This window comes from Lycium barbarum, chromosome 8, assembly GCF_019175385.1.
Source record: "Lycium barbarum isolate Lr01 chromosome 8, ASM1917538v2, whole genome shotgun sequence".
NCBI classification, from domain to species: Eukaryota; Viridiplantae; Streptophyta; class Magnoliopsida; order Solanales; family Solanaceae; genus Lycium; species Lycium barbarum.
Genome location: NC_083344.1, coordinates 76,314,081 through 76,386,169, shown reverse-complemented (window position 1 = coordinate 76,386,169; position 72,089 = coordinate 76,314,081). Strand labels below are relative to the sequence as shown.

The following is a 72,089-nucleotide window of genomic DNA, read 5'->3' as shown; positions in this document are numbered from 1 at the left end:
GGATAGCGCGCAGCTGTGGTTCTAGTATTGATGTGCGGTGGATTTCGACGTGGATTCAAAGCGGATATCGGAGATATTTCTACTTCAACAATAATAAGGTATGGATCTCTTCTTATTTGTGTTAATACCGGTTTATTCACGAAGATAGAGTGGTTAAGTAATTTTATAGTAAGTTAGTTAGATATGGAAGTTGGGAAACAGCGTGTGGACTGTTTTATGGTATATATTGGTGTTGGAAATGATGTTATTGATGTTGGTATTTTTATTGTCGTTGTTGGTTGCTGATTTGAGGTTTTGGGCTAGGCGTATAAGCATGGGAGATGCTACCCGATTTTCGGCAGGATATAGGACATTTGAACTTGAAAGCTTATCACAAGCATACTGTGATGAGTCTAACGATAGTGTAAATCCTTTTAAATGTAGACTCACGAGCTCGGACGAATAGGTGTAGATAATTGGAGAGTGAGCAGGTATGTAAAGCTATCCCTTCCTTTTTTTTGGTATGAATTACATAAAATGAATACACAACGAACATTCATGATTCCAATGAGTTCTGGTTCTCAGTGGTATTTAACATGATAGCTGTCTTTGATTCACAAGTGTTGGTTCATTCTATCTATTCTCTCGATTCTCAGATGATTATTCAGTTTGTGTATGATTGCTCCTAACATTCTACTCTTGCACATTGTTATTGCATCACTTCACTGAGTCCCTCACTAGAGGGCCGGGTACGTATTTGTGCGCATTGTTAGTGCATCACTTCACCGAGTCCCTCACTAATGGGTCGGGTACGTATTCGTGCACAGTTTCATTGCATTGTTCACCGAGTCCCTCACTAGAGGGTCGGGTATGTATATTATATATTTCACCGAGTCCCATAATGAGTTGGGTACGTATTATATTTCACCGAGTCCCATAATGGGTCGGGTACGGTATATGATTATTTCACCGAGTCCCATAGTGGGCCGGGTATGGTATATTATATTTCACCGAGTCCCATAATGCGTCAAGTACGATATATATGTGTATGACTTCATTTACCGAGTCCCATAATGGGCCGGGTATGATATATTGTATATATGCATAACTCATCTCATAAGGTACAAATGCATTGGTATTCCTTGATTATCATACTTATTTCCTGTTATCTTTCCACTCAGTGATGATTTTCATTACTGTACTACATGTTTTACATAATCAGTACATTTTCCGTACTGACACCCTTTCTTCGGGGGATGCGTTTCATGCCCGCAGGTACGGATACTCAGTTAGGTGATCCTCCAGCTTAGGACTGCTACTGATGCAGTCCAAACTGATCAAGACATGTTCCAGCTGTCTCGGCCATTCACTAGGAGTCAGGCTATGGTCCTTCATGGTGTTCACCTAGCTTTAGAGGAGTTTGCATTTCAGGAGCCGTAGACACTGCTTAGCCCGGGGAAGCAGCCTATGGACTTATTTGTGCTAGCCCATGGGCCCACTTTGGAGTCCCATGCGTGTGACTAATGATTTGGAGCCCTATGAGGCCATATTTTAAAATCTGACTTGTGGCTATTATTTTAAAGACCAGGTGTAGACTTTACCTATATAAGCTACACTTAGAACTATTTATGATTTTTGGAACCTATCTTGAAATATATGAATATTGAAGTTTTCTCTCTAGTTGAGACTTGTTGTGATTTGGTGGACTCCAAATTGTACAACCTTGTTTTGATCATTCAATTTGCAAGAGATTGTTATTCTCTTGAGGATTGTTGCATAAGATAGGTGCCTTTGATCCTTTTGGAAAGTAACTAGGACTAGTTCTTGTAGTTATTGTCCAATTGTTTATCAATTGTGTCTTTTTTCTATCTCGTCTTTATTTTCTTGCATCATTTGGTATAAAGAGCCAGTCATAGATTTGTCCCTACAAATCTAGTCCTTGTTTTGTATCAAACTTTATTAAAAAAAAAAAAAACTGTTTTGGACGAATTTTTTAGTGTTCTTAGGGTTTAAACTTCTTGATAGTTGTTGTTTTGGATGAAATTCGTGTTACATGGAGTGTTTGGGTGTTCTTGATCTGTTGGTGAATCTGATTTTTGTGTTTGAACACTTGTGTTCTTGGATGTTCAAGAAAAAGTTCATGAACTATTATTTTAAAGTCTCTTGGGTGATCCATGGTGATATTTGGAAACTAGAAATCAAGATGGTCATTTTGGTATATCATTTGAAATGTTTTGAATACTTGTGTTCTTGAGTGTTCATAAATATTTTGTGAATGTTCATGTGTGTTCTTCATAATTTTCAGATTTACTAACTTTGTTTGATCTAATTTTGGTGATAAGTTAAGCTTTCAAGGTGTTAGGGAGTGTGAAATCTGTTTGGGAAGTCAAAGGGACTAGTCAAGAGTTAATTCCCAAGGAGTTGGTGCATTGAACCCCTCCAAAACGTGGAGAAGGGGGCTGCACTCATTAGGAGAAGAAAAAAAAAACAGTTTGGGGTGTGTGAAAGGGTGTACAGGCAAACAAATAGTCAAACCATTAATTGACACAAGTTCCCAAGTCAATTCTTGGGAAGACTAACAGTCACCTTGAAAAAAGAGTGTCCAAGTTCCTCATTACCGCTTGGGAAAATGAGAAGTCAAGTGTGCAAGTCCCTAGTCATCTTTTGGGAAGACGAGAAGCTACATTGAAACTTGTAGTAATTAAATTCCAAGACAAATTGGTCAAAGGATATTAATTAGTAAGACTTAGGGGTCTGCCTTGCACGTTTTAAGGGGGGTTGGGAAGCTTCTTAATCATTTCTTTGTGACATAACTTCTAGCTAGTATCCATTGAGTAATTCCCTATTCAAAGTTTACTAGTTCTTGAGCTATAACTTCTTTTGTGCTAATTCTTTTTAAACTTTTCTCGTTTTGATTCGTAGTGAATTGTTTGACTCAAGTGCGCCACATTTAAAGGAGCCGTCCGACTATAGAGTCCCATAAACTCACTCTAATCCCGAAGAGGTAGCAGCCTCTTTTGTCTAATGAAGTGATCGAAAAGGAGTTGGTCGATTCCGAGAAAGCCAATTACAACAAGTTTGAGGGAACCAAACCTTTACATTATTGAGGGAACCGAGCGCCACCCAAATAAAGTAAGGGAGTGAGTAAGGTGATTTCTAACCTTAACCCATTTCTTTAAGCTTTGTTATGCAGGTACAATGGCAGGAGATGAAATTGTTCAGGAGGCACAAGGAGGAGTGACTATAGCCGACCTTGTGGCAGCAATGAACAACATGACAACTCAGTTGACGGCTAAGATAAACGGAGTGGAAAAAAGGATGCAAGCCCTTGAACAAGGGGGAGCACCATTGGTTCCAGGGGACACCGGTTCTAGTACAATACCACCGGAGCAATTTAATGAGGTGGTCTGTCAACAAAGAATGAGGGAAGAAGCTGCCCGTAATTCTCATGCTATGGGAATTCCTCAAGTTCCTAGAGTTCAAAATCCCATACTTCTGGATCCCCATATTCAAGTGCAAGTACCTCCTATGAGGGCAAGGAGAAATTCGATCCAAGTTGATGAAAATGTTGAGGTCCATGTCTTAGAACAAGCCGAAGACGAGTTTGATCAACAAAGAAAGAGGAGGCCTAAGGGCATATGTTGGGAGAAATCTTGAGCATGACTATGGCAACCATGATGATTATCCAGATCTGGTCCGAGAGAATCAAGGTAGAAGGGATACTAATATTAACAATGTCAAGATCACTATTCCACCATTTAAAGGAACTAGTGATCCGGACAAGTACATCGATTGGAAGATTCGGATTGAGAGAATATTTGACACAAATGAACTTTCGGAGGAGCGGAAAGCAGTTTATGCCATTGCCTCTTTTGAAGGCTATACTTCTACATGGTGGGAATCAGAAAAGCGAGTTCGGAGAAGACATGGCTTACCGGAACATCTTACTTGGGCACAATTGAAACATGTCATGGATGCTAAGTATGTCACTGCCAAGCATCGTCAAGAGCAACTCCGAAGGCTCTATGAATTGAAGCAGGGTTCTAAGACCGTAGAAGAGTTCTATGATGAGTTTGAGAAAGAAAGAATGGCTCTTAATCTTGAAGAAGACGAGGAGCAGCTTATCATCCGATTCAAAGCTGGGTTGGACCGAGAAATCTCATCTCAATTGAGGTTACTCACTTACTATACTCTTGATGAGGTGTTCCAAGCGGCTATAGAGGCAGAAAAATGGGTCAAGGAGGACAAGACATTCAGATCGAGAGGGAGTTCTAATTCTACTCCGTGGAGTAGGGGTAAGGATTTGAAGAGTCCAAGTTCGAGTGCTAGCCGTGATGTTAAAAGGCCACTTGAAAAGAATCCAACCAAATCTGAACCAAAGGACTCCGGAAGTAAAGCTCAATTCAATTCTCCTAGTGCTTCATCTATTCAATGTCATAAATGTGGGGAATATGGGCATATGGCCAAATACTATCCTACTCGGAGGACCATGTTTATTCTTGATGATGGCACTGTTAAAGAACAAGAAATTTAACCAGAAAATGGCAATGAAAAAGAACTTGATCATGATCTTGAGAAGCCGGAAGGAGAAGAGGAGGATGATCTGCTCGAAATATTTCTTGTGGTGCGGAGAAACTTGAGCACTATAAGCTTGGAAAATGAAGAAGATGTGCAAAGGGAGAATCTTTTTCATGCTAGGTGTAGGGTAAAGGGGAAGGTTTGTTCATTGATTGTGGATGGAGGAAGTTGTGCTAATGTTGCTAGGCAAACTTTGGTTGAGCAATTGAAACTGCCTACATTGAAACATTCCCGACCCTACTGGTTACAGTGGCTCAATGAGTGTGGTGAATTGCGAGTTACAAAGCAGGTTTTGGTTAAGTTCAAGATAGGAGCTTACCAAGATGAGGTAAAATGTGATGTGGTACCAATGCAGGCATGCCATTTACTTTTGGGAAGGCCATGGCAATATGACAGAGCTGCGATTCATGATGGCCGAGCCAACACATATGCAGTTCAAAGTGAAGGTAAGAGTCTCATACTCAAGCCTTTGTCACCAAAGCAAGTGATAGAAGATTATCGTCGGATGAAGGAGTTGAAGGAAGCGGCTAAAGGTAAGGCTAGTATTGTGACCGATCCTAAGTCCACATCACCACCGCTGGGTAACGAAAAGGTATGTGCAATCATGCAACCGGGAGAGTACTTTAAAGGTAACGATGAAAACAAAATGATGATTTGCCTAGTGCATAAAGGTATTCTCTTGAGTGATAGTGATGATTTGTCTAATGCTAATCAATTTTCAAGTTTTGTTGAGAATCTTTTGCAAGATTTTGTAGATGTATTTCCTGAGAAGATGCCAAGTGGACTGCCTCCCTTGAGAGGAATTGAGCATCAAATAGATTTTGTGCCCGGATCCCAAATTCTGAACAAACCAGCCTATAGGTGTAATCCGGAAGACACCAAGGAACTCCAAAGGCAGGTTGATGAGCTCTTAAGCAAGGCGTTGGTGCGGGAAAGTTTGAGTCCATGCGCCGTTCCGGTCATACTTGTACCAAAGAAAGACGGAACATGGAGAATGTGTGTCGATTGTAGAGCCGTCAACAAGATCACGGTAAAGTATCGTCATCCTATTCCTAGGTTAGACGACATGTTAGATGAGTTAAGTGGTTCTTGTTGGTTTTCTACAATTGATCTTAGGTCCGGCTACCATCAAATCCGGATGAAACCGGGTGATGAATGAAAGACCGCATTCAAGACCAAGTTTAGTCTCTATGAATGGTTAGTGATGCCATTTGGCCTATCTAATCCACCGAGTACTTTCATGAGATTGATGAATCATGTGCTTAAACCATTCATGAATAGGTTTGTTGTGGTTTATTTTGATGACATGCTTGTGTATAGTAAAACTGTGGATGAACATGTTGATCACTTAAGGCAAGTCTTTGATGTTTTGAGAAAAGAGAAATTGTATGGTAATCTGAAAAAGTGTGCCTTTTGTGTTGAACGTATTGTTTTTCTTGGTTGTGTTATGAGTGCTAGTGGCGTTGAAGTCGATAAGTCAAAAGTAGAAGCTATTAGGGATTGGCCTACCCCGTCTAGTGTTACTCAAGTGAGAAGTTTTCATGGTTTGGCTAGTTTTTATAGGAGGTTTGTGAAAGACTTTAGCACCATAGCAGTGCCCTTGACTGAGTTGATAAAGAAAGAACAACCGTTTGTTTGGGAAGAGTCCCAAGAGAGAGCATTTAAGGAGTTAAAACATAGGCTTAGCTCTGCCCCATTGTTACAACTACCCGACTTTAGTAAGACCTTTGAGATTGAGTGTGATGCTTCAGGGGTCGGGATAGGTGGAGTACTAATGCAAGAGGGGAATCCTATAGCTTATTTCAGTGAGAAACTTAAGGGGGCAGCTTTGAACTATTCGACATATGATAAAGAGTTGTTTGCCTTAGTGAGAGCTTTAGCTGATTAGCAGCATTACTTGTGGTCAAAAGAGTTTATGATTAGAAGTGACCATGAGTCTTTGAAATATCTTAGAGGCCAAGAGAAGCTGAATAAAAGACATGCTAAGTGGGTTGAGTTCATGGAGAGTTTTCCCTATGTGATTCATTACAAGAGAGGCAAAGAGAACGTATTGGCCGATGCCTTATCTAGAAAGTTTTCCCTAGCTACCACTTTGACTTCTAGACTTTTAGGATTTGAGAGCATAAAGTCTATGTATGAGCACGATCCTAAATTTAAGATCATTCGTGAGGATCTAGTGAGTGGGAAGCGGGTAGAGAAATATTAGTGGCATGATGGCTATCTTTTTAAGAAGGGGAGGGTGTGCATACCCATGTCCTCGTGGAGGGAGTTACTGATTCGTGAGGCACATTGTGGAGGTTTGATGGGTCATTTTGGGGTGGATAAGACCTTAGGTATTCTTGAGGAGCATTGTTTTTGGCCTAAGATGAGGCGAGATGTGATGCAATTTTGTGGTGCTTGTTTGGAATGTAAGCGAGCTAAGTCTAGGTCAAGTCCCCATGATTTGTATACCCCTTTACCAGTTCCTACTAGCCCATGGATTGATATATCTATGGATTTTGTTATGGGTTTACCTCGTTCTAGGGCTAGTCATGATAGTATCTATGTTGTTGTGGATAGATTTTCTAAGATGGCTCATTTCAACCCGTGTAAAAAGTGTGATGATGCGCTGCATGTTGCTTCTTTGTTTGTTGCTAATGTGTTGAAATTGCAAGGCGTGCCGCGTACCATTGTTAGTGACAGGGACACGAAATTATTGAGTTATTTCTGGAGATGTTTGTGGGGTGCACTTGGCACCAAGTTGTTGTTTTCAACTTCTTGTCATCCTCAAACGGATTGACAAACTGAAGTTGTGAATCGTACTTTGGGAGCTGTACTTAGGGCGATGACCAAAGGAAAATCAGGAAATTGGGTTGATCAATTACCCATCATTGAGTTTTCTTATAACCGTACGGTGCATAGAATGATAGGGAAATCTCTTTTTGAGTGTGTGTATGGTTTTAACCCCTTGATTCCATTGGATTTAATCCCTTTGTCTCGAGATGCTATTTTGAATGTTGAAGGTACAAGCAGGGCAGATTCATTGCTTAAACTTCATGCTAAGGTGAGACAAAATCTGGAAAAGGCATATGCCAAGGTGGCGTCCAAGGCGAACAAGGGAAGAAATAAGTTGGAGTTACAAAAGGGCGATTGGGTTTGGGTGCATTTCAGGAAAGATCGATTCCCGAACCAAAGAATAGGAAAGTTGTCCAGGCGAGGAGATGGACCATTTAAAGCTTTGGAAAAGATTAACGATAATGCCTACGTCATTGATCTTCCGAGTGAGTATAATGTTTCAAGCACTTTCAATGTTTCTGACCTAGTTCCTTGTGTTTCAGGTGATGTGGTCGAGGGTGAAGACTCGGCGATTTCGAGGATGAAATCTTTTCAAGAAGGGGAGGATGATGCAGTCCAAACTGATCAAGACATGTTCCAGCTGTCTCGGCCATTCACTAGGAGTCAGGCTATGGTCCTTCATGGTGTTCACCTAGCTTTAGAGGAATTTGCACTTTAGTAGCCGTGGACACTGCCTAGCCTGGGAAAGCAGCCTATGGACTTATTTGTGCTAGCCCATGGGCCCACTTTGGAGTCCCATGCGTGTGGCTAATGATTTGGAGCCCTGTGAGGCCATATTTTAAAAGCCAACTTGTGGCTATTATTTTAAAGACCAGGTGTAGACTTTACCTATATAAGCTACACTTAGAACTATTTCTGATTTTTGGAACCTATCTTGAAATATATGAATATTGAAGTTTTCTCTCTAGTTGAGACTTGTTGTGATTTGGTGGACTCCAAATTGTATAACCTTGTTTTGATCATTCAATTTGCAAGAGATTGTTATTCTCTTAAGGATTGTGGCATAAGATAGGTGTCTTTGATCCTTTTGGAAGGTAACTAGGACTAGTTCTTCTAGTTATTGTCCAATTGTTTATCAATTGTGTCTTCTTTCTATCTCGTCTTTATTTTCTTGCATCAGCTACTTAGTTGCTTGGAGAGCTCCATTGATCTGGAGCTTGAGTCATTTTGGTACGGATCCTTTGACAAAGGCCTTGTTATGCTCTTAGAAGTCTGTGGACATGTGAGGGTTGTGTATATGTTGAACAACTATGTCGACGCAGTTCGCTCTTAATATTCTGGTATATAACAACAGTCTTGTTGGGTTATACATTTTGTTATGGTTGGTTAGCGGTGACTCCTCAGGAGATAGGTTCATTTTGATATATGACATGATGGGTTTATAGCATGCTTTTAAAGACTGCCATATTGTCCTTAGTTTTAGTCTGATTAGATCTAGTAGGTTCGTATATGGGTGTCCAGCTCGGGCACTAGTCATGGCCCATCGATTTGGGTCTTGACAAAAGTTGTATCAGAGCAGTTCATCCTCGGAGTGTCTACAGACCGTTTCTGGTAGAGTCCTATTTATGGGTGTGAAGCCGCCCACGCTTATAGATAGGAGGTTGTAGGGCATTTAAGAATCATTGACCTTTCTTTCTATCTTAGATCGTGCGATAGAGCCAGAGTCTAGGAGAGATCATTTCTGACCCCTTTTTCCTGTAGGTAGGTGCAGACTAACGAAAGATGAAGAGATCAGCCTCTGACAGTGGGGGTGCTAAGAAGGCCCCCAGAGTAGATCCAGGACCCCAGGATCTAGGACCGAGCAAGAGGAGCCTCAGTTATTCGATTTAGACTGATCCCTCGGCGGACCCAGCGACGATTCCTCTAGAGTTTTTGACTTCCAAGGAGGAGGACCCCTCAGGGGACAGTTATGACCCAGATCCGTCTGAGGTTTCGTCTAGGACACCGGAGGTGGAGATCCCTGAGGTCGTACCCGCTGCTCTTGCGGCAGAGCACTACGTCAGACCAGCTACTCCAGTGAGTGTTACGGATTACTCTAGCCCTTTATCCTGGCCATCGATAAACCAGGAGTTGCCCGATTATCCATATCCCTCGGACTCAGATGAGAGAGATAATGAAGGCCAGACGAGCAGATGGTGGGTAGACAATGACGAAGAGCACACTTCACTTTATAGTCTACCAGATCATACTAGGGACCGATCGACTACAGGTATACGAGTCTTTATTGGAGATTACTATGTATTACATTTGTTGTAGATTCCGATTGTTGTGAATGAATCTATGTTATTCTAATTCGATCTAAGAATAATAGCGGCGAGCGAAAATCCTAAAGGGACCGATAACCAAGTATTTATAAGTAAAGGCGACCAAGGTGTTTTCGCCACCATTGGGAATCTTGAAATCTAGGATGGAATGTAGTCATACACAGATGAAAGGTGAATATTGAGGATTGAAAAGGCCAAAATAGTATTTGTGTAGTCGGAAAAGTAAGAGATCCTTTCTAATTCAGAGGGAGATGCATTACGAGAATGTTTTGGAATCTGTTAAAACTTCAACTTTCTCTAGATTATGTGATGAAGGTCATGTAGTAAGGTGTGTGTGATCATACCAGCACTAACGCCCTAGATTTCATTAGAGTTTCAAGGTTAAGCATGCTGGGTTGAGAGAAATACTAGGATGGGTGACCCTGGGAAGTGTACTAAGAGTCCTACAAAGTCAGACATAAGAGGCAGATGGGAAATTAGAGTAACCTAAGGGAAATTGGAGTATGCGGAATGGTTGGAAGCTCTAAAAGGTCACGAAGGATTAGGCGGACTAGACCGGCAAAGAGAGAGAAGGTACATCACAGCTTTAGAATTAGGATAGGTTTGAAAAGTATTCAGAAGTACTTTGTAAGCGAGGCGTTAGAAAATATATATGTATGCGTATGATATTCTATATGTGGCTATATTAACGGGTATGTGTATCCCAGCAACCGATGTTGCGGTATATTGAAGGCATTAATCGAACAGGGTAGTGAAGCTTAAGTGACAAACGTTACCAGGTAAGCTGATGTTATATTCACTATAGGTTAGGTTTGGAAAGTTCTAATGTAATGACATCCGAAAAAGGAAGAAATTGAGTATATGGAAGGTAAGGAGATCAAAATGTCAACGAAAAATGTAAGTAACAAGGGTGAGTGAAGCTTCCAAGAGAGACGATGGGCAAAGCATGGGACTATTTGGATAAGATTCGAAGGTAGGCATGCGAAAGGGATAAAGTGTGGTAGTGTGGAACAAAGATGAATGTGTGGGGTTGGAGAACAAACTTCGATAAGTGGGACTAAAGGATAATGACCACAACTAGGAATGTGATCCCAGCAACCGATGTTGCGGTATATTGAAGGCATTAATCAAACAGGGTAGTGAAGTTTAAGTGACAAACGTTACCAGGTAAGCTGATGTTATATTCACTATAGGTTAGGTTTGGAAAGTTCTAATGTAATGACATCTGGGAAAGGAAGAAATTGAGTATATGGAAGGTAAGGAGATCAAAATGTCAACAAAAAATGTAAGTAACAAGGGTGAGTGAATCTTCCAAAAGAGACGATGGGCAAAGCACGAGACTATTTGGATAAAATTCGAAGGTAGGCATGCGAAAGGGATAAAGTGTGGTAGTGTGGAACAAAGATGAATGTGTGGGGTTGGAGAACAGACTTCGATAAGTGGGACTAAAGGATAATGACCACAACTAGGAATGTGAAGTAAGAGAAATAATGATCAGGCCTTGCAATGATGCTAAGAGATTTTCAGTTCTCGAAAGGTATATAAAGGGATAAGTGTGTAGTCATATTGACACGGCTGCCTCGGACATGAAGAAGCTTTCCTAAAAGATGACTTAAGAATAGGACGGATTTGTACTTTTAAAGGAATATTTCATGAACTTTAGGGTCGATACTATAAAATAACAAGAGGAGAAGGGCGCTCGAGGAGGAAGGAACCCAAGGAAGGTTGAGGATGAAAGTAGGAAAGGTACACTAATGTGCTGATCAGAAGGAACAGGAGAAAAGAGAAAAGAAAAATTGAGCAATCACCAAGGACAAGCGAAAGGATAATGAATTAGCAAGCTAACCGGAAGGTAGTACATCAATAACTTAGGATGAGGATAAAGAACACTGAGATTCGATTATAGATGAAACAAAAGAATGTATGGGAAATATTTATCAGTATGGACTAGCCTTGGTGGCCGGAAGGAGAAGAAAGAAGAGAGTATATTGCAGGGATTTTACGACTCGAGCAAGAAGTGGCAGGATACTGGAAGAACTACACGCATTGATGGGATGCAAATAAGTAATCAAGGAAAATTTCGGATAAGTGAGAAAAAGGGATTGATAGTGAAAGTGGAAAAGTGTAGCATATTAACTTTCAGTAGTACATTGTAAACGTAGGGTGAAACTGGAAACTCAGAGCAAGAAGAATTCCAGTGATAGTAGTTGTGGAGGATAACGAGGGACAAAAAGAGCAAGGTGTGACCAAAAGTTCCATAAAATGTTTTGATGGATTCCAATGTCCCCATTAACCTATGGATTTCAGTCACAAAAGGTAGAAGTAGAAGGTCCTTGAGGAAGGTAGCGAGAATGGATCGGTAATGCATAAGCTCTTTGTTTAAATGCAAAGCCCTCGACTAGCAGAAGGAAAATAAGTCAAGCTATCTGATGAGAGAACTCTAGCATTATAAGAGACCAAAAGAGTTGGCGGATCGTTAGGGTAGGCCGATGACTACTGATATTAAGGAGTTACTGGCGTATGAGAACACCCTTGAAAGGGGGGAAGAGCATATCTAATTCTGAAATGAGGTATAGCATTGTCAAATCCCAAAGAAAGAAAGATGTTAGCTTAAAGAGGCCAAGATTCAAGACGTAATGGCATATCAAGAATGTATTAAGAGGGAGCAGAAATGAATTAAAGATAAGCAAACCACATGTAGGCTAGAAAAAGAAATTACGATTGATCAAGAAATACTTCAAGCGGACGTGAGATATGATAATTCTAGGCCCGACGTATTCTAAAGAGTAATAAAGAGAATAAGGAAGGCCTCTAAAATAATTTCACAGAGAATAACGGAAAAGATGACAAGAGGGAATCTTAGTGCCCGAAGAGATGACAATTGTAGCAAAAGGAGCAATGGTGTGCAGTTTGGCAGTTTCCAAAGGAAGAAAGAGCGTTGTTCGGCCATATCATTGGATATTAGGAAGCACCTCTCGGATCACTAATTACACTGAATAAGAGAGCATATAATATTGGAATTATAGGAACCATCAACGTGAAGTTATGCCTAGCTAGAATAGGAAGAAGCTCACACTGGAAGGCTAACAGAGAATACTGACTGACGAGGAAATCACCGGTACGAGGAAATTGAGGGTAAATATATTTATGTTCCAAGAAAATCGTAATGAAGTAAGGATTTCTATATCGCTATGCTTCTGGAATTGTATCGCGAGGTTGAGGAAAGGAAATTAGGGGAAAGGTTTTGGTAGGAATTCGAAGATGTGGTGAGCTATGGAATTACTTTGAACTCGGACTATAGGTTATTCCAATCGATATGTAATGAGAATAATGAAAATGGTGAGGAAACATTATGTGCATACGCATTTTGGGATATCGTTATGACTGATTTTGGAAGGGAGTTGAGGAAGATAGCTCAAGGAATATAATCATTATATTTACTAGCCATAAAAAGATGTTGAGCAAATATTTTGGGTATCAATGTGAGAGCGGCTGAGATGAGGATGTAAAGGATTAGGGAGCTTGACCGATGAACTACAAAGAGTCAATACAGTGTGTATCCAAAATCAACGGGTACAAGAAGGAAAATTTTGAAATGGTACTGAAGGAGTAAAAGCAAAAAGGGCGCCGTATTTGAGCAGGGGAGCTTCCCACTAATAGGGAGAGAAGGAATGAGAAAAAAGGAGTACTTGCAAGACGACGAACGGTTAAGGCATGGCCAGCGAAGACTACGATAAGGGAAACAGAACGAGAGTGGGATACGAGCTGATACTTGATTAGGCATATAAGAACAAAGAGGTGATGGAGTGCATAGATGAGCCCGATGAAAGAGTTAAGAGCGAACTGGAAAAGATTGATCAATGCATAGCATAAAGATATGATAATCGGATTCTAAGAGGAAGGAAACGAACCAATGGAGGTGTTGAGGGTTGTGAACTACAACATTCGAGGACGAATTTTTTCAAAGGGGGGAAGGATGTTACACCTCGTCGTTTTGGACATTGAGGTTCGTTAGGTGTTAGTTGTTTTAATTGCGATCTGCAGTGATATGTGCCTATCTTATGGTTATGAGGATTAATATCATGTATGAGAAGTATCGAAAAGACTGGAGGTCGAATGGGAGAAGAACGAAAATCTGGTCGAACTGGGCAATATTGCCCTTCGCGTTCACGACATAGGGCCAGCGTTCACGATGGCCAGAAATATTCTAGACCATCGCGTTTGTGAAAGACCCTCGCGTTCGCGAAGGTCATTTCCTAAGTCGGTTCCACCGACTTTAGCCACCTATATAAAGGGGTAATACCCTATTTTTCATCAGACTTTACCCAAGAAAATCCAGAAAACAGTTGAGGGGTGAGGATAGTATAAAGATTGAGCGAAAATTTAAGTGGCGGAGTGTTGGTTTAGGTTCGGATAGCGCGCGGCTATGGTTCTAGTGTTATTGTGTGATGGATTTCGATGTGGATTCAAAGCGGATATTGGAGATATTGCTACTTCAACAAGAATAAGGTATGGATCTCTTCGTATTTATGTTAATACCGGTTTATTCACGAAGATAGAGTGGTTAAGTAATTGTTTAGTAAGTTGGTTAGATATGGAAGTTGGGAAACAACGTGTGGACTGTTTTATGGTATATATTGGTGTTGGAAATGATGTTATTGATGTTGGTATTGTTGTTGTTGTTGTTGGTTGCTGAGCTGAGGTTTCAGGCTAGGCGTATAAGTAGGGGAGATGCTGCCCGATTTTTGGCAGGATATAGGACAGTTTAACTTGAAAGTTTATCACATGTATACTATGATGAGTCTAACGATAGTGTGAATAGTTTTAAATATAGACTCACGAGCTCGGACGAATAGGTGTAGATAATTGGAGAGTGAGCACGTATGTAAAGTTATCCCTTCCTTTTTTTTTTGGTATGAATTACATAAAATGAGCCAAACGATGAACATACATGATTCTAATGAGTTCTGGTTCTCGGTGGTATTTGACATGATAGCTGTCTTTGATTCACAAGTGTTGGATCATTCAATCTATTCTCTCGAGTCTCAGATGATGATTCAGTTTGTGTATGATTTCTCCTAATATTCTACTCGTGCACATTGTTATTGCATCACTTCACCGAGTCCCTCACTAGAGGGCCGAGTACGTATTCGGGCATATTGTTATTGTATCATTTCACCGAGTCCCTCACTAGAGGGTCGAGTATGTATTCGTGCATAGTTTCATTGCATTGTTCACCGAGTCCCTCAGTAGAGGGCCGGGTATGTATATTATATATTTCACTGAGTCCCTCACTAGAGGGCCGGGTACGAATTATATTTCACCGAGTCCCATAATGGGCCGGGTACGTATTATATTTCACCGAGTCCCATAATGGGCCTGGTACGTATTATATTTCACCGAGTCCATCACTAGAGGGCTGGGTATGAATTATATTTCACCGAGTCCCATAATTGGCCGGGTACGGTATATTATATTTTACTGAGTCCCATAATGGGCCGGGTACGGTATGTTATATATATGCATGACTCATCTCATAAGGTACAAATGCATTGGTATTCCTTGATTATCATACTTATTTCCTGTTAACTTTCAACTCAGTCATGATCTTCATTACTGTACTTCATGCTTTACATATTCAGTATATTTTCCGTACTGACCTCCTTTCTTCGTGGGCTATTTTTCATGCCCGCAGGTACGGATACTTAGTTTGGTGATCCTCTAGCTTAGGACAGCTACTCAGCTTCTTTGAAAGCTCCATTGTTCTGGAGCTTGAGTCATTTTGATACAGATCCTTTGACAAAGGCCTTGTTATGCTCTTAGAAATCTGTGGACATGTGTGGGTTGTGTATATGTTGAACAGCTATATCGACGCAGTTCGCTCTTGATATTCTGGTATATAACAGCAGTCTTGTCGGCTTATACCTTTTGTTATGGTTGGTTAGCAGTGACTCCTCAGGAGACAGATTCATTTTGATATATGACATGATGAGTTTACAGCATGCTTTTACAGACTGCCATATTGTCCTTAGTTTCAGTCTGATTAGATCTAGCAGGTCCGTATATGGGTGTCTAGCTCGGGCACTAGTCATGGCCCATCGGTTTAGGTCGTGACATGTTTGGTGTGTTTGGAACCGGGTTGCTTAAAACTACCCTTTCTGCCAATTAGACCATATGTGCCTCACATTATCTACTAAGCATCTGGTAGTAAATCAAGAATCAGCTCAACAATCCCTACAAATAGAAAACAAATGTGTTTCCCAATTATTGCTAACTAAATAAATAAATAAATAAATAAATAAATAAAAGAGAAAGTCAAACTAGAGAGTAAAGTATATTATCTTTTGTCTATCTAACACTACTGTTAATTCATCTCCAAGTCCTAGCCCCAAATCATTTTATTAGGTTCTGAATAAACCGGGTCCATGACTCTTTTGATTCATTGTCAATCACAGCCCAAGCAATGGGATACATCTGTTGATTCCCATTTTTTCCCACGGTCTCCGGTAGTTCACCCTTATCACTTTATTTTAGGAAACAACCATCAAACCCAATTATTCTCATGCATCCCTCCACCCAACCCTTTTTCATTGCATCAAAGTAAACATAAAGGACTTAAACAAATTTAGATCAGGCTGACTAATTCTGTATGTTTTCACTATACTAGTGTTTCCAGGATTACTCAATTTAATTTTTTCATCATAATCAGAAAGTCTTGCAAACTCCATCAGCCAATCCCCCATAAACTCCCTATAAACAATTTGTTTTGCCCTGTAACAGATAGTTCTACCAACATCTAACCCTCACTTTTCTCTAACTAAGTCCTGAATTCTCAGATTCTAATAAAAGGGTGAGAAGTGATTCTCTCTCTAAATCTGTTGGATACGAATTTAGCATTTCAAAACTTATTCTTGTTAAGTGGAGTTCACTTGTGAACTGAATGATAACTTTTTACCATAAAATCTCCATAATTCCTGTCAATATTAGCATACAACTTCCATTTCTTAATCTTAGATTTACACTTCACCCTCGCCCTCCTCTGCACATTAGGTTTAAGTTTCAATTGAATATGGTATTAAACAACATAATTAGGTACTGCATCCTTGAACTATTGAAAATTCTCAAAAACCATGCCAAGCTAAAAAATACTTACTACACAGTCTAGATAAAATTTTAGTTTTTAGCTCTTCCTTCTACTTAGCAAGTCAATCCCACGTTCAGCGTGCACATCCGACTCCTCGTCTATGTCATCACTACCTACATCCAGAACTATGAATATAGTCCTCATACCCTCCTAAGCATCCAACATATTTGGCAGCCTTTTTCTTTCCAATATTTTCAAAATTTCTATTTATCTTTTCCTCTAGTAGAGGTACCTCGGTAGTAACAACTAGTTCTTTTCTTCTTCTTCTTTTTGGCTTCAGTTTAGTTCTCATCTCATTCCTCCAGGAAATCTATTCTAAATCAATTTCACTATCATCTTCATCAGGTATTTTATCCAGATCTGATTCACTGCTGGCAAGAAATGAATCTCCATCATCAATATCACTATCATGGCCAGCAACATTGATTCCAGCTTAAACAATCTCTTGTTACACCTCGGAAAAAAGTCTTATTTCATTTCATTTCCCTCTACTCCCCTTCTCTCTAGAACTCTCTAGAACACTTCTCCCACAATAATTAAAGATAAATTAGTGATCAACTTCATCAAACTAAGCAAACCAAGTGTAAGAAACCCATTAAAGTTCATCCAAGGCAAGGAATCCAAGTGAAGGAGAAACTAGGGTTTTGCTCAAGTGAGGGGTTTCCACCCAAGGTTTATTCCTACACCATATAAGGTAATATTTATGGTATTCTCATGTTGTTTAAGGTATTTGAAAGTTGAAACACTTGGATTGTAGAAGGACATAGAAAAATCGGTCATGAATGTGAGAATAGTATCATTGTGAGTAATAGCTTGAATTGAGTCATGATTCTTGATGTGTTATGATATGGTTATGCTATAAATGACATTTAGAACATGGGGTAAGTATTATATGTGAGAAAACGCAATAGTGAACCATGACCATGATTATGGAGGAATTGAAGTGAAATTGTGAAATGTGGATAATGTAGATGAATGATGATTGTTGCCTATAATATTGTGAATGTTGTTATGGATGTTTGGGAATTGATATAAGATATGGATAAAGTAGTAGAAACAAAGTAAATGCCGTCCAATTTTCTCTAGCTTTAGTAAGCACGTTCTTATATCGTCTAACTAATGTTAATACGACCTCCCTTGAAGGTAAAGACGTGAGCATTGAAGGAGAACAATCAAGAGGTAGAATAACTAAAGGAAAAGGTATGTAAGGCTAATCCTTTCCTTCTAAGGCAAGAATCTTCCTAATTTTCCATGATCTTCCTATAAAATGGAAATTATGAGTCCATGACTAAATAGAGCTACATACGCATATGATAAATAAAGAGATTCGTTACGAGCATGAAAATACCGATGATGAATCTAAGTCTAGAAGTCCTAAAGCTCATGAGACGACATTCCTACGAAAATAATGATCCTTATATATGATTCCTACGATATTATTTTCCCTACTTCTCCATGACTTTCTTACATTCCGGGGAACTATGAGTCAATATTGATAAAGATCTTCTTATGAGATAAAGATGAGGAATAGGTCATGAATATGATAATAATGATGATAAGTTTAAGCCTAGAGATTCTACAGCAAGAAATGATGTCTATAAAGTTAATGATCCTATTTACGATTCCTTGATGTTGTTCATGGTGTACACTCACCTTAAAACGTTAGTTCCTTCAAGGTGAGATATGATGAATATGGTCACTTCATAATGTAGTCGGGGGGTCTCGACCTTATGTCACCCCGATATTGTTATAGATTGTCTATAAGCTCTAATGCATGTCCTATGAACAATGTTCCGAAAAATAACGAGTCTATGTTCATAGAGGATTTCATATGAGATAAAGGTAAGAGATATGCCATAGATGCGATGATGGTAATGATAAGCCTAAGTCGAGAGATTATAAAGTCTATCATACGATATTTATACGAAGTTCATGCTACGAATATGATATGATTTTCATAGATTGTCTTTAAATTCAAATGTATGCTCTATGAAAAGTTATGATAAGCTTATGAGATATATGTGACGATAAAAGATTTCCATAGTGATGGCAATGACGATGATGGGATATACAGAGCCTTGTTATGGCCCGGTACGGAAGACATGTATGTGATATTGTCGAGCCACTACATGGCCGAATACGGCTATTGTCGAGCCACTACATAGCCGAATACGGATATTATCGATCCAATACGTGGCTGAATACGGATAATGCTTTATGTGTATGAGCAGATACGATACTATGACATATATATATATATATATATATATATATATATATATATATAATACGATGATGTATGCGCTATGACGATACATGTACTATGATTATATATTATATAGGCATGAAAGGTATCCACCCTTAAAAGTTATGCAGGTTATATCTTCAACTTATGTCTTATGATTCCTCTATTATGTTCATTTCATTCATGCCTTACATACTCTGTACAATATTCGTACTGACGTCCGTTTTCTTTGGACGCTGTGTTCATGCCCATAGGTAGACAGGGAGACGGTGCAGATCCATAGGAGCCATCAGCAGATTTACAGGAGCACTCCATTATTCCGGAGGTGCTATTTGGTTGATTCTATTATTTGTGTATATACATATATATATATATATATATATATATATATATATATACTACTCTAGGGGTCTTGTCCCGTCCATATGTCTACTACTCTAGTAGAGGCTCGTAGATACGTATGTGTAGGTAGTATGGTCTCACGGTTACTTCTTGTATATGTGTACATATATATATTATCTTGATAGCCGGAAGGCTTATGTATATAAAGATAAGCATGTTTCTAATGAAAAAAAAATGATTTTTCTACGCTTAACGAGTATGATGAGTAATAGAATGAGCGGTGCTTGGTGGTTAGCCCCGGGTACCCGTCATGGCCCCTAGTCGGGTCGTGACAAAAGTGGTATCAGAGCAGTTCAGTCCTAGGAAGTGTCTACGAGCCGTGTCTAGTAGAGTCTTGTTTATGGTGTGTTGCGCGCCACATCTATAAACAGGAGGCTACAGGGCATTTAGGATGGTTACTCTTCTTTCATCTCTAAGATCGTGCGATAGAGCTAAGCTATAGGAAATGAGAGTCCTTGTACTAACCCTTGATTGCAGCAGAAGAACGGTAATGATAGAAGAAAGTGATTGATGACATTGAAAGTTACGGATGTAAGCCCCTTCGTTGAGGATACGTTATTGAAATATGTATTTATATGATAATGGACTGGTTGTCATAGAGGTAAATCGATGTAAGTACAACAGAGAAATTGATTAAATGTGTCTTTTTGATAATAAGTTTAGTTATAAGTTGAGAACTATGTAAAGTGAATGAATCAGAACAAAGGTAAGCGGCGGTACGAAAGATGTGTGTCGAATAAGGTAAGAATATTGAGATATGATTGAAATGAAAAGCTGAAGGATGAAAGAGAAAGTAAATAGGAAGGGAAAACAGGGCAGATCGCTAAAGGATCAGGTACATCTCGAAGTGTGATATATGAGGTAAGTTTCGACATCTTTGTGCTTTTACTTGAAAGTGGGAGCCCTGTGTGGCTGAGATATGTCGTATATATATATATATTGGCCCTGTGAGGCATTGCTGGTATTTGCTGCGTGCAGGTTTTCGGTTAGTAAGAAATATAGAGGAAACTCTGCCAAAATTTTCCTAGAATCTAAAAGAGATAAGATATAAGCTTGTAATATGTCCTAACGAGAAAAGATGTTGTGCAAAAAGGTAATGGCAGGACGAGATTAAGTTAGGAGTATCGTTAACAACTACAAGAGATAAGTTAAATACTATTGAATTGATAGTAACAGTAGTTATAAGATCGACATTGATACGGTAAAGAGAAATGCTTGGTAGTACTAAAATATGACATAGAAGAGAAAGGGTAGCTCCAATAGAGTGTGATACTGATGTATTGATTGGATTGATAAGTACAAGTAAAATACGACAAATACAATATGATTATGATTGGTTTGAAACCAATGTTGAGTACAACACAAGAGTAAAAGAGTATGAGGCATAAGGGGTATTAGTTGCGCATGAGACTTAGGCCCTGGAAAACAAAGACGACGTCGCAAGTGAACTTTGAGTACCGAAGAAGAGGGCAAGTGACATTGCATGGATGGTATGGATAACTAGACATACTACTATTGTGAGCATCCCTATAGGGCAAAAAGTTGTTAATTGGAGCGGATTTAGACATTGACTCATAATTACCAGATGAGCTAAGTAAAATACATCCTTGTTCGGATTGCTATGTCGGTTGTATTACTTGATTACAAAACTGCAAGATGAGTATGTTAAGACTTCACACATGAATTATAGTAGCTATAAATTATGGGAAATGTCATAAATAAGATGTAATATAGTAGGGATATATGAATTCAAGATTTGAAGGTGAGGTAGCGGATTGAGAATGGTACAAGTAAAACCCTTAAAGGGGGGAAGCGAGTAAGGAAAATACAGGTGTAGAGATTGAAATGATGGATCCTAAAACGTGACAGATATAGACTCTAAAACAAAAAGTGAAAGTTATGCAGAAATGAGTCTAATAGCTAGTAAATAAGTGAACAAGAATCGAGCGAGTATCTGAGACTGTACTGAAATCATTCGCGAAGACCTTGAACCACGTGACATTGAGAGCGAATAACTCAAGGGGTATTGTAAAGGATGGCGATGTTATACTATAATAGAGGCAAAGGCACTAACGGTAAAGTCGTGATTAATGATATTGCGATTTATAAGCGACAATTAAGAAAGGGGCCTAAGGTTTTCTATAGTAGAACATAAAATATGATAATCAAGGGAAAAATAAAGGAAGGAAGAGAGCATGACGAGATAAGTTACTACAGATAGACAAAAGAGTTTAGGTATATATATAATCACCGAGCCTAGCCATGGTCAGGTGCGCGAAACCCCTAACCTTCGTGGTCGGGTATGTTATGTAAATGATATGTATATGAATATGACTATGGATACGATATGTAAATGAGTACGATTATGAATACGGATACGGATATGGATACATGTATATGTATAGATGTGTATGTACACGAATCACGCGAGAACGATTATGTAACTTGCAAGTATTTATGTGTCGCCAATGAAACCAAGTGGGTACTCAAAAAGAGGAGTAAGAGGTAAGCAAGAATAGTGTGGTAATGATACTCCGGGTCAGTTGAAGGAAAATATATGGCGAACATTTCGTAGAATCTCGGATAGTTTAACATTCGAGGACGAATGTTCCCAAGGGGGGAAGAATGTTACACCTGGGAAAAATTTTCCGTTCACGCACAGTGAATAGAATGAAGAAGGGCGCGACGTATACGACGTTTTGATTAGTAATAAATAACATTTGATGATTCTAAATGAAATTTCAAAGACATTCGAAGTAAGAGAAGAAAGTTTGCCAAGAGGAGGCAAGGCGTACGAGATGTATCGGAAAGGATATACGAGTAACGAGTTAATGATGATTTAATGATGCTTTGGAGAAGAGTTATAACGCCCCTTAGATTTTTAATAAGGTGATAAACAAATGCTAAGGAGGTTCCATAAGGATTGTAGATCAAATGAGTCGACGAGAACGAACTTCGGAAAACTGGGCATTATACGGCCAAACATACTGGCCGTATAAAACATACGGGTCGTATAAAACATACGGGCCGTATGTTCAACCGTATAATCATCCCAAATTAGCATCCCTCTCTGGCCCAAATCTACGGCCAAACATACGGTCAGTATAATTTATACGGACCGTATGTTGGTCCATAGAAATGGGTCAGGACAGATTTGAGTATTATTAATAAGGGTCCAAGTCTTATTTCATTTCATTTTCCTCCACTACCCTTCGCTCTAGAACTCTCTAGAACACTTCTCTCACAAGAATTCAAGAGATATTAGTGATCAACTTCATCAAACTAAGCAAACCAAGTGTAAGAAACCCATTAAAGTTAATCTAAGGCAAGGAATCCAAGTGAAGGTGAAACTAGGGTTTTGCTCAAGTGAGGATTTTCCACCCAAGGTTCATTCCTACACCATCTAAGGTAATATTTATGGTATTTCCATGTTGTTTAAGGTATTTGAAAGTTGAAACACTTTGATTGTAGAAGGACATAGAAAAATGGGTCATGAATGTGGGAATAGTATCATTGTGAGTAATAGCTTGAATTGAGTCATGATTCTTGATGTGTTGTGATATGATTATGCTATAAATGACATTTAGAACATGGGGTAAGTATTATATGTGATAAAACACAATAGTGAACCATGACCATGATTATGGAGGAATTGAAGTGAAATTGTGAAATGTGGATAATGTAGATGAATGATGATTGTTGCCTATAATATTGTGAATGTTGTTATGGATGTTTGGGAATTGATATAAGATATGGAGAAAGTATTAGAAACAAAGGAAATGCCGCCCAATTTTCTCTAGATTTAGTAAGCACGTTCTTATAATCGGCTAACTAATGTTAATACGACTTCCCTTGAAGGTAAAGACGTGAGCATTGAAGGAGAACGATCAAGCGGTAGAATAACTAAAGGAAAAGGTATGTAAGGATAATCCTTTCCTTCTAAGGCATTAATCTTCTTAATTTTCCATGATCTTCCTATATAATGGAAATTATGAGTCCATGACTATATAGAGCTACATACACATATGATAAAGAAAGATATACGTTACTAGCATGACAATACCGATGATGAATCTAAGTCTAGAAGTCCTAAAGCTCATGACACGACATTCCTACGAAACTAATGATCCTTATATATGATTCCTACGATATTATTTTCCCTACTTCTCCATGACTTTCTTACATTCCGGGGAACTATGAGTCAACATTGATAAAGATCTTCTTATGAGATAAAGATGAGGAATAGGTCATGAATATGATAATAATGATGATAAGTTTAAGCCTAGAGATTCTACAGCAAGAAATGATGTCTATAAAGTTAATGATCCTATTTACGATTCCTTGATGTTGTTCATGGTGTACACTCACTTTAAAACGTTAGTTCCTTCAAGGTGAGATATGATGAATATGGTCACTTCATAATGTAGTCGGGGGTTCTCGACCTTATGTCACCCCGATATTGTTATAGATTGTCTATAAGCTCTAATGCATGTCCTATGACCAATGTTCCGAAAAATAACGAGTCTATGTTCATAGAGGATTTCATATGAGATAAAGGTAAGAGATATGCCATAGATGTGATGATGGTAATGATAAGCCTAAGTCGAGAGATTATAAAGTCTATCATACGATATTTATACGAAGTTCATGCTACGAATATGATATGATTTTCATAGATTGTCTTTAAATTCAAATGTATGCTCTATGAAAAGTTATGATAAGCTTATGAGATATATGTGACGATAAAAGATTTCCATAGTGATGGCAATGACGATGATGGGATATACAGAGCCTTGTTATGGCCGGGTACGGAAGACATGTATGTGATATTGTCGAGCCACTGCATGGCCGAATACGGATATTGTCGAGCCATTGCATGGCCGAATACGGATATTGTTGAGCCACTACGTGGCCGAATACGGATAATGCTTTATGTGTATGAGTAGATACGATACTACGATATATATATATATATATATATGATACGATGATGTATGCGCTATGATGATACATGTACTATGATTATATATGATATAGGCATGAAAGGTATCCACCCTTAAAAGTTACGCGGGTTATATCTTCATCTTATGTCTTATGATTCCTCTATTATGTTCATTTTATTCATGTCTTACATACTCAGTACAATATTCGTACTGACGTCCGTTTTCTTTGGACGCTGTGTTCATGCCCATAGGGAGACAGTGCAGATCCATAGGAGCCATCAGCAGATTTACAGGAGCACTCCATTATTTCGGAGGTGCTATTTGGTTGATTCTTTTGTGTATATATATATATATATATATATATATATATGTATTTTGGGCACGACGGGGTCTTGTCCCGTCCATATGTCTAGTACTCTAGTAGAGGCTCGTGGATACGTATGTGTGGGTAGTATGGTCTCACGGTTACTTCTTGTATATGTGTACATATATATATTATCTTGATAGCCGGAAGGCTTATGTATATAAAGATAAGCATGTTTCTAATGAAAAAAAAATGATTTTTCTACGCTTAACGAGTATGATGAGTAATAGAATGAGCGGTGCTCGGTGATTAGCCTCGGGTCCCCGTCATGGCCCCTAGTCGGGTCGTGACATCTCTTCCCTCCGTACACTACTCACTGGAGCTTCAATGTTAGCAACATCTTTACCAAAAACTCCAAAACTAGCTGTAGCCTTTCACTCTCTTCAGCCTCTTCTATGTTTTCTCTATCCCCCAGTATTTATATCCCTATCAAGTTCCACATTTTTTGCCCTAGATGCAACATTTACTTCATTTTCACCTAACCCTATCCCACAAATAAGACTAGTAGGGCTCAACTCTTCAACCACCTTAGGATTTTCAACAAGATGCTGAATATAAAAATTGAGCACATCACCATTTTCCAAGTCACTCACAATTCTTAATAGTTGTAAATCAGTATTCACTTGGACAATTATTTTACTTACTAACTCTTGGTAAAAGAAACCACCTACTGTATTATATCCAGCCTCTTTAGTAAAATACAGTAGCTCAAATAAAGACAAGTAGTCCTTATCAATATCAGCTATCTTCACATCTTTGCATCGACATATTTCGAGATAATTTCCATTGCAAAGTAACCACCAAGATGAAAATGAAGCATCACTTCTTTCTAAGATTCCAGTCGCTTAAGAAAATCATAACTTTCACCCTAAATAACAACAATACCAGCCATTATATTTTTCGTTAATAATAAAGGCTAAAGCAGGAGTTACCTTTTCAAAAAATGAAATCTATATGCTTAAGAACTCTGGACAACCAAAACACCCAAATTTCACCTTCGCCACCCGCAGAAAACTTCAACTCTAAAACCCTAAATCAAGACATTGAAATATACGAAAATAAGAACTTAGGGTTTAGTTTTGGGAATTAACACTACATGAGTTTTAAAGTGGGTGAAGCTAAAAATGGATATCGGAATTCAACCAAGAGAAGTCGGAACTTAGGGTTTAGTGTAAAATGGGTATCGGAATACTATCGGTGAGGTTAATGAAAAATAAGGGTGTTCCTTGGGATGCAAATTGGGTAAATGAGTATGTGGCAATGTAAAAATATATGCCAAAATTTAATTGGGGAGTTTATACATGTGGCAACGCATAATAACATGCAAAATATACTATTTCACAAGCTGGCCCAACGTGTCCAAGTGCTGCAGTAAAAGTGCTCTTGGAGGGTTCAGGTAGTATGGGTCTAAGTGAAATTTATGAAAAAGTTCATAGATCTATCTATGAATTACGCTATTTTTTTAAAAAAAATTAGTAATAAAACGATGCATCTTGAATAATACCTAAAAGGTTAACCATCAAAATGTAGAATTTAAAATTAACAGGTTTAAACTAATATCATGTATCGTAAATGATTCTAAGGAAAAGTAAGAAATGTTATTAGGCATAGACATATTCCAGTTGAAGTTTATGGGTTTCTATAGTAACCTCAAGTTAATATTCAATAATGAATGGGTTCACATCTAGCTCAAATCATCAAATTTACCATTATGAGTCTTAGTTCTCAAATTCGTCACCTAAATACATATTTAAATTATACAATTTAATGGTAATCATGATGTAATCACACAATAGTATTTGTAACACTTACCCCAAATAATATATAGTTGAAATTCTTGCTTAATTTTGAAGCTAAGCTCCCGGAAATAGTGGAACAATGAACAAAATGTTGAAACTCAAATTTTTACATATAGGGCCCTTCAAAGATATCACGACACAATCCACGCAATTGTGATTCATCTTGTCCCAAACCCTGTGCGACCGCAAGAAAGTCCACGCGTTTGCATAGGGAAAATGACCTAGGCCCCCTGAAGCCCTTTTTATAAGTCTATGCAACCACAACTACCATTCCAATCACGATAATATACAACCACAACTCTCCGTGATCGCAACCTGGTGCACACAATCGTGTGCACCAGATAGCAGTAGAAAATCAACAACTGCAACATATGATCCAAATGTGTTAAAAACCTCCGAGCCTTTCGGTTCTCAAACTAAACATATCAATAAGTCTCAAATGGCATTGTTGGTTTATAAAAAGCCTTAAAACATAAATTGGATAATTAAAATTAAAGCAAGAAGTTGGTTTGTTATAATCCGTTATGTCACGACCCGGCTAGGGGCCGCAACGGGTACCCGGGGCTAACCACCGAGCACCGCTCTTCTTAATACTCAATTACTCATTAAATACTTCTTTCAGAATTTATAGACGAAACATGTGAAAATCATACTTTACAAGAAACATACTTGCTTTACACACATTTGCCATACGGCTATCAAGATAGTATATACATATAGTAATATCTTGTGGAACCATCTAACCCACACTGCGCATCTACGAGCCTCTACTGACGTGCTATACAATGAATGGAACAAGACTCCGTCATGCCCCAAAATGGATATATATATATATGTACGTATACACAAAAGAAATCACAAGCACCTCCGAACAATGGAGTGCTCTCAATAGCTGACTGCCCCTATGGCTCTGGATCTAGCTCGTCTCCCTGTCTACCTGTGGGCATGAACACAGCGTCCAAAGAAAAGGACGTCAGTACGAACATTGTACTGAGTATAAGAGGCATAAATAATGAAGAGAGAAACAATAACAACCTAATGAACATCAAAGTGAACATGTGAAGATGAATCATAATCATAGGAAGGATGATGCATGCTGTCTTACTCATACTCTTTATCATATCATGTATACATATCATGCAAGCTGCCCGTCCATGTCGGAACGGTGTTATCACCAATAATATAAGCCCGCGTCCGGGGTACCATCTCATGCCGCCCACTAGTGATGTCTGCCCATGCCCGAGAGGGTCATGGTGTATCCGTGTAGCCGCCCGCCGAAGCGGTGTCTTCCCGGCCAACTAGGCGCGGTGTAAATGCAATCATGACATGCTTAACATAAAATACTTATCATCATATACTTTTAAAAACATGCTTATCTTATCATAATACATGCGTGAGCTCATGATCATTTGTACTCTACCGGGGTGACGTAAGGTTGTGATCCCCGAATCTCTTTATGGAGCAATTTCTGACATTCTGCCTCACCTCGAAGGAATTAGTACATGAGGTGAGTGTAGATAATGAGGACATAATCATCGCTTTAGCATTATCATATCATATCTATTAGCTCATGGAAAGAAGGGGATTTTATGTTATGGGATTCATGCCATTTGAAGATAGGGACTAGCCTCACATACCTTGGTCGCTTAGCTAGAATACCGTTCACTTGCTCTTCTGAAATATCGCGTCGTTACCTTCATAAGGGAATTCGAATTATCGTTAGTTAGTGGGCTATGAGAACGCGTCGCTATTTTCTAAAGAAAATTGGGCAGCACTTGCCTTGTTTATTCTACTTTTCCCATCGTCTATATCAATTCCCAACATTCACAATAATACCCACAACGTTACCACCAACAACCATCATTCATATCGACTCATCACATTTCACCATTTTCCTCCAATTTTCCCATAATTTCCTACCTAGCTTATCATCGTGTTTTCACACCTTTAATACTTATTTCATGGTAAAATCATCATTTCTAGCATATTCATAACCTTAACACTTCAACTTATATGATTCAATTCCATCATCACTCAATGGTGGCACTATTCACCCATTTTTCTATGTCTTCCTACAATTCAAGCTTCTCCTATGTTTCTAACACTTAAATAACTTAATAAGGTCATGAAACATACCTTGGATGGTGATTGAACAACCCTTGAGTTGAAATGCTTCGCTCCAACAAAACCCTAGGTCCTCCTTCTAGGAATTTCTTGACTCAAATAATCCCTTTTGATGTGTTCTTGCACTAGGTTATGGTGAATTGATGAATTTGATCTTAGATTTCTACTTGTGTTCTTGGTTTGGGAGAGTGTAGAATATTCTAGAGAGAGAGAGGATCGTGTAGTAGAAAGTGGGAATGAAAAAAATGAGACTTGGATCATATTTTATAAAATTCAACTTCAGTCCCGATGTCATTATACGGTTCGTTATACGGTCCGTATAAATTTATACGGTCCGTATAACTGGCCGTAAAATGGACCCAGAGATCACCCCTTTCTGTAACCATTTGACGATCCATTTGACGGGTCGTATAATCGTTATACGGTCTGTATAATTCACCGTAAAATCGACCTTCTTTCAACCTCATTCTATGACACTTTGACGATTCATTTTACGAACCGTCAAACCGTCAAACCGTTATACGGTCCGTATAGTACACCGTAAAACTCACCCTTCAGCCAGCCTCTTCTGTGACACTTCTACGGTCCGTATAATGGACCGTAAAACACTTTTACGGTCCGTATAATGGACCGTAAACTCCCAGTTCACTGAAGCTTATTTTCTTGACTTGGTCTCATTTCCGATCCTTATGGAACCTTCGTAAAAGTTGTTCAACTCCTCGATACCAATCTACGGGACCTTATTACCGGTATTCAAAATGCCACACACATATATGTTATCCTTATTAGCCTGTTTTGCACATGCTAACGGAAAATTTCCGGGATGTAACACGTTAACTCTTGTATTCAGCTTATGATAGATGTTCCTGACTTTAGACGGTGGGATTTGGTTGGATTTTAGCCGTTGTTTCATACTTTATGATTTATGTGGCTATGAGATACTCAACTTCATTTTGAGTTTGTTAGACATTACAGAGCAATATCACAGCAGAAAGAAGATCGACATACCTGCAGCCATTGTCACGGAGTGGTTGAAGTCGGCGTTGGCGTTTGTTTTTCAATTCCAATGAGTCTTCTAAGCATTTTGAATTTTCTCACTAGATGGTGTAGTTTTTAAGGAGGTATTTTCTCTGCTTAGGAACCCAAATTCGCAACTTCACTTTTATACTGTTCTTCCATCAAGAATAGTTAAATGAGCAGTTTCTCAAGGCAAGGGGCGGCAGTTTTCCTGAGATTATAGGTGTTACAACGTGTGGAGAAGTTAGGAGTTCATCTACTTTCTATACAGACCATTACAGAAGTTGAAGTACAAACTTTAATTAATATTCTCCCACATGGTCCGTATACATAATGCCCAAAGTTACAGGTACTTAAGAGAATCATAATATATGAATCATGACGATAATTCACTCCTTGAATCACAATACACGAACCATGATGATAATTCCTCTAGGAGTGAGTAGTATCTTCCATGTATCACAATGCATTATTCCTCTAAGCCTTAACCCCTATTACATAATGAAAAACCCAATGTTTATTCTAGATCCATACTTTAGCGATATTTCTCAAGTCAACTGAATGGGCACACAGTAACAAGTACGAGAAATATCATGAAAGAGAAAGTTTTATCAACATTCGTTGTTACAACAAAAATTTACATAATGGAACTAAGTCCCGTTGTGACCACATGATCCTTAAATTTTTGTGGTGGCATGCCTTTAGTTAAAGGATCAGCTAACATCAGTTCAGTGCTAACGTGTTGAATGATCACTTTATTATCTTTAACACGTTCTCTTATGGCTAGATACTTGATGTAGATATGCTTGCTTCAACTGCCACTTTTGTTATTCTTAACCATAAAAACAGCAGTTGAATTTTCACAATATAACATTAATGGCTTAGAGATAGAGTCGACAATTCTAAGCCCAGAAATGAAACTCTTCAACCATACACCATGTGAGGTAGCCTCAAAACAAGAAACAAACTCAATCTCCATAGTGGAAGTTGCAATTAAAGTCTGTTTAGCACTCTTCCAAGATATAACTCCACTGACTAATATAAAACTGCATCTTGAAGTTGATTTGCATGAATCAACATAGCCAACAAAGGCAATGAAATTGTGAACCGCCCTGACCAAGTCGAGAAGATTAAGACCTATCTTTTTTATTCTCTGGTCTTGGTACTTTTTTATGTTGGGAAGACCCCTCTTGCTATACCTCTCGGTCACGGAAAACTCCCCAAACCTACTTAAACAACCAAAAGGCTTGGGAAAGATTTCTAGTCAAGGACACTACGCCCACTCCTTATACCGCAATTAGCCCAATAGAAGAAAATCATAAGCTTGAAGAAAAGAGAAATTTATAGTATCGCGCGCCTATCTTCAAGCAATTGGGAGAGGCGCCGAATATGACAGGAGATGATACATAAGCGCTCTTGGTCTTCTATCTGTATCCGCTACTCTTAGCCTTGTTAGAATCCAATATTAGAAGGAAGAATTCAATAGGCATCCCAACATCCGTTTTCTTATAGCTTTGGAAATGGAATTAGTCCTACAACTCCCCTAGCTGCATATGAATGCACAGAGAAGGCCCTCGGTCGGGTTCTTTAGGGATGTTTTACCAATTTCTTTCCATTTGTATCTGTTGAAATTCCAAGAAATCAGGGTTCAGAAGTCTTTCGTCCGGGAGATATAGCTCCTCAGTTTAACTCATCACTACCTCGTAAGGGTGTTGAGAATTGCTTTTGCTTTTTTTGCTAATTTGTTTTTCAAAAGTATTCAAAGAGCCCGGAGCATGGGAAGGACGTGCGGCGATTACCCCGCAAACCTTCGCTTGTGACTTCTTTTCCCCTTTCCCTCATCTTCCTAATAGTGTTGGCTTTTTTTCCAGGCCTGTTCGGACATACAGTTCCCGCGAAAATTAGAGTATCCATTCACTTTCAAATTATCCGATCGTTTGTAAATTAGCATGTTGTCTTTTGTACCTTGAAGGTATTTTAAGACTTTATTTGCAGCTTTAAGTGGCCAATACCTGGGTTACTTTGATATTTTCTCAACATTTCAATAGAAAATGCAAACCTGACAGACATCAAGCTTCCAACAATAGAAGTGTATGGAATATATTTCATTTGTTCTATTTCAAGAACGTTCTTCGGGCACTGGTCCAAATTGAAGTTATCACCCTTCACAATGGGAGCTACACTTGGTGAACAATCTTCCATCTGAAGCCTCTCTAGAATTTTATTTATATAGGCTTCTTGAGATAGACCTAAGGTATCTTGATGTCTATCTTCGTGAATCTAACATAAGACGCATCACCCATGTCTTACATATCAAATTGTTTAGAGAGAAATTGTTTCACTTCATGTAGCATTCTCTTATTATTGGATGTTATGAAATTTTAAAAACCATTGACGGGAGGCATGTTTTAGTCCATATATGAATTTCTTTAGTTTGCATACCAAGTTTTCACTATTACTAGACGGGAATCCTTTACATTGTTTCATATGAACCACTTCTTGTAGATCACCATTGAGAAATGAGGTTTTCACATCCATCTGTTGCAATTTTAAGTCAAAATGAGCCACTAATGCTAATATAATGCGTAAGGAATCCTTTTTAGATACAGGAGAAAAATTCTCTGTATAATCGATTCCTTTCTTTTGAGTGAATCATTTAGCGACGAGTCTTGCTGTATATCTTTCTATGCTTCCCGATGAGTCCTTTTTAGTTTTAAATACCCATTTACACCCAATGGCTTTTACACCATTAGGCAACTCGACAACATCCCAGATTTCGTTACCTTTTCATGGAATTCATCTCTTCTTTCATGGCGTTGTACCACAATTTTTACTCTTTGCAACTCATGACGTGTGAAAAAGACTCAGGATCATTTTCGACTCCGATGTCAGATTCTTGTAGATACACAACATAGTCACTAAGAATTTCCGATTTTCTTTATTTAGTAGATCTTCTTAATGTTGTGCCAACATTTTCTGGAGGATCATGTTGTTTAACTAGTTTCTCAACAATTCTTGGAATTTCTTGAACGACTTGATCTACTGGAATATTTTCAGCAGCTTGTGGAACTTCATTGATTGGTTGTTCAACACATTGTTGTACTTAAGGGGTGTTATAAGCGATAAGCAATCCTTAACTTGAAGTGGAAGGCCCATCTCTTACAGAAACTATATTCAGAAATTGATTGCTCCCAACAATCAAGTCATTCTCAAGAAACTTTGCCCTTCTTGATTCCACAATCTTAGTGTTGTTAGATGGACTGTAGAATCTGTATCCTTTAGACCTTTCGGCATATCCTTTAGATATTTTCCTATGGGTTATAAATTCCAACTTCAGACGGGCATCCCCATACTCGTATATGTGTCAAACTCAATTTCCAACCTTTGAAAAACTCAAAAGCTGTCTTTGGGACAGCCTTAGTTAGGACGCGATTTAATATATACACTCCCGTCTTAAGAGGTTCAATCCACAAGGAGTGAGATAGCTTAGAGATACTTAGCATACTACGCACCATGTCCAATAAATTTTGGTTTCTTCTTTCTGCTACACCATTTTGATCTGGAGAACCATGCATAGTGTATTGGGCAACAATCCCATTTTCTTGAAGAAACTTCACAAACCGGACCTTGTGCTTGTCCATCCTCAGCGTATCTACCATAGTACTCACCATCTCTACCATTTCTCTCTTAATTTACAAAATGATTCAACTCATAATGTTATGCGTAATAAACTATGTCTTATGCATGAAGATTCTTTTATTTTGTGGCATCGGAGATTAGGACATATCTCCATAGATAGAATTAAGTGACTAGTAAATGATGGAGTCCTTAGTACTTTAGGTTTTACTAATTTTGATTTTGTGTGGACAGCATTAAAGGCAAGCAAACCAACAAATCAAAGAAAGGTGCCAAGAGGAGCTCAACCATATTAGAAATCATACATTCATATATATGTTGTCCAGACATGGATACATATGGTCAGAAATACTTTATCATATTTGTAGATTATTACTCACGATACATGTATCTCTAGATGCTTCATAATAAAATCAAAGCATTAGAATGTCACGACCCACCTAGTAGGTCGAGCGAGCACCCACGCTAACCGTCTTTGGTGGGATAACCCTTCCCTTATTCAACATTCATTTTAAGCAAACAAAAACGAAAAAGGAATATCTAGGCTATCTCAATAGAGAAATAATTACTAAGTGTGGAATGCCAATACAAATGCCCCAAAATCTAGTGTAAGTACAGCACAAGAGCCACTATCAATACATAAGTCTGAAATGTCGAATACAAAGAGTCTGAAATACTACCTCGGAACAATGGACGGATATCTTAAAGAAGAGTTTTCAGGCTGCGGATCTGGAACATAACTCAGCCTGTAAACTCGTACTAGAAGCCTCAGGGAATCACTCACAAGGGCCTGACGTGGATCCTGTAGCAAACTCTGCACTCAGAAAAGAGTATAGCAAGGTAGTATCAGTAGAAACACTATGTACTGATAGGCATCTTAGGACGAGAACAATTAGTTCACATATATCAAGAAAGAAACAACAAGTAGACATGTAAGCAATCAAGCACGTTCACAAGTCAAAACAACAATGAAATCAACTTAATATCAATACCAAGTACAAATCAACGATGACGAATGGATGTAAGAGCGAACGCATATGCAATGCAATGCACCGACCAAATACCTCAAACATGTACACCCATGCTACAGACGTAAAATTCCACGTCTCAATAGTCATGACACATGGGGATCCGCGAAGTCCATGCACTCCCTCATCCCGACAAGAAACCTTGGGTAGCAAGTATATCACATTCCGTCTCGGTAACAACCTCGGATCACGGATTCTCATCTCTTTCATATACAATCCAGCAAAGACCTTGAATATTCCTTTGTTTCACTTATCATAATCAATACCAAGTCACAGTTCATATCAATGCATCAACGAAATGAGAGTGTATCCCATGCAAGATATCAAGTCAATAATAAATTGAAATCAAAAGTCTCATTCGTGTCTTATCATAAGCACACATCATAGTTCAAGCCTAATCTCATGATTCTTCCTTAATTAGATGATAAGTGACATAAACAAGAGAGATGAATGCATACACAAGTCACAACATAGCAAATAAGGCGACAAGCCCAAACCACAACAATAAGGCAATAAGCCCAAAAACAACAACAACCAACTTAATAGAATTCTATCCCAACTTCATACCAGAAGGCCTAGCATGCTATCCCTATCAATATCTAACTCCTACATAGGCTTCACTAGATGGAGTCTAACTAAAAGGTAAACCGTAACCTACCTCGATGCCAAGTGAGTGCCACGAACTATCCAACTTTACCCTTGCCCTTCCAGAGAGCTTCTGAAAAATCGAGGTCTATTCAACAACACATTCTATATTAAAATGGAGACTAACGATACCATAAAGCTACAATACTATTCAAATCAAAAGTTGCCTTTGGAAGTTTAGGTAAAAATCGGTTAATCCAAACTTAGGAAGGCTAATACTAACCTTCAATTGCTAATTAGACTCAATCAATAATCAATTACAACCTTAAATTAAAAACCCCCAAATTCCATAGAAACCCTAACTTCCATAACCATAAACCATGAAATTAGAATGATTCAACTTAGTAACTACTTAATTCAATAATACATGACTAGATTAAACAAGATTTACCAACCAAAACCTCAATTTCATAGCATAAGATCCCAAGATGATAACTTAGAGCCTACAACTTACTTCCTTACTAACCCCTTAAATAACACCATGAGTTCCAACTTATAAGTAAATAAATATATAACAAGGTCAAAGGAACTTACTCAAAGATAATACAACTCCAAATGTTCTTCAAATCGCCTCTAGAACTCTTAGGTTTATAATTTGGTGAATGCAAGAAGAATGGTTTGAATTGAAAAATATAAGAGGAATCTGTTTAGCGATTCTCGCTTTCGCGAATCAGGATCCACTTATGTGCTCTCGCCGAGGTGGACCTCATTAATGACAAGCATCTCGTGTTGGCGGGCTAAGTCCTGTATGGGCAGACCCGCAGAGGCGAGAGACCAGAAAACCAGACTTCCTTGTTTTCACCAAGTTCCACCCCAAATCCCGACATCCACCCGAGACCTCCCAAGTACTAACTGAATATGCATACACTTGTAAAGACACGCTACGTACTCAACCGTGGCCTCAGAATTCCCAACGGAGGTCACCATGACCCAATCAACCTCCAAACGGCCAAAAATAAGTTTTTAACCAAGGGTATAAAATGCTCCTGAGAGCCTCGGGAACCGAACCAAACATCCCCCAAAGTCATAATCGACCCGCCAGACATCATGGAATTGACGGAATTCCCAAAAAGGTTTGTTCACCCAAAATTAACTGCTGGTCAAATGTTTTTCACTTTAAGGTTCTAACTTCCTCAAATCCTATCAAAACTCACTCGATGACCTCGGGAATCGTGTCACCCATTTCTGTGGGTCAAAAGCACACTAACAGGGCTAGGGAAAGGTCAACAACGGTAAAAAGGTCAAAAATCACATAACAACCAAACGGAACGATACATCAGATGCCAATTAAACAACCGTTCGTCCTCGAGCGGAGTAGGAAAGAAAAGAAGGAAAGGTACCTAAGTCGATGAAAAGCTGGGAATATCTCTCTCTCATATCTGCCTCGGTCTACCAAGTAGCCTCCTCAACTAGACGGTGCCTCCATTGCACCCTAACTAAAGCAATCTCCTTACACCTCACCTTCCTCACCTGCCTATCCAAAATCGTTATCGACTCTTCCTCGAATGATAAACTTTGATCGAACAATACCGAATCCCACTGAATGATATAAGAACTGTCTGAATGGTACTTCTTCAGCATAAAAACATGGAATACCGGATGAACACTCGACAGGCCTGGTGGAAAAGCTAAATCGTAAGCCACCTCTCCAACATGACGGAGAATCTCGAAAGGGCCAATAAACCTCGGACTCAAATTGTCCTTCTTCCCAAATTGCATCACACCCATCATGGGTGAAACCTTCAACAGAGCCTGCTCGCCAACCATAAACTCTAAACCACGAACCTTCTGGTCCGCATACTCCTTGTGCCTACTCTGAGCTACCAAAAGCTTTTCCTAAATCAGCTTCAACTTGTCCAAGGACTCTCGTAACAAATCTGTACCCCAAGGTCTCACCTCAAAAGCATCAAACCACCCAATCGCAGAATAATATCTCCTACCATACAAAGCCCCGAACGGTGCCATGTCGATACTCGAGTGATAACTATTGTTGTACGTAAACTCTGCCAACGGTAAGAACTGGTCCCAATGACCACCAAAGTCGATAACACATGCTCTCAACATATCCTCAAGCACCTGAATAGTCCTCTAGGACCGACCATTGGTGTGCGGATGAAACAAGGTGCTAAGATCCATTCGAGCACCTAACTCCTGCTGCAAAGTCCTCCAAAAATGAGAAGTAAACTAAGTGCCTCTATCTGAGAGCTAGAAATGGACACTCCATGCAATCAGACGATTTCTCTAATGTAAATCCGGGCCAACTTCTCTTCGTTGTAAGTTATCTGAACCGTAATGAAGTGTGCAGACTTAGTCTACCTATCCACAATAACCCAAATCGAATCAAACTTGCCCAAGGTCTTCGGAAGACCAACCACAAAATCCATAGCAATCCTCTCCCACATTCACTTGGAATGGGCATCCTCTGAAGCACACCACCTGATATTTGGTACTAATACTTATCCTGCTAGCAATTCGAACATTGAGAAACAAAATCTGCGATGTCCTTCTTCATCCTACCCCACCAATAGTGCTGCCTCAAATCACGATACATCTTTGTTGCACCCGGATGAATAGAATATCTTGAACTATGAGCCTTCCTCAATATCAAAAGAATCAATCCACCCACATGAGAAATGCAAATGCGCCCTTTAATCCTCAAGACGCACTCACTATCAATCATGGCCTCCTTGGCCTCACCACTCAACACCTTATCCCGAATCTTACACAACTTCGCATCATCAAATTGTTATGTCTTGATCTGCTCCAAAAGAGACGACCTCACCTCAACACAAAGAAGAACCCTGCCAGGTTTAGAAATATCCAATCTTAGAAAGCGATTAGCCAGAGTCTAAACCTCTATGGCTAAAGGACGCTCCTCAACAACCAAACAAGCTAAGCCACTCATACTCACTGCTTTTCAGCTCAACGCATCATCTACCACATTTGCCTTGCCCTGATGGTAAAGAATGGTGATATCATAATCCTCAAGCAATTCCATCCATCTACGATGCCTCGAATTGAGATGTTACATCTCAGATATTTCAGATTGTTGCATTGTGAGTAGACTAACGTGAGCTTAAGGTGATCATGAAGTCCTTATGAGATTAAGGAGAGTATTTGATAACTTTAAGCACGTACCATAAGATTTTGAAGTCATATGAATCGGTGAAACTATGTTCGTCGAAGGAAGCGGAATGTAAGTCATGTTTGGGAGCGTTAGTAATGTCTTGAGGGGAGCTATAGGTCCCCGTAGATGATTAATGAAGTGTTATACAAGCTCCAATAAGGTTCCATAAGGATTGGGGGTTGAATGAATCAACAAGAATAAGTTTTGGGGAAAAGTGGATTGTACGGTCGGATATACGGACCGTATAATTTTTACGGTCCGTATAATTGGCTGACCTCCACCGTAAACAATTCCAGAAAAGGTGAACCTCTGGTGTGATTTTACGGTATATTTATATGGACCGTATAATTTATACTGCCCGTAAAATTGGCCGTAGATCCAGGTCGGGCTAGATTTCTTTTTAGTTATATCTGACCGACCCTTATTCATTTATTTCATTTCCCACTTTTCCCAAACTCTTGAAAGCTCTAGAACCCTCTTCTAAGTAAACCCAACCAGACCCAAGGGAGAACAAATTAGCAAGAATCAAGGGATTCAAGTGTGAAATGCTCACTAGGGCTTGTAGGATCCAAGAATTTCTTTGGTGTTGAAGTTGGATTTCATTCAAGTTGGTAACTTGATCCAAAGCTTATTCTTATATGATAAAACGTTAGTTTTCATGTCTATTTCATGTTATTAAGCATGCTTGGTTGTTGAACAACTTGAGTGAGAGGAGATAGTGGAAGACGAAGCTCAATTATAGATTTTATGATAACTTGAGTAGTAAATTAACTTGAGTTATCATTGTTAGAATGTTATGAGTGTAATCTTGTTATGAAGGGTAATAATGATGACAAGAAAGGCTAACCCCTCTTTCTCAAGGCATGATCCCATTGTTGTATACACATATGTGAAATCCATATTGTCTTCCATGATGCCTCCATTTCTAGAAGTGCTAAAGCTCATAAGTCTTAATACTCTCATGATATCGTTGATCTCATCCTACGATAGTTGACCCTCTAAAGAAAGATATATTGATGATGATGATGTTGATGATACTTATGTACTCCTATGTGTATATGTATGTATATATGTATGGCCATTATGTAACACCGAGCTTGTATAGTTGGGTATGATGTTCACTGCGTGCACACCACTACCGTTGTGTACGGATAACACCGTGCCTTGTTATGGCCGGGTATGTATGACAACAAACCTACACGGTCGCGTATGTATGGAAGGTTTCCATTAAAAAAAGGGTAAGTAAATATGATGAACGTCTCAAGAGGTATAAATGGCTTTCCTATCTAATGGCTATTCTATCTCATGTTATCCTTCATGCTATTATTATGTTACTGCTTATGCCTTACATACTCAGTACATTGTTCATACTGACGTCCTTTTGTTTTTGGACGCTGCGTTCATGCCCACAGGTGGGTAGGGAGATAGACTTGATCCTTAGGCTGCTTATTCAGAGACTACTTAGAGAGCTCCATTTGATTCGGAGCTGCAGTTGTCGGGACTATTCTTTTGTGTACATATATGGGCACGGCGGGGTCCTGTCCCGTGTTTATGATGTTACATACCCTTTCTAGAAGCTCATAGACAGTGGTTTATAGTTAGATGTCTCCTAGCCTTGTCGGCTTATATTTTGTATATCATTTTGATAGCCTTGTTGGCTTGTGTATATATATGGGCATCGTTGTTGATGTTGATATAAAAGTGCCTTAGCCCGATTGAAGTTGTATTATTAATGCATAAGGAATTATGAGTAGGCTATGTGGCTCACCTAGATATGATCGTGGAAGTATGATGATAGGTGCCCGGTGGGTTAGCCCCGGGTGCCCGTCATGGCCCTCCGGTTAGGTTGTGACATGAGATTTCTCTGACTGAACACATGCTCAAGACTGCGGTGATCGGTGAACACCTCACAATGAACCCCATAAAAATAATGCCTCCAAATCTTCAATGCGCAGACTACCGCCGCCAACTCCAAATCATGAGTGGGATTGTTCTTCAAATGAACCTTCAATTGCCTCGAAGCATACGCGATTACCTTGCCCTCTTGCATCAACACACAACCCAAACAAATACGAGAAGCATCACAATATACGGTGAAGTTCTTACCCTCCACGGGTAGTGCACAAATCAGGGCCAAAGTCAACAAAGCCTTGAGCTTTTGGAAGATCTCTTCACACTCGTCGGACCAGCGGAAAGGAACATTTTTCTGAGTCAACCGAGTCGAATGCGAAGCAATCAATGAAACCCCTTTCACAAATCGACGATAATAACTTGCAAGGCCTACGAAACTACGAATATCAGTAACTGAAGTTGGCCTCGCCCAATATCTAACAACCTTGATCTTCTTGGGATCAACCATAATCCCGTCCTTAGACATCACATGGCCCAAAAATGCCACAGAACTAAGCCAAAACTGACACTTAGAAAACTTGGCATATAACTTCTTTTCCTTCAATAGACCAAGCACGATCCTTAAGTGCTTCTTATGCTCTTCCTTACTTCGAGAATAAACCAAGATGTCATCGATGAACACAATCACGAACGAATTCAAATAAGGCTTGAAGATCTCATTCATCAAATCCATAAACGCTGCGAGAGCATTGGTAAGCTCGAACGACATGACCAGAAACTCATAATGACCATAAAAGGTCCTGAAAGCAGTCTTTGGAATATCCTCTGCTCGGATCTTCAACTGATAATACCCTGACCTCAAGTCGATCTTAGAGAAAACTGACGCACCCTGAAGCTGATCGAATAAGTCATCTATACGGGGTATCAGATACTATTTTGAATAGTAACCTTGTTCAATTACCGATTATCAATACACATCCGTATAGAACCATCTTTCTTCTTCATGAATAGCACGGGAGTACCCCAAGGGTAAACACTAGGACGAATGAACCCCTTGCTCAATAGATCCTGCAAGTGTTCCTTTAACTCTCTCAACTAGGTTGGAGCCATACGGTAAGGTGGGATAGAAATAGGCCAAGTGCTTGGCTCCAAATAGATATAGAAAGATATCATGGTCAGGTGGCGTACAGACTACTTGAGTCTGATACCAACTTGTCACGACCCAACTCGTGGGTCGAGCAGGTACCCACAATAACCCCCTGGTAGGAAAACCCTTCCTTTATTCAACATTCATTTTAAACATACGCATAGGAAATAGAAGTATCCAAACAGTCTTAGCATATATAAGATAGAATAAGTGCAGAAACAGAACTATATCATCCTAAGAGAATCTAGTCTGTAACAGTACAAGAGCTACTAAATACTACAAGTCCAAATGGTCGTGCAAGGCTTATAAACATAAAAGGAAAAACTATCCGAAGGAAATAGACAGATAATGAGATGAGTGGAAACTCGATCGGTATATCAAGCAATGGATCACCATGGGTCGCCAAATATGACTGCCTCGAGAATCACTCACGAGGTCCTGACGTGGATCCTGTAGCAAACTCTACACTCAGAAAAGAGTATAGCAAGGTAGTATCAGTAGAAACACTATGTACTAGTAGGCATCATAAGCCGACAACAATTAGTTCACATATATGAAGAAAGAATCAATGAGTAGACATGTAAGCAATCAAGCACGTTCACAAGTCAAAACAACAATGAAATCAACTTAATATCAATTCCAAGTACAAATTCACGATGGAGAATGGATGTAAGAGCAAATACATATGCAATGCAATGTGACGCAGTGCAATGCACTGACCAAATACCTCAAACATGTACACACATGCTACGGACGTAAACTTCCACGTATCAATAGTCATGACCCATGGGGGATTCGCGAAGTCCATGCACTCCCTCATGCCGACAAGAAACCTCGGGTAGCAAGTATATCACATTCCGCTCCGGTAACAAGATCGGATCACGGATTCTCATCTCTTTCATATACAATCCGGCAAAGACCTCGAATGTTCCTTTGTTTCACTTATCATAATATATACCAAGTCACAGTTCATATCAACGCATTAATGAAATGAGAGTATATGCCATGCAAGATATCAAGTCAACAATAAATCGAAATCAAAGTCTCATTCGTGTCTTATCATAAGCACGCATCATAGTTCAAGCCTAATCTCATGATTCTTCTTCTATTCGATGATAAGTTACATAAACAAGAGAGATGAATGCATACACAAGTCACAACACAGAAAATAAGGCGACAAGCCCAAACCACAATAATAAGGCCACAAGCCCACAAACAACAACAACCAACCTAATAGAATTCTATCCCAACTTCATACCCGAAGGCCAAGCATGCTTTCCCTATAAAATATAACTCCTACATATGCTTCACTAGATGGAGTCTAAAAGAAAGGTAAACCGCAACCAACCTCGATTTCGAGCGGGTGCTACGAACTATCCAACTTGAGCCTTGCCCTTCCGGGGAGCTTCCAAATGATCGAAGTATATTCGTCAATGCATTCTATATTAGAAATGGAGACTAACGATACCCATAGAGGTAAAATACTATTCAAATCGAAAGTAACCCATTAAAAGAGGGAAAACGGTCCCACAAGGGCAAAATAGGAGTTTTAGGTAAAAATTGGATAATCCAAACTTAGGAAGTCTAATACTAACTTTCCATTGCTAATTAGACTCAATCAATCATCAATTACAACCTTAAATCAAAAACCCCTAAATTCTATAGAAACCCTAACTTACATAACCATAAACCATGAAATTAGAATGATTCAACTTAGTAACTACTTAATTCAAGAATTCATGACTAGATTAAAAAAGATTTACCAACCAAAACCCCAATTTCATAGCATAAGATCCCAAGATGATAACTTAGAGTCTACAACTTACTTCCCAACTAACCCCTTAAATACCACCATGAGTTCTAACTTAGGAAGTAAATAAACATAAAACAAGGTCAAAGGAACTTACTCAAAGATGATACAACTCCAAATGCTCTTCAAATCGCCTCTAGAATCCTTAGGTTTTCAATTTGGTGAATGAAAGAAGAATGGTTCGAATTGGAAAATATAAAGGGAATCTTTTCACGATCCCCGCTTTCGCTGACCAGGATATGCTTATGCGCTCTCGCCTTGGCAGATACTCGTCTGCTGAGGTGGACCTCATTAATGACAAGGCATATGGCGTCTGCAGGCCAAGTCCCGCATGTGCAGACCCACAGAGACGGAGACAATCCCGCAGAGGCAGGACACCAGAAAATAAGGAAATTTCATGAAGTTCCACCCCAAATCCCAACATCCACCCAAGACCTCCCCGGTACAAACTGAACATGTAGACATATGTAAAAACACTCTACGAACTCAACCATTACCTTGGAATTCCCAATGTAGGTCCTCTTGAACCGATCAACCCCAAACGGCCAAAACCAAGTTTCCAACCAAGGGTACAAAATGCTCTCGAGAGCCTCAGGAACCGAACCAGACATCCCACCAAGTCATAATCGACCCTTCGGACCTCATGGAACCTTAAGAATTCCCAAAAAGGTCCGTTTACCCAAAAGTCAACTATTGGTCAAATATTTTTCACTTTGAGGTTCTAACTTCCTCAAATCTTATCAAAACTCGTTCGATGACCTCGGGAATCATGTCGCCCATCCCCGCAGGTCAAATGCACACTAACAGGGCTAGTAGAAGGGTCAACAAGGGTAAAAGGGTCAAAACGCACATAATGACCAAACAGGTCGTTATATAGAAGCCTTTAAAGTTTTCATGGCCGAAGTAGAGAAACAATGTGTTATTCCTTCAGTAATGTAATTTAATGTCTAGTGATCAATATAATTTTGTTTGATTAAGATTTAGCCACATCAACCTTGATTAAATAAAATTATATTTTGGGATCACATAAGGAAATTATAGACATTAAGTAAGGATTAATGTCTAAGTGTCTATAATTTTATTTGATTGGAGATTAGCCACAGTGTTTTTAATTAAATAAATTTTTAAAGTTAAAGATTACATAAAGAAATTTTAGACATTAGAATTGTGATTGATTATGCACGATATAATAACTTGATAACCTTTATTATTGAGTTGCATAATTAATTAGGATAAAATATTAAATATTTTTCATGATTACCCACAGGGATTATGAATGAGAATTTGATAGTTTTATCGTAAAGAAAGAATATTCTCCTAGTAAGTTGATAATTGTATTGTAAAGAATGAATCTACTTGAATTAAAAATTTATCCCATCGGCAATTTTTATGTCAGTAGATTCAATGTTATATTGTTTGCCTCAAATTTATTAACCATGTATATATGTATATTTCTTGCAGTTATACAACCTGCAAATTGCTCTGATACCAAATGTTAGACATTACAGAGCAATATCGCAGCGGAAAATAGTCAGCGTCGACATCTGTTTTTCAATTCCGATGAGTCTTCTAAGCAGTCAACATTTTCTCACTAGATGGTGTAGTTTTTAAGGAGATATTTTCTGTGCTTAGGGACCCAAATCTATAGTTTCACTTTTATACTGTTCTCCCATCAAGAATAGTAATGTGAACAGTTTCTTCAGATAAGGGATGACAGTTTTCCTGAGATTATGGGCAGTTACAAGGTGTGGAGCAGTGGGGAATTCATCTCCTTTCTATACGGACCATTATAGAAGTTGAAGTTTAAACTTTAACTAACAGATTTATGAATTTACTTTTCACTGCGGATATGCTTAATGAAGTAAAAAGGTATCGGTTCCCCTAATGGATGGTAGCTTTAGGTTCCAATTGCGACTCATACGAATGTGTCATGAAGAATTTGATATTACTTGTGAATCAAGGAAACGTGTCTTCGTAAAGTCGTGTTTATGAGTATGTTATCATTCATTCTTTTAAACAACAAGTATTGTAACGATCCGTTTGATCTTTATAGCATTCTTGACCCTTTTGCCTCCGTTAACCCTTCCCCGAGCCCTATGCGTACGATTTGGACCCGCGGGGAAGCATGGTACGATTTTTAAGATGATCGGGTGAGGTTTATGATGACTTGTATAAATTAGAGCTTTAAAGCGAAAAACGTTTGACCAATAGTTAACTTTTGGGTAAACGGATATTTCTCTGAAATTCATCAATTTTGAGAGGTCCGAATGGTCGATTATGACTCAGTAGGATGTTCGGTTTGGTTCCGAAGGCACTAGGGAACGTTTTGGGCTTTTGGTTGAAAAGTTGGACATGAATGCATGTGTAGTTTGTATCTGTGAGGTCTCGGGTGATTGTTGGATTTCAAGGTTAGACTTGTGAAAACCAAGAATTTCTGGTGTCTGTTGTCCGCTGTAGCGGTACCAGACCCGCCGTAGGGGAACCGCTATAGCGGGGTCATAGCCCAGTATAGCAGATGATCGATGTTTTGTTGGGGGGCTACCGTAGATGATAATCCACTGTAGTGGAGTCGTGACCGCTGCAGCGGGATTACGGGATTCCAGAATCATTAAAGGTTAGGATAAAATCCTTCAACCCCTATCATTTCATTCATCATCTTCTAAGGATATTTGGGGAAAAGTGAAGAACTCTTGGCTGAATCTTCATTGTGGGAAGTTTCCTAACCTAGTATTCATTGATTAAATCTTCCTAAGCTTGAATCCATGCTAGAAATCCATTAGAATCAAAAAGGGGAAATGGGTTTTGATGATAACTTCTTGAAATGAGTTCTAATCTTTCTAAATTGAATTTGTTGATGGGTTTGACTAATCTAATCATAGAATCTGATGATTTCATAGCTAATAGGCTTGAATCTTCCATTTGTGTTGATTAATTTGAAGGTTGGAATATTAGGGTTCATACCCAAGTTGGGGGTTTTCACTTGAAACTCGAAATTAGTCTATTCTTGTGTTATTTTAGAAATTTTTTAGTAGTATTGAACTCCTAGAACATGGAATTGCATACTTCACTTTCAAAATGACCGTTTTACCCTTAGGCCCATTTCCCTCTTTCTCTATAGTTGAATTTGAGCCAAACGATAAATATAGCAATATGGGTGTTGTTCTTCATGATTTCTAATATGGAATTCAAATATTATTATACTTTGAGTATTTGGAGCTGCAACGAAAGGGCAAGGCAAAAGTTTAATTATTCGTGGCTCCTGCTCGGCTACCAGGTAACTTACAGTTTACCTTATGGTTAGACTTCGGTTAAAGAGGCATATGTAGAGTTAGTGATTATGGGAGAAAGCATGTTACGCCTTCGGGTATGAAGAAGGGATGTATTACTTAGGTCGGTACTATTATTTGAAGTGGCTTGTTGCCCCGTTTGTGATTCTAGACTTGATATTGATAGATCCTCGTGATATGTATCCATGTGTGGCACGGTTGACATCATTAAATTCTCGTGATATGTGTCCATGTGTGGCATCGTTGATATTGATAGGTTCTTGTTATAGGTGTCCATGTGTGGCATGATTTGGCATTGATATACTCTTGTTAACATTGATATCATGCATGCATTCATACTTTTACATTGGGATCAGGTTGCACGTTCCGCAACATATATTGGACCTAGTTGCACATTTCCCAACATATATTGAACCGGGTTGGCTGTTTTGAAACAGATATTGGATCGGGCTGTGCGCCACAGCAGATACATGGACTTCGCGAGTCCCCCATATGTCATGACTTTCACGGCGTAGGGGTATTCCGCCTAGAGCTTGTATGTATCATTGCATTGCATTGCATTCATATTACATATTCGTACTGTTGGATTCAGACTTGATACTTGTACTTGTGATGATATTCGGACTTGGTGATCTATACTTGTAGAGTTATTTGGACTTAGTATTTTGTACTTGTGGTGACATTCAGACTTGGTATTTAGTGATTGTGATTCCGAACTCGGAAAGTGTTGGTTATACTTGTTGTAAGCATGTCAACTTTTCAGTCTCTTACTTATATATATGTTAGCTAACTGTTGTCGGCCTATGCTGCTTACTCAGTACATGTTGTCGTACTGATTATACCTTGCTGTATTCTTGTATCAGTGCAGAGTACGTGGCTAAATCTACTTCTTCCCCCTGAGACTGACTCCGGAGGCATTGCTGTCTAGCATCTAGGGTGAGTGTATGGCCAGATCAGCAGCCCGGATGATTTCTCTTATTTTACTTGTCTTATTTGCTACTTCTGAAACAGTATTTCCTTTTGAGACTATGTATTCAGACTTTTAGTTATGCAGTGGCTCTTGTACGGCTTAGACAAGATTTTAGGATTGATGTAATACTTCCACACTTATTTACTTATCTGTTTCAGACTTGTTAGAAATTTATGTTGGTTGGGTTATTTTATTATTGTACGAATGTTGATAAAAGGATGAGTTCGCCTACCAGATGGGAAAAGGGTAGGTGCCCCGCATGTTCCCCGATTTGGGACGTGACAAGTTGGTATCAAATCCCTAAACCACCCGGTCTAAAATTATAAGAGCATGTCTAGTAGAGTCTTGCGGATTGGTACGATGAGCTTCGTACTTATCTACGAGAGGCTATTGGACATTCAGGAAACTTCACATTATTTCATTCTTTCGTGCTACTTTATTCAAATTTGTATCTGGAATTTTCAAATTGGTATCTGATTTATTTCGATTCTCTCACAGATGGTGAGGAAACACGCCACCATTGTTAGAAAAGAAGTGCCTGAGCCCGCTACTAGGGCAGGCACTAGGGGACGAGGACTGGAGAGAAGCCCCGGCTAGGCTAGAGGCCATGGAGATGCATCAGCCAGGGGCAGGGCACCTGTAGTTGGACAGAGATGAGCACGAAAAGCTTCTCCGGAGCCTTTTCCAGCATAACAGCCGGAGCAACAGCTTGAGAGGGCACAGGCAGTCAGGGGATGTATAGGTCCATCCCAGACCCACCCCGAGAGTATGTCAGACGCAGCCTTCCAAGATACCATGGCCAAGCTACTTTTACATCTCGATGGGCAGCATGCCATAGGCGGTGCCACTATACCTGGTGGTGGTTCCAGACTAGAGCGGGGGTACAGACTGCCAAGCAGGGCTAGACTTTGGGGATGCAGCCTGCTGCTGCCATGGCTCACCTATAGATGGTATCCCAGGCCCCGAGGGTGCTCCCAGACCAGTAGCAGCTCAGACCTTGATAGTTGGGGATCAGGACCATGTCGGCAAGTTTCTAAAGATGGAGCCGCCTAGATTCTTCGGCACACGCAACGAGGATATATACGAGTTCATAGCGGAGATGTATGTGAGGCTTTACAAGATGGGCATTATGGAGTCTCACAGCGTGGATTATGTGTCTTTCCAATTTCACAGCGACGCGAAGACTTGTTGGTGGTATTATATTGAGGGCAAACCTATTGATGCACCTCCACTCACCTGGACCTAGTTCCATCAGGCCTTCGTGGAGAAGTACGTGCAACGAACTTTGAGGGACGAGCGTAGAGATGAGTTCTCCCAGTTGCAGCAGAGAGGGATACCTGTATCAGAGTATAAGGCCAGATTTCTCTTTCTGGCTAGGTATGTGACCCATTTGATTCCCACTGAGGCGGAAAGGGTTCGTAGATTTGTTGGTGGACTTGTGCTTCCACTCCATATTGCTTGTCTCTAGCTAGTGGCCATGGGTTCTTCTTTCCAGGCAGTCGTTGATCATGCCGTGAGTGTTGAGTCTACCAAGGCTCGTTCTTTGAGAGGATCTAGTGAGAAGAGGCTATGTCAACATAGCGATTTTAGTGGTTCCAGTTATAGGGGCGGGGGACAGTATTCCAGGCCTGCCCTATCAGTCAGCCCCCAGCCACCTCATTCAGTCCGTATTGCCGGCATATTTTGGTGATCCTTCTAGACCCAGTGGTTATGAGGCTAAACAATCTCATACTGGATCTTAATCCCGACCAGCTGACCGAGGTGGTCCCTCTAGTTCATCAGCTTCTGTATATCAGCCTCCAGCTTTAGGTTTTGTTATGTATGTGGTGACAGCAGTCACTTGATGAGAGACTGCACCCGACCTAGATAAAGTGGTTCCCAGCAGGGTTCCCGATTTCAGACCCCGAGGACTCCGGCACCATCTAGTAGCCGAGGTGGTTTGTCAGCGAGAGGCGGCGCTCAGTCAGGCTGTGGTGGTTCTCATTCATTTTGGGGTGGACACCAGTCAGGTAGGGGTAGTTCCCAAGTCTTCCAAGAAGGAGTGCAGTCTGGCCAGCATAGCCATGGTGGGGCACATTGTTATGCTTTTTTGGGTTGGCCCGAGGCCAAGGCTTCTAACATTGTGATCTCAGGTACTATTTATGTTTATCATCGATAGGCTTCAATCTTATTTGATCTCAGGTCGACTTTCTATTATGTGTCTACTTATCATTCTGTTGGTTGGGATTTAACTAGTGATCGTCTTGATATACCTATTCATATGTCTACTCTGGTTGGAGATTCAATTTTAGTTGATCGAGTCTTTCGGTCTTGTTTAGTTACTTTTATGGGGTACGAGACGTGGGTAGACTTGATGATTTTGGATATGGTAGATTTTGATATTATCCTGGGTATGACTTAGTTGTCACCATATCATGCGATCTTAGACTGTCATGCCAAGACAATCATCTTAGCTATGCCTGGGATTCCTAGATTTAGGTGGAGGGGTACTCCGAGTCCCGCTCCAAAGAAGATCATCTCTTATCTCTGCACGATGAAGTTAGTCGATAAGGGGTGTTTAGCCTACTTGGCCCATGTTCGTGATACTAGCGTTGCTTTTGCGCCTCTTGAGTCCGTGCCTATTAAGAGTGAGTGAGTTCGAGGAGGTATTTTCTTCTGATTTGCCGGGTATGCCACTCGACCGTGACATTGATTTCCATATCAACTTGGAGCCAGGCATGCGCCCTATTTCTATTCCTCCTTATAGGATGGCACCTGTTAAGTTGAGAGAGTTGAAAGAGCAGTTGCAGGATCTTCTGAGCAAGGGATTAATTAGACCAAGTGTCTCCCCTTGGGGAGCTCCCATTTTGTTTGTGAAGAAAAAAGATGGTACAATGAGGATGTGCATAGATTACCATCAGTTGAACAATGTCACCATTCGTAATAAGTATCCGATTCATCGTATTGATGACTTGTTTGACCAGCTTCAGGGTGCTTCGGTATTTTTGAAGATTGATTTGAGGTCAGGCTACCATCAACTGAAGATTCGAGTCGAGGATATGCCACTCCCCAAATTCGGAGCGGCGTGACCGGCACTCGGTACCAAACTAGGCCCCAAGCGAACCACTCTAAATCTGAACTCTGCTAAGGCCTACCTGCACACCGACAATATCAACCAGCCGGCGAGGCCGTAATCTGGATATATATAAACAAATGCTATCTATCTCGTCTGAACTAGGCACACACACACCCAAAATATATATACACAACTGAGCAAGCCGATGCGGCTGCTATGTAAGCTGAACAACAAAACTGAGAGCCAACATGGCTACATAATATCACAACCACATATAACTGTCTACAGACCTCTAGGGAACACGAGCTGCAGAAAGGACAGGACAAGGCCCCGTCACACTCATATACATGTCAAAATAGCATACCACCAAAGGGACTGCAGCTCCGGACTAAGTGGACTGCACTGACTGCGGCTGAGTGGAAGGCCTACTGAGCTGAATTGTCTGTCCGACTACCTGAACCTGCGGGCATAAACACAGCGCCCCAAGACAAAGGGACGTCAGTACGAATAATGTACTGAATATGTAAGGCAAGATAACAACTGAAATGAAATAACAAACTATACTCTGGATATTTCAAGAAATCATCGAGAGGTGCTCTACCTGGGTTGCCTCTCATCTGAGGCAAGATAACATCACTCTATAGATATAACTTCGTGACTCAAAGGTCAGGCATAGATAACATAACTCCATAAATAAAACGCCGTGACTCATAGGCCAGGTATAATCAACTCCATGACCCGTAGGTCAGGTATAATCAACTCTATGGCCCGTAGGTCAGGTATAATCAACTCCATAACCCGTAAAGTGTTGGTTATACTTGTTGTAAGCATGTCAACTTTTCAGTCTCTTACTTATATATATGTTAGCTAACTGTTGTCGGCCTATGCTGCTTACTCAGTACATGTTGTCGTACTGATTATACCTTGCTGTATTCTTGTATCAGTGCAAAGTACGTGGCTAAATCTACTTCTTCCCCCTGAGACTGACTCCGGAGGCATTGCTGTCTAGCATCTAGGGTGAGTGTATGGCCAGATCAGCAGCCCGGATGATTTCTCTTATTTTACTTGTCTTATTTGCTACTTCTGAAACAGTATTTCCTTTTGAGACTATGTATTCAGACTTTTAGTTATGCAGTGGCTCTTGTATGGCTTAGACAAGATTTTGGGATTGATGTAATACTTCCACACTTATTTACTTATCTGTTTCAGACTTGTTAGAAATTTATGTTGGTTGGGTTATTTTATTATTGTATGAATGTTGATAAAGGGATGAGTTCGCCTACCAGATGGGAAAAGGGTAGGTGCCCCGCATGTTCCCCGATTTGGGACGTGACAAGTTGGTATCAAATCCCTAAACCACCCGGTCTAAAATTACAAGAGCATGTCTAGTAGTGTCTTGCGGATTGGTACGATGAGCTCCGTACTTATCTACGAGAGGCTATTGGACATTCAGGAAACTTCACATTATTTCATTCTTTCGTGCTACTTTATTCAAATTTGTATCTGGAATTTTCAAATTGGTATCTGATTTATTTCTATTCTCTAACAGATGGTGAGGAAACACGCCACCATTGTCAGAAAAGAAGTGCCTGAGCCCGCTACTAGGGCAGGCACTAGGGGACGAGGACTGGAGAGAAGCCCCGGCTAGGCTAGAGGCCATGGAGATGCATCAGCCAGGGGCAGGGCACCTGTAGTTGGACAGAGATGAGCACGAAAAGCTTCTCCGGAGCCTTTTCCAGCATAACAGCCGGAGCAACAGCTTGAGAGAGCACAGGCAGTCAGGGGATGTATAGGTCCATCCCAGACCCACCCCGAGAGTATGTCAGACGCAGCCTTCCAGGATACCATGGCCAAGCTACTTTTACATCTCGATGGGCAGCATGCCATAGGCGGTGCCACTATACTTGGTGGTGGTTCCAGACTAGAGCGGGGGTACAGACTGCCAAGCAGGGCTAGACTTTGGGGATGCAGCCTGCTGCTGCCATGGCTCACCTATAGATGGTATCCCAGGCCCCGAGGGTGCTCCCAGACCAGTAGCAGCTCAGACCTTGACAGTTGGGGATCAGGACCATGTCGGCAAGTTTCTAAAGATGGAGCCGCCTAGATTCTTCGGCACACGCAATGAGGATATATACGAGTTCATAGCGGAGATGTATGTGAGGCTTTACAAGATGGGCATTATGGAGTCTCACAGCGTGGATTATGTGTCTTTCCAATTTCACAGCGACGCGAAGACTTGTTGGTGGTATTATATAGAGGGAAAACCTATTGATGCACCTCCACTCACCTGGACCTAGTTCCATCAGGCCTTCTTGGAGAAGTACGTGCAACGAACTTTGAGGGACGAGCGTAGAGATGAGTTCTCCCAGTTGCAGCAGAGAGGGATATCCGTATCAGAGTATAAGGCCAGATTTCTCTTTCTGGCTAGGTATGTGACCCATTTGATTCCCACTGAGGCGGAAAGGGTTCGTAGATTTGTTGGTGGACTTGTGCTTCCACTCCATATTGCTTGTCTCTAGCTAGTGGCCATGGGTTCTTCTTTCCAGGCAGTCGTTGATCATGCCGTGAGTGTTGAGTCTACCAAGGCTCGTTCTTTGAGAGGATCTAGTGAGAAGAGGCTATGTCAACATAGCGATTTTAGTGGTTCCAGTTATAGGGGCGGGGGACAGTATTCCAGGCCTGCCCTATCAGTCAGCCCCCAGCCACCTCATTCAGTCCGTATTGCCGGCATATTTTGGTGATCCTTCTAGACCCAGTGGTTATGAGGCTACACAATCTCATACTGGATCTTAATCCCGACCAGCTGACCGAGGTGGTCCCTCTAGTTCATCAGCTTCTGTATATCAGCCTCCAGCTTTAGGTTTTGTTATGTATATGGTGACAGCAGTCACTTGATGAGAGACTGCACCCGACCTAGATAAAGTGGTTCCCTGCAGGGTTCCCGATTTCAGACCCCGAGGACTCCGGCACCATCTAGTAGCCGGGGTGGTTTGTCAGCGAGAGGCGGCGCTCAGTCAGGCTGTGGTGGTTCTCATTCATTTAGGGGTGGACACCAGTCAGGTAGGGGTAGTTCCCAAGTCTTCCAAGAAGGAGTGCAGTCTGGCCAGCATAGCCATGGTGGGGCACATTTCTATGTTTTTTTGGGTTGGCCCGAGGCCAAGGCTTCTAACATTGTGATCTCAGGTACTATTTATGTTTATCATCGATTGGCTTCAATCTTATTTGATCTCGGGTCGACTTTCTCTTATGTGTCTACTTATCATTCTGTTGGTTGGGATTTAACTAGTGATCGTCTTGATATACCTATTCATATGTCTACTCTGGTTGGAGATTCAGTTTTAGTCGATCGAGTCTTTCGGTCTTGTTTAGTTACTTTTATGGGGTACGAGACGTGGGTAGACTTGATGATTTTGGATATGGTAGATTTTGATATTATCCTGGGTATGACTTAGTTGTCACCATATCACGCGATCTTAGACTGTCATGCCAAGACAATCATCTTAGCTATGCCTGGGATTCCTAGATTTAGGTGGAGGGGTACTCCGAGTCCCGCTCCAAAGAAGATCATCTCTTATCTCTACACGATGAAGTTAGTCGATAAGGGGTGTTTAGCCTACTTGGCCCATGTTCGTGATACTAGCGTTGCTTTTGCGCCTCTTGAGTCCGTGCCTATTAAGAGTGAGTGAGTTCGAGGAGGTATTTTCTTCTGATTTGCCGGGTATGCCACTCGACCGTGACATTGATTTCCATATCAACTTGGAGCCAGGCATGCGCCCTATTTCTATTCCTCCTTATAGGATGGCACCTGTTAAGTTGAGAGAGTTGAAAGAGCAGTTGCAGGATCTTCTGAGCAAGGGATTAATTAGACCGAGTGTCTCCCCTTGGGGAGCTCCCATTTTGTTTGTGAAGAAAAAAGATGGTACAATGAGGATGTGCATAGATTACCATCAGTTGAACAATGTCACCATTCGTAATAAGTATCCGATTCATCGTATTGATGACTTGTTTGACCAGCTTCAGGGTGCTTCGGTATTTTTGAATATTGATTTGAGGTCAGGCTACCATCAACTGAAGATTCGAGTCGAGGATATGCCACTCCCCAAATTCGGAGCGGCGTGACCGGCACTCGGTACCAAACTAGGCCCCAAGCGAACCACTCTAAATCTGAACTCTGCTAAGGCCTACCTGCACACCGACAATATCAACCAGCCGGCGAGGCCGTAATCTGGATATATATAAACAAATGCTATCTATCTCGTCTGAACTAGGCACACACACACCCAAAATATATATACACAACTGAGCAAGCCGACGCGGCTGCTATGTAAGCTGAACAACAAAACTGAGAGCCAACATGGCTACATAATATCACAACCACATATAACTGTCTACAGACCTCTAGGGAACACGAGCTGCAGAAAGGACAGGACAAGGCCCCGTCACACTCATATACATGTCAAAATAGCATACCACCAAAGGGACTGCAGCTCCGGACTAAGTGGACTGCACTGACTGCGGCTGAGTGGAAGGCCTACTGAGCTGAATTGTCTGTCCGACTACCTGAACCTGCGGGCATAAACACAGCGCCCCAAGACAAAGGGACGTCAGTACGAATAATGTACTGAATATGTAAGGCAAGATAACAACTGAAATGAAATAACAAACTATACTCTGGATATTTCAAGAAATCATCGAGAGGTGCTCTACCTGGGTTGCCTCTCATCTGAGGCAAGATAACATCACTCTATAGATATAACTTCGTGACTCAAAGGTCAGGCATAGATAACATAACTCCATAAATAAAACGCCGTGACTCATAGGCCAGGTATAATCAACTCCATGACCCGTAGGTCAGGTATAATCAACTCTATGGCCCGTAGGTCAGGTATAATCAACTCCATAACCCGTAAAGTGTTGGTTATACTTGTTGTAAGCATGTCAACTTTTCAGTCTCTTACTTATATATATGTTAGCTAACTGTTGTCGGCCTATGCTGCTTACTCAGTACATGTTGTCGTACTGATTATACCTTGTTGTATTCTTGTATCAGTGCAAAGTACGTGGCTAAATCTACTTCTTCCCCCTGAGACTGACTCCGGAGGCATTGCTGTCTAGCATCTAGGGTGAGTGTATGGCCAGATCAGCAGCCCGGATGATTTCTCTTATTTTACTTGTCTTATTTGCTACTTCTGAAACAGTATTTCCTTTTGAGACTATGTATTCAGACTTTTAGTTATGCAGTGGCTCTTGTATGGCTTAGACAAGATTTTGGGATTGATGTAATACTTCCACACTTATTTACTTATCTGTTTCAGACTTGTTAGAAATTTATGTTGGTTGGGTTATTTTATTATTGTATGAATGTTGATAAAGGGATGAGTTCGCCTACCAGATGGGAAAAGGGTAGGTGCCCCGCATGTTCCCCGATTTGGGACGTGACAAGTTGGTATCAAATCCCTAAACCACCCGGTCTAAAATTACAAGAGCATGTCTAGTAGAGTCTTGCGGATTGGTACGATGAGCTCCGTACTTATCTACGAGAGGCTATTGGACATTCAGGAAACTTCACATTATTTCATTCTTTCGTGCTACTTTATTCAAATTTGTATCTGGAATTTTCAAATTGGTATCTGATTTATTTCTATTCTCTAACAGATGGTGAGGAAACACGCCACCATGGTCAGAAAAGAAGTGCCTGAGCCCGCTACTAGGGCAGGCACTAGGGGACGAGGACTGGAGAGAAGCCCCGGCTAGGCTAGAGGCCATGGAGATGCATCAGCCAGGGGCAGGGCACCTGTAGTTGGACAGAGATGAGCACGAAAAGCTTCTCCGGAGCCTTTTCCAGCATAACAGCCGGAGCAACAGCTTGAGAGAGCACAGGCAGTCAGGGGATGTATAGGTCCATCCCAGACCCACCCCGAGAGTATGTCAGACGCAGCCTTCCAGGATACCATGGCCAAGCTACTTTTACATCTCGATGGGCAGCATGCCATAGGCGGTGCCACTATACTTGGTGGTGGTTCCAGACTAGAGCGGGGGTACAGACTGCCAAACAGGGCTAGACTTTGGGGATGCAGCCTGCTGCTGCCATGGCTCACCTATAGATGGTATCCCAGGCCCCGAGGGTGCTCCCAGACCAGTAGCAGCTCAGACCTTGACAGTAGGGGATCAGGACCATGTCGGCAAGTTTCTAAAGATGGAGCCGCCTAGATTCTTCGGCACACGCAATGAGGATATATACGAGTTCATAGCGGAGATGTATGTGAGGCTTTACAAGATGGGCATTATGGAGTCTCACAGCGTGGATTATGTGTCTTTCCAATTTCACAGCGACGCGAAGACTTGTTGGTGGTATTATATAGAGGGCAAACCTATTGATGCACCTCCACTCACCTGGACCTAGTTCCATCAGGCCTTCTTGGAGAAGTACGTGCAACGAACTTTGAGGGACGAGCGTAGAGATGAGTTCTCCCAGTTGCAGCAGAGAGGGATATCCGTATCAGAGTATAAGGCCAGATTTCTCTTTCTGGCTAGGTATGTGACCCATTTGATTCCCACTGAGGCGGAAAGGGTTCGTAGATTTGTTGGTGGACTTGTGCTTCCACTCCATATTGCTTGTCTCTAGCTAGTGGCCATGGGTTCTTCTTTCCAGGCAGTCGTTGATCATGCCGTGAGTGTTGAGTCTACCAAGGCTCGTTCTTTGAGAGGATCTAGTGAGAAGAGGCTATGTCAACATAGCGATTTTAGTGGTTCCAGTTATAGGGGCGGGGGACAGTATTCCAGGCCTGCCCTATCAGTCAGCCCCCAGCCACCTCATTCAGTCCGTATTGCCGGCATATTTTGGTGATCCTTCTAGACCCAGTGGTTATGAGGCTACACAATCTCATACTGGATCTTAATCCCGACCAGCTGACCGAGGTGGTCCCTCTAGTTCATCAGCTTCTGTATATCAGCCTCCAGCTTTAGGTTTTGTTATGTATATGGTGACAGCAGTCACTTGATGAGAGACTGCACCCGACCTAGATAAAGTGGTTCCCTGCAGGGTTCCCGATTTCAGACCCCGAGGACTCCGGCACCATCTAGTAGCCGGGGTGGTTTGTCAGCGAGAGGCGGCGCTCAGTCAGGCTGTGGTGGTTCTCATTCATTTAGGGGTGGACACCAGTCAGGTAGGGGTAGTTCCCAAGTCTTCCAAGAAGGAGTGCAGTCTGGCCAGCATAGCCATGGTGGGGCACATTTCTATGTTTTTTTGGGTTGGCCCGAGGCCAAGGCTTCTAACATTGTGATCTCAGGTACTATTTATGTTTATCATCGATTGGCTTCAATCTTATTTGATCTCGGGTCGACTTTCTCTTATGTGTCTACTTATCATTCTGTTGGTTGGGATTTAACTAGTGATCGTCTTGATATACCTATTCATATGTCTACTCTGGTTGGAGATTCAGTTTTAGTCGATCGAGTCTTTCGGTCTTGTTTAGTTACTTTTATGGGGTACGAGACGTGGGTAGACTTGATGATTTTGGATATGGTAGATTTTGATATTATCCTGGGTATGACTTAGTTGTCACCATATCACGCGATCTTAGACTGTCATGCCAAGACAATCATCTTAGCTATGCCTGGGATTCCTAGATTTAGGTGGAGGGGTACTCCGAGTCCCGCTCCAAAGAAGATCATCTCTTATCTCTACACGATGAAGTTAGTCGATAAGGGGTGTTTAGCCTACTTGGCCCATGTTCGTGATACTAGCGTTGCTTTTGCGCCTCTTGAGTCCGTGCCTATTAAGAGTGAGTGAGTTCGAGGAGGTATTTTCTTCTGATTTGCCGGGTATGCCACTCGACCGTGACATTGATTTCCATATCAACTTGGAGCCAGGCATGCGCCCTATTTCTATTCCTCCTTATAGGATGGCACCTGTTAAGTTGAGAGAGTTGAAAGAGCAGTTGCAGGATCTTCTGAGCAAGGGATTAATTAGACCGAGTGTCTCCCCTTGGGGAGCTCCCATTTTGTTTGTGAAGAAAAAAGATGGTACAATGAGGATGTGCATAGATTACCATCAGTTGAACAATGTCACCATTCGTAAGAAGTATCCGATTCATCGTATTGATGACTTGTTTGACCAGCTTCAGGGTGCTTCGGTATTTTTGAATATTGATTTGAGGTCAGGCTACCATCAACTGAAGATTCGAGTCGAGGATATGCCACTCCCCAAATTCGGAGCGGCGTGACCGGCACTCGGTACCAAACTAGGCCCCAAGCGAACCACTCTAAATCTGAACTCTGCTAAGGCCTACCTGCACACCGACAATATCAACCAGCCGGCGAGGCCGTAATCTGGATATATATAAACAAATGCTATCTATCTCGTCTGAACTAGGCACACACACACCCAAAATATATATACACAACTGAGCAAGCCGACGCGGCTGCTATGTAAGCTGAACAACAAAACTGAGAGCCAACATGGCTACATAATATCACAACCACATATAACTGTCTACAGACCTCTAGGGAACACGAGCTGCAGAAAGGACAGGACAAGGCCCCGTCACACTCATATACATGTCAAAATAGCATACCACCAAAGGGACTGCAGCTCCGGACTAAGTGGACTGCACTGACTGCGGCTGAGTGGAAGGCCTACTAAGCTGAATCGTCTGTCCGACTACCTGAACCTGCGGGCATAAACACAGCGCCCCAAGACAAAGGGACGTCAGTACGAATAATGTACTGAATATGTAAGGCAAGATAACAACTGAAATGAAATAACAAACTATACTCTGGATATTTCAAGAAAGCATCTAGAGGTGCTCTACCTGGGTTGCCTCTCATCTGAGGCAAGATAACATCACTCTATAGATATAACTTCGTGACTCAAAGGTCAGGCATAGATAACATAACTCCATAAATAAAACGTCGTGACTCATAGGCCAGGTATAATCAACTCCATGACCCGTAGGTCAGGTATAAGCAACTTCATGACCCGTAGGTCAGGTATAATCAACTCTATGGCCCGTAGGTCAGGTATAATCAACTCCATAACCCGTAGGTCAGGTATGCGCAACTCCGTGATCCGTCGGTCAGGCAATAACTCCATGACCCGTAGGCCAGGCAACAACTCTATGACCCGTAGGCCAGGCAACAACTCCATGACCCGTAGGCTAGGAAACAACTCCATGACCCGTAGGCTAGCCACATACATATAATAATAACTCGAAGGCAACATAATAGCCTATAAATAACATATACACTAATTATACCTCCTGACATTCAATCATCTTATATAACTCAACTATTCTTATACTAGCTTTCAACTAGAGAGGAGTACTACACTAGGGTTATGGTAACCCAAGAATAATCTTCATGAATAGAACATCTTTGTGCGAATAGTCAAAGAGGTCTTAATAGTAGGAATCTTAAGAAATGGAATCATTATCATTATTACCATCACATAAACATCTATCTTTAGCATCACAAGAACTTTGAGAATCATGAACTTTGAGCTTTTTGGAAATAAGGATATTATGGAATCCATGTATGCGTTCATAGGAAAAAGAATCATGCCTTTAGAAAGAAAGGAAATAGCCTTAACATACCTTGAAGCTTACTTCTCGACTTTTCCAACTTCCTTTCTGTATTGCAATCTACATCAGATCATTCATACTATTGTTAGGCTCATTATCATATACTTGTCTTAAGCCTTCATATTAAATCCTCTTAAAATTTGCCGAAATTCGGACAGCATCTCCCCTGTTTATATCGTTATCCCGAAATCACAATGCCAACAAAACAACAACTACAACAGCACCAAGTTCAACAACATCATTATCAATACCAAAATATTCTATAAAACATCCCACGCGATGTTTGTCCAATTTCTCAACCTACAACTTTATTATACAACCATTTAATCACTTTATCTTCGTATATAAACCAAAAGTAATATTAACAAGGAGAGATTCATACCTTATTTTTGTTAAAACAGCGAAATATTCAATCACCACCTTGAATCCACCGCAAAACCATACTAGAATCACATCTATGCGTTATCCGAGCTTCGATTAATACTCCGCCACTTGAAAATAGCTCAAACCCTCAACTTTTTATGACATAATTTCCCTTTATGTTGCTGAGCTTTAAAATCTGATTTTGGGTGAAAAATATAGGGTTTTTCCCCTTTTATAAGGTTCAAAAGTCGGGCTGGGGTCACTGTAGCAGTACTGTACCAAGTCGGTACTGTAGCATTTACTGTAGCACGCATTTCTGCTCTGTCAGCTGAACTTGTAACGTCCATAATTCTCTACTCCGATGTCCTATCGATGAGCGGTTTGTTGCGTTGGAAACTAGACTCAACGAACCTTATTTTAGGCTTTTGTTTCACTTCAAAATACTTCATATGCTAAGAGATATTCTTCCCTCAATTTTAACTAAAATTTTCACACGAAACTTTACCCATCCTTTCTCCAAAGTCGTACCACTCCATTTCTTCTTCTCATTTCCTTTTAAAACCTTCCGGTATACCTTATATATATATATCTTTCACTGATTAAATATACTTAATAATGCTTGCTCCTTATATTCCAAAGTGGTTTTACTTAACCATAACACAACGTACTTATGTTTCAAATTTGGTAAGTGTTTTTTCAAAGATACGTGGTGTAACAGGATATCCCGAAGACGTCCTTCAGGACTCGTTATGGTCATTATGAGTTCCTTGTGATGTCATTTGGGCTTATGAATGCCCTAGTAGCTTTCATGGACATGATGAATGGCATTTTCAAGACATATTTGGACTCATTTTTCATAGTGTTTATTAATGATATCTTGGTTTATTCCAAGAGTAGGGAGGGGCTTGAGCGTCATTTGAGGATTGTCCTTGGTTTGTTGAGAGAGAAAGAGCTTTATGCCAAGTTTTTGAAGTGCGAGTTCTGGCTTGATTCTGTGGTGTTCTTGGGCCATGTCGTGTTAAAGGACGGGCTCATGGCTGATCCCAAGAAGATTGAGGCTGTTAGAGATTGGGCGAAGATTGGGCGAAGCCCACTATTATGGTCGAGATTCGTAGCTTCGTGGGTTTAGCCAGTTATTGCCGTCGATTCGTGAAGGAGTTTGCTTCTCACTTGACTAGATTGACTTAGAAGAAGGTTCCCTTTCAGTGGTCCGATGCTTGTTAAGAGAGCTTTCAAAAGCTCAAGACTCTATTGACCACCGCTCCGATATTGGCATTGCCGTGGAGGGTAAGGATTTCTCAATTTCTTGTGATGCGTTCCGTGTTGGTTTGGGCACCGTGTTGATGCAGAAAGGCAAGCTCATTACCTATGCTTCCCGACAGTTGATGATCCATGAGAAGAACTACCCTACTCATGATTTGGAGTTGGCAGCAGTAGTCTTCGCTTTGAAGATTTGGAGGCATTATCTATATGGGGTCCATTGTGAGGTATTTACTAATCACCTTAACCTTCAGCACGTGTTCAGTCAGAGGGATCTCAATTCTAGGCAGTGCAGGTGGATAGAGCTTCTGAAAGATTATGATATCACTATACTTTACCATCCGGGTAAAGTTAATGTGGTAGCCGATGCCTTGAGTCGCAAAACAGCGAGTATGGGCAGTTTAGCTCGATTGGTTGCTTGTGAGCGTCCTTTAGCCATGGAGATTCAGACTCTGGCTAACAGCTTTGTGCGTCTTGATGTTTCAGATCTGGGCTAAGTTTTAGCATGTGTTGAGGCAAGGTCGTATCTCTTGGAGTAGATTAGGGCTCAGCAGTTTGAGGATGCTCTGTTATGTAAGATTCGTGATAAGGTTTTAAAAGGTGAGGCCAAAGAAGCCATGCTTGATAGTGAGGGGATTCTGAGAATCAAGGGATGTGTGTACGTTCCTCGTGTGGGTGGTCGGATTCGATTGATATTGTAGGAGGCTCATAACTCCAGGTATTCTATTCATCTAAGGGCGACGAAGATGTACCGTGATTTGAGGCAGCACTACTGGTGGGGTCGGAAGAAGAGAGATATTGCAGATTTTGTTGCTAAGTGTGGAAATTGTCAACAAGTCAAGTATGAGCACCAGCGACCTGGTGGTGTACTTCAGAGGATGCCCATTCCCGAGTGGAAGTGGGAGAGGATTGGCATAGATTTTGTTGTGGGTCTTCTGAAGACCTTGGGCAAGTTTGACTACGTTTGGGTTATTGTTGATTGGTTGACTAAGTCTGCTCATTTCATCCCTATTCATGTTACTTATACAGTAGAGAAGTTGTTCAGGATTTACGTCAGTGAGATTGTCCGATTGCACAGAGTCCCTATTTTTATCATCTCAGATTGAGGTCCCCAGTTTACTTCCAACTTTTGGAGGTCATTGTAGGCAGAGTTAAGTACTCAGTTAGACTTGAGTACAACTTTTCATCCCCAGACTGATGGTCAATCCGAGCGGACTATCTAGGTGCTCAAGGATATGTTGAGAGCATGTGTTATTGACTTTGGTGGTCATTAGGACCAGTTCCTACCTTTGACAGAGTTCGCGTACAACAATAGCTACCATTCGACTATTGATATGGCGCTGTTTGAGGTTTTATATGGTAGGAGGTGTCGTTCTTCTATTAGGTGGTTTGATGCTTTTGAGGTTCTCTCGTGGGGTACAGATTTGCTTAGAGAGTCCTTGGACAAGGTGGAGCTTATTCAGGAAAAGCTTATGGCAGCTCAGAGTCGGCAAAAGATGTATACAGATCAAAAGGGTCGGGATTTAGAGTTTATGGTGGGCGAACAGCTTCTTCTGAAGATTTCACCCATAAAGGGGTGTGATGTGATTTGGGATGAGGGGCAAGTTGAGCCCGAGGTACATTGGCCCATTTGAGATTCTTCGTCGAGTTAGTGAGGTTGCTTATGAGTTGGCTTTGCCACCGGGCCTGTCAGGTGTTCATCCGATTTTCCATGTTTCTATGCTGAAGTGGTTTCATTCAGACGGGACTTATATTGTTCACTAGAATTCTGTGCTGCTTGATGAGAACCTATCCTACGAGGAGGAGCCTATTACGATCTTGGATAGGCAGGTTAGAAAGTTGAGGTCTAAGGAGATAGCTTATGTTAAGGTTCAATGGAAGCATCGTCCTGTTGAGGAGGCCACATGGGAGACCGAGTCAGATATGCGTGCCAAATATCCCAGTTGTTTGCTGACGCATGTACTTTCCCCGGTTTCTTTCCTTGTCGTTCGAGGACGAGCGATTGTTAATTGGTATCTGATGTAATGACCCGTTTGGTCGTTATAGCGTTCTTGACCTTTTTCCCCTATTTTCTCTTCCCCGAGCCCTATGAGTACGATTTAGACCCGCGGGGATGGGTGGTACAGTTCCCGAAATAATCAGGCGAGGTTTATGATGACTTGTCTGAATTAGAGCTGAAAAGCGAAAAATGTTTGACCAATAGTTGACTTTTGGGTAAACGAATCTTATTCGAGAATCCATCCATTCTAAGAGGTCCGGATAGCTGATTGTGACTCAGTAGGATGTTCAGTTCGATTCCCAAGGCACTTGGGAGCATTTTGGGCTACTGGTTGGAAAGTTGGTCTTTGGCCATTGGGTGTTGAGTCAGTCAAATAGACCTCCGTTGGGAATTCCGAGACCATGAGTTAGTCTGTAGCGTGTTTTTATGTGTGAATGCATGAATGCATGTTTGGTTTGTATCTGTAAGGTCTTAGGTGATTGTCGAATTTCGGGGTTAGACTTGTGAAAAATCGGGATTTTCTGGTGTCTGGTGTCTGGTGTCTGCTGTAGCGGTACCAGACCCGCCATAGCGGAACCACTATAGCGGGGTCTTGGCCGCTATAGCGGGTAATCGATCTTTGGTTGGGGCTTTACCGTAGATGTGTTGCAGCGGGATTACGGGATTCTTGAATCATTAAAGGTTAGAATAAAACCCTTAAACCCCTATCATTTCATTCATCACTTTCTAAGCATATTTGGGGCAAAGCGAAGAACCTTTTGCTGAATCTTCATTGTGGTAAGTTTTCTAACCTAGTATTCATTGATTTAATCTTCCTAAGCTTGAATCCATGCTAGAAAGCCATTAGAATCAAAAAGGGAAAATGGGTTTGGATGATAACTTCTTGAAATGAGTTCTAATCTTTCTAAATGGAATTTGTTGATTGGTTTGACTAATCGGATCATCGAATTTGATGATTTCATAGCTAATAGGCTTGAAACTTCCATTTGTGTTGATTAATTTGAATGTTGGAAAATTAGGGTTCATACCCAAATTGGGGTTTTCACTTGAATCTCAAAACTATCCTATTCTAGAGTTATTTTAGCAATTGTTTAGTAGGATTGAACTCCTCAAACATGGAATTGCATATTTCACTTTCGAAATGATCGTTTTACCCTTATGGGCCTGTTTCCCTCTTTCTCCATAGTTGAATTTGACTCAAACGATAAGTATAGCAATATGGGTGTTGTTTTTCATGATTTCTAATATGAAATTCGAATATGATTAGACTTTTGAGTATTTGGAGGCGCAACGAAAGGGTAAGATAAAAGTTTGATTGTTCGTGGCTCCGGCTCGGCCACCAGGTCGGTTACGGTTTACCTTATGGTTAGACTTCGGTTAGCAAGGCATATGTAGAGTTAGTGATTGTGGGAGAAAGCATGTTACGCCTTCGGGTATGAAGTTCAGATGAATTACTTAGGATGGTACTGTTGTTTGATTGTGGCTTGTTGCCTTGTTGTGATCTATTGGCTTGTTGCCCCGTTTGTGATACTAGACTTGATATTGATTGATCCTCGTGATATGTGTCCATGTGTGGCACCGTTGACATCATTAAATTCTCGCGATATGCGTCCATGTGTGGCACCATTGATATTGACAGATTCTTGTGATAGGTGTCCATGTGTGGTACGATTTTGCATTGATATACTCTTGTTAACATTGATATCATGCATTCATTCATACTTATACATTGGGATCGGGTTGCACATTCCGCAACATATATTGGATAGGTTTGCATGTTCCGCAACATATATTGGATTGGGCTATGCGCCGCAGTAGGTACATGGACTTCGCGAGTCCCCCATGGGTCATGAATATCGAGGCGTGGAGGTATTCCCCCTAGAGTGTGTATGTATCATTGTGCATTGCATTCATATTAAATATTCGTATTGTTGGATTTGGACTTGATACTTGTACTTGTGATGATATTTGGACTTGGTAATTTATACTTGTGGGGGTATTTGGACTTGGTTTTCTGTACTTGTGGTGACATTTGGACTTGGTATTTAGTGATTGTGATTCCGAACTTGGATAGTGTTGGTTGTACTTGTTGTGAGCTATGTCTACCTTTCAGTCTCTTACTTATGTATATGTTAGCTAATTGTTGTCAGCCTATGATGCCTACTCAATACGTGTTGTCGTACTAATTCTACCCTGCTGCATTCTTTTATGAGTGCAGAGTACGTGGTTGGATCGATTTCTTCCCCTCGAGATTGACTCCCGAGGCATTGCTGACGAGCATCTAGGGTGAGCACATGGGAAGATCCGCTGCCTGGATGACTTCTCTTATTTTACTTGTCTTATTTGCTACTTCTGAGACAGTATTTCCTTTTGAGACTATGTATTCAGACTTTTAGTTATGCGGTGGCTCTTGTACGGCCTAGACCAGATTTTAGGATTGATATAATATTTCCACACTTATTTATTTATCTATTTCAGACTTGTTAGACATTTATGTTGGTTGGGTTATTTTATTGTTGTATGAATATTGATAAAGGGATGGGTTTGCCTACCAGGTGAGAAAAGGGTAGGTGCCCGCACGTTCCTCGATTTGGGACGTGACAAGTATCTCAAGAGAATATAACTAAACCAAATTGCTTATTTTCTCAACTTGGTTTCTGAACTGTGTTCTACAGATTTATTGACTTTGTAAAAGGATTTGATATTTCGTCCAGTTAACATAAATACAATGTTATTACAGTATAAAGACTATTAGATGTTGCTATAGGAATCAAGTACTTTTCCATCTGTTAACATGAATATGAGGTATTGCTAGGAAAGCAAGTCTTGTAATACTATATTATTGAATGTTATATTCTTTTTTCTTGGATTTGTTTCAATACGGTGAATTAATTCGTAATGAACTTCTTTTTAGAATGATCAAATCCTTATTTTTTTATTGTATAAGGTCGAAAAATCTAGAAAATTCAGAGTGACAAATTCATATAAATAGTAGACATAAAAATCTTAATATGGTTCATTCAAAATTTAAAAATTGATTTCAAGGCCCAAAAAACGTTAATTGAAGATAGAATGTATTTCATATACATTTTAATTTTTTTTTTCTGTCGGATTCTCACAAGCAAATGATGAGATTTGATTCTTCCCTAGAACCAGTTCAAGTATTTGATATCGCCGTATACCCTCTCACTTTTAATATATTCTGGATATTCATATAGTAAAAACATCAAATATTATATTAAGTTAATCCTACTAACATAAGTGAACGAAACATAGTCACAGTTATATATTCCAAACCAGTTTTACTAAAAAAATCGATAAATCACTAGATTAATACACATAAAGAATCAAGTATAATAAAATCATATTAATACCATATAACAGTCTAGAACGGAAAAATTAATATATTTCTTATGAAAAGAGATTAGGAAATTGAAAACTGGCCATATACGTCAAGAAACAACATATCTAGAACTTAGAAATTCCATCGATGCATTCCATAATCTCCTTCGAACTTCTTAATTTGTGTTTGAGTAAAGGATATAAAACTGATGGTTTTAATGATGGAAGCTAAAAGGGAAAGGATTAAAGCTCAATAAATAGTGGAAGGTGTGAGTTCTTACCTTGTAACCAATATTAGTGTAATTGAATTGTCCATTCAATAAAAGTTCTTTTTCCAATTTTTTTTTTTGGGGAAAGGGTAAACTGGTCAGTTAATTTTTTATGGATATTTTGGTAAATCAATTTAAGGCTTAGAGACTTCCTACTTTTAATGCAGTATATATATGATTTAATGAATATTTTGATATAGATACACAATTTGAGCAAAAAGTTACCGGTTCCTGTCAACCCACATGCAGCTCTTTGTATTAGCCCCCGACGCTACATTTATTATATACACATTATTTTATGTATATAAATCGATCTAGATTAAAATCGTAGTGGTCAATCCACACACAAGGAGGATAACTTTTGATAAAAGACAAAACCATTGCAGTGTGCAAATGCCAATATCTGTAATAACGAACCATTTTCTTGTCACAAAATGGTCCAAATGTCCACATGTGACCCTTTGATAAAAGCAAAGGGCAAGGAGAAGGTGTATTTTTTATATTTCTAGTAGGAAGCAAGACACAAATATGGAGTTCAAATCAGGGGATCCATCAATGGATATTGAGGCAACTAAATTATCAGCCACTCTTTTAGCAACTAGCCATTTAAAGTATGTGATATTGCCAATGGTTACCTTGTCCTTTTCAAAAGTGATATGTTCTTTTTTTTTTTAATCCTTTTTTCTTCTATCTCCTGTATTTTCTTATTGTCCCCGATATATTCTGTTTTTATGGGGATTAACGATTAAAAATAGTTTAACAATCATAGAATATTAATGCCACTTAATTCATGAATTTAACAATGGACCATTTTTCTCCTCTTCTCTGACCCTGACCTTCTTCCACCTTCCTATATCCTCCCTGTAGTATTATTCACTGTACAACTATATTTTTGCATTATAGTTCCTACGTAATTAAAACGTAAATTATATGATTTTTAATTATATAACTTGTAATAAGTGCAAGACCATGATGGAACCTTTTAAATAAGTACTTGAATTTGAAAATCACAGTCTTGAAGTTAAAAAAAAAAAAAAAAATATATCTTTGAGTTGAATTATTTGTCACGTTAGAAAAAAGGATAATTTAACACTTTTATCGATAGTTATTTAAAGTTGTACTTATCGCTTTCCGCTAAAAGCAATAGATAAGGCCTTTGAGACATTAAAAACATAAAAATTAGAAGTTCATAATGGCGGAGCCAGGAATTTGACGAAGGGTGTGCAAATTTTCTTCTCACTTGTGTTAAGGGTGTGCAAAATTAAATATATACTCATAGTAGCTAACATTTAACCTTTGTACACCGCGTAATTTTCCGACAAAGGGTGTGCACCTAACCACCCTTGGCCGAAGGTAGCTCCGCCCATGTTCATAATACATTGAGTTTGCATGAAGATATAGGCAATTATATTTAATAGAGGTGGAGAGTATTTCAAAATAATACCTTATTAGTTTTTATGAAAGAGGATGGATTGTGAAATAGATGTCGTGCCTTATATACCGCGATAGAATGGAATAATATAAATATCAGAAATTTCATAGAAGTGGTTAATTCTATATTTTAAGGATTTGGTACGCTTGGAAATTTATGGAAAAAGCTTTATTTTCAACATGTCTTATTCTGAATAAAATTTCTCTTAAGACTCTGGATGCCTCTGCACGACTAATGTAAGGGCCTTAAATCAAATATCATTTATCTTAAAATATGTGGTTATTTCGTTAGTTTTAGATTACAAATCAACATATGTCTAAGGACGATTATAGAAAAAAAAACTGTATTCATTGGTTATTTTATGACTAGTTAGACCTATTGATTTTGAATTTGAAACTACAAGTGTTACACCCCGTAGTTTCGTATGTTGAGATTCGAGCTACTTTTCAGGAGATATGTGAGCTTATACGTGTTTAATTTATGGTTATAAGGATTTAAGTTCATATAGTAAGCTATGAAAGGATTGAAGGGCAAGTGAATTAAAGAAATTAAATTTGTTGGAACTTGAAAGAAAATATGAAGGGCAATTTTGGCCCAACTTGGAGAAAGAATATTGTTTAGTAGATGAGGAGTTTTGAAGCAAAGTAAAAGCCTACAATAAAGTTCGTCATGTCTAGTTTCCAGCGCAACAAACCGCTCGACGATACAACATCGAAGGGGAAAATTATGGACGTTACAAGTTAGGTTGACAGAGCAGATATGCTGTTACAGTAACCGGACTGCTACAATACTGCTACACCGACTTGCTACAGTAACTGCTACAGTGACCCCGACCCGAATTTGACCCACTATTTAAGGATCAAATCTGATCCTAAACCCCATTTTTTCAGCCTAGAACACTCCAAATATTTCCCAAATTCTCTAGAAAACTCTCCCAACTTCCGTCCACTAGATTTTAACGCAAATTAAGTGAAATCCCCGAATTTAAGTTTGGACAACACATAGCTGCGATTATAATATCGAATTGCGGCGAAACTTGGCTTGGATTCAAGGTGATAATCGAAGATATAGCAATTCTAGCGGGTGAAAGGTATGAATCTTTCCTTATTAGTATTGATTTAAGCTTATCTACGGAGGAAAAGTTACTAAATGAGCGTATAATGAATTTATGGGTCGAGAAATTGGATAAAACATCGTGTGAGATGTTTATGGAATATTTTGGTGTTGATAATATTGTTGATGATGTTGGTATTGTTGTTGTTGGTTGCTGAATTGAGATTTCGGGTTAGGCATATAAACAGGGGAGATGCTGCCCGAATTTCGGTAGATTCTAAAGGGATTTTAATTAAAGACTTAAGACAAGTGTATGATGGTGAGCCTAATAATAGTATGAACGATTTTATATGTAGATTACAAGTCAGGAGATAAGTGGGAAGGTCAAGGAGCAAGATTCCAGGTGTGTTAAGGCTAAACCTTTCTTTCTTAAGGCATGATTCCTTTGTTGTGAACCTATATATGACATCTTCAATAAGCTCATTTCTAAAAGTACCAAAGCTTACAGTTCCTGATGTTCTTGTGATATCCTTGAGCTTGTTTCATGGCTATTGATGTTATTCATTCATGTTGATCTCATCTTATGACTTTGTTCCTTCAAGGTGAGACGTGTTCATGATGATAGTTCCATAATAATAATCCAATGAGTTTAGGAACAGGTTCTTATGGAATGCCTTATAGGACATGAGTAGAGTACTAGCAGAGGATCTCTAACGAGGTATTAAATGTTCGAAGAGAGGTTCATGTTGTATCTTAGTATTTGGTTATAGCCTAATCAAGTGGGAAGAAGTACTAATGGCCAGAGATATGCTTATAAGGCTTATATGATTATGTAGACACTACGGGTTAAGCGAAGACCATGAGAAGTCATAGAGATTACTTGTAGAAGCTTAGTTATGATGTTGATTGTAATTACCACTAGTCTACGACCAGTTGGGCAGATGTATATATTTACCACTAGACTGCAGCCAGTCGGGCAGTTACCACCGTGCTACGGCCGGTCGGGCAGTTACTGCTGATCAGTCGGGCAGTTGCGCTCTACCGTCGGGCGATAATCGAACGGGCAGTTATTACAACCGGACTGCAGCCGGTCGGGCAGTTACCGCTAATCAGTTAGGCAGTTAGTATAGGATGATTAGTAAGATAAAGGCACAGTACTGCACATAGATATGGTTAAGCATGCGAGAGTATAGAGAGACGAGACATGTATCATATATGGATCGGGTTGCACGCCGCAACACATGTTCAGATAACGTTTGATGATAAGGTAACCAGGACTATGGTAGGGTATACAGACCTAGTAAAGATTACAAGAAGATGAAAAGGTATGTATACATATGCTAGATTTCCATCGGTAATTAAGAAATGCCAGGTTGATTCTTATTCTTCTCATCTTTAGTATATGGCTATTTTGTTGCACTTTCCGCCTTGCATACTCAGTACATTGCTCGTACTGACGTCCCTTTGCTGGGGGCGCTGTGTTTCATGCCCGCAGGTCTTGAGATACAGCTTGACAGATCTTTCAGTAAGGATACCAGCTCAGCAGGCAGAGTCGTGGCGCTCCACTTGCTTCGGAGTTGCCCTGTGAGTCACCATGGCTGCATATGCATTTGCATGGTTATGGCGGGGCCCTGTTCTGGCCACTTTATGTCATGTACTCTTGTAGAGGCTTGTAGACAGATATGCACAGTTAGATATCTTATAATTAACTCGACTTGTACTATGTTGTATCATTATTGAGGATAGCCTTACCGGCACATGCACTCGAGATTAGTTTGAAGACGTAAGTATATTATCTTTTGGGCTTGTGCCCCTATGGCTTATAGTACCTTGTTCTTATGTTTCCTTTCGAGATACAAAAAACGTGAGTTACAGTTGATTCGCTCGGTTCCTGCAGGGTGCCGAGTGCCAGTCACGCCTTACCAAGGTTAGGGTGTGACAACAAGTCTTCACATAATTATTGAATATGTTTTTTTTTCTCAATTTTTTGCCTTTTTCTTTCATTCTTTTCAATTTTGCCATTTTATTATTTATTTATTAATTTGGCATTCTCTAGAGCCATTAAATAACACAAAAGACAATTCTTAAATTAATTGAAACATATTTTTACTGATTTATTGAATTTAATGAACATTATATCTCATACCAATTACACATCTTTTCACCTCCCATGTTTTGCCGTATCTTCATAAGTTCACATTTAATGTTTTAATAGGTGAATGCCAATTAGCTTTTTCATATCATGTTTCCGATCTTCATTTAGTCATTTTATTGACGATCCGTTATTGTGGTTCCAATTGAATTCTCCATTTTGGTGAGAATTCTCTTTACCTTTCTCTCCTAATTCTTTTTGTTTAATTATTCTTTAGGATTGAGTTAATTTTTATTAACAATTACTTATTAACTTGGTTACAATTTTAAAAAATCTCAATTTATTTGGATATTATATTGCTAAAGTTTGCCTTCACTTTTGTGTGTGCGTGTGTTGGTTTGTTAATCATTTTATGCTGCCAATATGTAATTTTTTTTTTAATTTAAAC

General features: G+C 40.0%; 1 protein-coding gene across 1 annotated transcript; it reads right to left on the bottom strand.

Moving 5' to 3' along the window:
- Positions 1-33,898: 33,898 nt before the first annotated feature.
- On the bottom strand, positions 33,899-40,489 carry LOC132607889 (uncharacterized). The gene is made up of 4 exons (XM_060321968.1): positions 40,237-40,489; positions 36,600-36,823; positions 34,011-34,144; positions 33,899-33,959 (listed from the first exon to the last, which is right to left on the bottom strand). Exons 1-4 carry the CDS (start codon positions 40,487-40,489, stop codon positions 33,899-33,901), a joined length of 672 nt encoding a protein of 223 aa, XP_060177951.1.
- Between the last annotated feature and the right edge of the window lie 31,600 nt (positions 40,490-72,089).

Bases quoted from the DNA above. Each gene is read 5' to 3' on its own strand.
- LOC132607889 (XM_060321968.1), bottom strand. From the start codon at position 40,489: ATGGTTGATCCCAAGAAGATCAAGGTTGTTAGATATTGGGCGAGGCCA. The intron at 36,824-40,236 runs GTAAGAACTTCA...AGCTTTTGGTAG, and splicing joins TTGTGCACTACCCGTGGAGG to CTCAGAGTAGGCACAAGGAG. The intron at 34,145-36,599 runs GTATTCCATGTT...TTCTGAGTGCAG, and splicing joins GCCTGTCGAGTGTTCATCCG to AGTTTGCTACAGGATCCACG.